The 70,924-nt window shown below is 50.1% G+C and overlaps 2 protein-coding genes and 1 pseudogene across 2 annotated transcripts; 2 read left to right on the forward strand and 1 right to left on the reverse strand.

The window, feature by feature from the left end:
• Positions 1-10,867: 10,867 nt before the first annotated feature.
• On the reverse strand, positions 10,868-11,657 carry LOC127211682 (60S ribosomal protein L7a-like; annotated as a pseudogene).
• Positions 11,658-13,684: 2,027 nt separating this feature from the next.
• On the forward strand, positions 13,685-40,398 carry C29H1orf127 (chromosome 29 C1orf127 homolog). Its single transcript, XM_051171099.1, is given in 13 exon segments — positions 13,685-13,782; positions 15,371-15,471; positions 18,521-18,619; positions 22,333-22,457; positions 23,772-23,915; positions 29,039-29,080; positions 30,580-30,717; positions 31,252-31,336; positions 32,551-32,747; positions 32,978-33,101; positions 38,416-38,618; positions 39,158-40,129; positions 40,131-40,398. Coding segments are annotated over 13 exon segments (2,472 nt in total). The 3' UTR covers positions 40,275-40,398.
• On the forward strand, positions 16,903-17,244 carry LOC127211683 (ATP synthase subunit ATP5MJ, mitochondrial-like). Its single transcript, XM_051171710.1, has one exon. It carries the CDS (start codon positions 16,953-16,955, stop codon positions 17,133-17,135), a length of 183 nt encoding a protein of 60 aa, XP_051027667.1. The 5' UTR covers positions 16,903-16,952; the 3' UTR covers positions 17,136-17,244.
• Positions 40,399-70,924: the final 30,526 nt, after the last annotated feature.

Consider the following 70,924-nt stretch of genomic DNA (forward strand, 5'->3'; position numbering starts at 1 on the left):
TAAAGGCGTGCACCACCACGCCCGGCTTGTTTTTGGTTTTTCAAGATAGGGTCTCTCTGCATAGCCTTGGCTGCCCTGGACTTGCTTTGTAGACCAGGCTGGCCTCGAACTCACAGAGATCCACCTGTCTCTGCCTCCCAGGGCGTGCGCCACCATGCCCGGCTAAGAAAAGGGTTTTAATAGAGACTTTTATGGGGCGGTGTGGGCTGTGGGAACTGTGAACCAGCTCCTGTGAGATAATCAAAAATTGATTCCCAAACCAAAGAAGTCTTTGTTATTGTTCTTGTGTTTTTTTTTGCCCCCCAAGACAGGGTTTCTCTGTGTAGCACTGACCATCCTGGAACTCAGTCTGTAGCCCAGGCTAGCCTTAGAAATTCTCCTGCCTCTGCCTTCTGAGACATGTGATTAAAAGCCTGGATACAGTGACACACATCTGTAATCCCACATTCCTGTATGAGAACTGGCTTGAAATTGTCCTTTGACACACACACACACACACACACACACACACACACACACACCCTCCATACCACACAACACAAACCACATGCACCATACACACCACACACACCACATAACACACATACACACACACGTAGCACACACACATAGCAATCACCATACACACACATCACACATATATACCATACACAACACACACACACACACACACACACACACACACACACACACCATACACCTTGGAGGCAGGGAGGAAGGGAGGGAAGGAGCTGTGGTGAAGGCATACACCTTTAATCCCAGCACTCAGAGGCAGGCCCTGAACTCACTGAGTTCAGGGCCAGCCTGGTCTATAAATGAGTCTAGGACAGCCAGAGCTACACAGAGAAACCATGTTTCAAAAAACCAAAACCAAGCTGGGCGTGGTGGCTCACGCCTTTAATCCCAGCACTTGGGAGGCAGAGGCAGGCAGATCGCTGTGAGTTCAAGGCCAACCTGGTCTACAAAGTGAGTCCAAGACTGTTAAGGATACAGAGAAACCCTGTCTCAAAAAACCAAAAAAAAAAAAAAAAAAAAAAAAAAACCAAAAAACAAAAAACAAACCCAAAACCAAAACAACAAAACGATAAAATGTGAAGCTGACTAAGTATGGTGGCTGATGCCTGTGATCCCACCTCTTGGGAGCCCAAGGCAGGAGCATCAGTTATCTCGCTGGCCCTGTTGTGTGTATTTTATCACATATGATGAAATAATTTAAAATATAAATGTTTGTCTGCCCAAAACACCTCAAGGATAACAAGAGCCAAATATTAAAGTGTCAAATAAACCCAGTGTTGTACTATCAGCACTTCTTGGTGAAGCATTGCTAGCCACAGGTGGCTCAGTGCCTTACTTCCAGAGCAGTGATGAAGAACTGGGGCTGCAGCTCAGTGGCAGAACACTTAGCCTCCAGTGTAGAACACCCCAGGTTCGATCCCCACTACCACCAAAAGCAAGCAAGCAAGCAAAACCAGGGATGATTGTAAAAGCTGTCAGACTGCTGTGACAGTTGCCACAGGTCATAAAGTGACACGGGATTAGGGCCAGTAAGATGGTTTACCGTGGTGCCGCACGCCTTTAATCCCAGCACTCGGGAGGCAGAGGCAGGCAGATCGCTGTGAGTTCGAGGCCAGCCTGGTCTACAAAGTGAGTCCAGGATGGCCAAGGCTACACAGAGAAACCCTGTCTCGAAAAACCAAAAAACAAACCAACAAACAAACCAACAAAAACAAAAAAGATGGTTTATCTGGTATGGATGCCTGCAGCCAAGTCTGAGGGCCTGAGTTCAATCCCCAAGACTCACATGGTGGGAGAGAACCCACTCCCCAAGGTGTTCTCTGACTGCCACATGTATGTAGTGGCATGCCCACTCACACACAAACACACACAAAATAAATAAATGGAAAAAAATGAAAGAAGTGAACTGGGATTTCTCTTGGGGCTGACCTAATATAGTGACTTGTTCACAGCATGCATAATGGAATCAAACGCTAACTTTAAATTAGATGTGAGAATGTATTTCCCTCCACTGAAGATCAAGAACTCCTGAACTTATACAGATATGTGCCTTTGAGGGTGGGCCCCACATTAGATGGCTCAGAACCCTGCCTACCTCAGAGAAAGTTCTGGATGAATGGCAGCTCTCAAAACAACTGGCTTGGGGTTGGGGATTTAGCTTAGTGGCAGAGTGCTTGCCTAGCAAGTGCAAGGTGCTGGGTTTGGTTCTCAGCTCTGAAAAAAACCAAAACTGGCTTGAGGGCATATAGCTCAGCGCTTGCCTAGTGTTCACAAGGCCACAAGTTTAATCTCTAGGGTGAAAAGTACCACACAGCCATGTCACAGTGTCCACACATCCGTTTTATCAGCCAGCCAGCAATAATGAAGGGTGAGCTTTTAAACACAAGAACCGTGTTCTGAGGCCGGGCGTGGTGGCGCACGCCTTTAATCCCAGCACTTGGGAGGCAGAGGCAGGCGGATCGCTGTGAGTTCGAGGCCAGCCTGGTCTACAAAGTGAGTCCAGGACAGTCAAGGCTACACAGAGAAACCCTGTCTCGAAAAACCAAAAAAAAAAAAAAAAAAAAAGAACCGTGTTCTGGCTTGACTTACTTCAGTTAGCAAGAACTACTAGCTGGAAACGGAACCACAGAAGCCAAAAAGCAAGCTTAGTACATTTCGAGACTTTCCCAGAACTACATGGACTTTTATGGATTCGGCCTTTGTTTTAGTTTTGGCAGGTGGTGCTATCTACGTGCTGAATTTTACGGTCTGAATAGTTCTTCCATCATGGAGTCAGTTGTGCTAAGGTCTGGGACCTTGTTACATGATAGATACAATGACAGGCTTTGCATATTTTGTAACTTACTAACCAGGTTGACTTTTGGCAAGCCTAGTGGTAACAGTACTAGTTTTCACAGAGATGGGTGAAATTGAAAACGTCTGGCAAGTGTGGCAGTTGGGGTTTTTATTTTTCTTATTAATCTTTGACCTTCAAGTGTTGAAGGAGATCCACGGTGGGTTGGTGGCTGTGCTTTTGGGAAACCGGTTTTGTGGGTAGTAGAGCCCGTAGATTAGATGCAATTTTTCACTTGCAAGAGAGGAGGCTGCTGCTGAGTAAAACCTTGGTGAGACCCACGTGGGGGTGTGACTTGGCTCAGCTCCTAACTGTTACTCAGGAGAAGCGATTTTGAAAATGTGATGTTTCCCAAATGGAAAAATGAAATTCGAGCTCATTTGTGAAAGATCCCAGTGAAACTGTCTTCTCTAACAATATTCTAGAAGTGTGTGTGTGTGTGTGTGTGTGTGTGTGTGTAGATTTGTTTAAAGATTTGTGCTAATGCTGGGAGGTGGTGGCCCACGCCTTTAATCCCAGCACTTGGGAGGCAGGGAGATCTCTGAGTTCCATGCCATTCTGGTCTAGAATAGCCAGGGCCACACAGAGAAACCTTGTCTTAGGAGGAAAAAAAAAAAAAAAAAAAAAGATGCGTGTTAAGGCATGTGGCTATTTCCGTACAGGTATTTGTGTGTAAGAGGGATGAGGATTATGTCGTCAAAAAAGGGAAGAGAATTTGCTTTCTAATTCCTTCTCTATTTTATGTTATTTTTTTAAGTTTAAATTCTATTTATTTACTCGTCTGAGTATATGTATATGGGGATGGAATGTACCATGGCACCTGTAGAGAGGGCAGAGGCCAGCTTGCAAGAATTAGTCTCTCCTCGGTCCCAGGGACTGAACTCAAGTAGTCAGTTTTGGTGGCAACTGTCTTTACACACTGAGCCATCTCCCCAGCCCTTCCCTCTCTTTTTAAGGTTTAAACAAGCTCCTCAGTGGTCCCTGCAGTACTTTTTATGGTGAATGATTTGTGTACCAAGGATATTTGGCCTGGCCTTGGCATTCCTGTGTGAGGCTATCTGAAGTGGATACTTTAAGGGTCCCTGTGAAGGGTTACCCAGCTGTGGCCTGCATGACGAGTTTTCGAGAATTACACCCACCGAGGCCCAGATTCCATCCAGGCCTCCTGGCGGGAGGGGGGGGCGGGGCTGAGAGTAATCCCTGGGCAGCGGGGGATGAACAGGTAAATTGTCAGTAGAGAGCTGCGCTAAGGAAATTAGAGTTAGTGCTAATGAAGGGAGCTAAGCACTAACAAAGGGAGGAGATTCTAGAAGCCTGGCCCAGGAGTTCTCCTTGAAACCACCCTGTGTGTTTTGAAAAGTTTCAGAACAAAATGGAGGAAAGGGCTAGTAAAAAAGGCTCAGTCTGTGAAGGTGCTTGTCACCAGCTCTGATGACGCTTAATCCCTGAGACACACACAGCAGAAAAAAAGAACTGATTCCCGAAAGGGCACTCTAACCTACACACACACACACACACACACACACACACACACACACAATGTATGTATATGTGTGTGTATATATGTACGTATGTGTGTATGCATGTATGTATGTGTGTGTGTGTGTGTGTGTGTGTGTATACATGTATTTTGTTTTTGTTATTGTTTTGTTTTTGAAGACAGGGTTTCTCTGTACAGACCAGGCTGGCCTTGAACTCTATCTCCCGAGTTCTGGGAAATATATATATTTCCCCCCAAATTCTGTGATAACTGGCATAATTTCCTTCTAGTCTAATTAAAAATAATTTTAAAATGATAAATGCAGCCAGACCCAGTGGTGCAGGCCTTCAGCTACACAAGAGACTAAGACAGGAAGATTGAAAGCTAAGGCCAGCAGGGCTGCAGAGTGAGTCCAAAGCTGGTTGGGCAAATGAGTGAGACCCTCCTTCTCAACACACAGACAAAAGGGACAGGAGCCCAGCTCAGCCGGGGGAGTGTGCTTGCTTAGCAGGCATAAAGCTCCAGGGTCAATATGCTGTGTGGGAGGACGAGGTGCTGGAGTCCAAATGCTCCCAGTCAAGCCTCAAGAACAAGTGCTCTTACCTGGCTAGCCATCTCTCCAGGGATCTTACCTGGCTAGCCATCTCCCAGGTCCCTTGTTTATATTTTGGAAGCCGAATCATGCTGGCCTCAAACTGGCTTTGTAACAGAAGATCACTTTGAGCCCAAGGTCCCCCTGCCTCTACTTCCTGTATTGCAGCCGTGAGGGACCACAGCCAGCTTTTGCTGTGGGTCAGAGTGTGTCCTTAAAAAATTATGTCAAGTGCTGAGGGTGTGAGCTAGCGCAGAGTGCTTGCCTTGCACGTGTGAGGTTCTATCCTTAGGACTGAAAAAACACTTTTATTTTCTTTTGTTGTTTGAAGACAGGGCTTCTCTGTGTGGCTCTGGCTGTCCTGAAACTCCTGATGTAGACCAGGCTGGCCTCGAACTGCTTTTGCCGCCCCAGTGCTGAGATTAAAGTCATGTACCACTATACACCGCTTAAACTTTTTTTTTCTCTTTGAGACAAGGCCTAATTTAGCCCAGGCTAACCTTGAACACACTGTGTAGCTGAGGATGATTTTTTTTTTTTTTTGTATGTTTTGCCAATGTATGTGTTCTTCAGGTCACCTGAACTAGAATTACAGACATTGTGATTTGTTATGTGGATGTGGGGAATTGAAGCCATAAGGTTGTGCTCTTAACCACTGACCCATCTCTCCAGACCTGAGTGAGGGTGACCTTGAATTCCTAGTTCTCTTTCTTCCCTGGCCTTGACTTTGTTTTTTTGTTTTGTTTTTCGAGACAGGGTTTCTCTGTGTACCCTTGGCTGTCCTAGGTTCGCTTTGTAGACCAGGCTGGCCTTGAACTCCAGTGATCCCCCTGCCTCTGCCTCCCAAGTGCTGCCAGCCTTGACTTTCAGTAGTGGCTTATCAAGCTAGGTGGTTCAGTGGTACAGCACTTGCCTAGCTTGTGTAAGGCCCTGGATTCTATTCCCATTACTGCAATGAAATACACACACACACACACACACACACACACACACACACACAGAGAGAGAGAGAGAGAGAGAGAGAGAGAGAGAGAGAGAGAGAGAGAGAGAGATTCTACAGATAAAATATAATAGTTAAAAAATCAAGATTTTCAGGACTGGAGAGATGGCTCAGTGGTTAAGAGCACTTAGTAGAGGACCCAACTTTGGTTCCCAGACTCATATGGAGGCTCACAACCATTGGTAACTCAGGTTCCAAGGCTTCAGATGTCTTCTGATCTCCAAAGGCACCCATGTGGTGTATATATACACTTGTAGGCAAAACAATCACACACATAAAATAAGTCTTAAAAAAATATTTTTTGAGACAGAGTTTTTCTTGTGTAACCCTGACCTGGAGCTAACTCTGTAGGCCAGGCTGGCCTTGAACTCAGAGATCTGCCTGCCTCTGTCTCAGGAGTGCTGGGATTAAAGATCTGTGCTACCACTGCCCTCTCAAGCTGTTTTTTGTTTGTTTGTTTGTTTTTAATACAAGAGCTATAGGCACCATCTTTGTTCAGCAGATCAGCCTAGGCCATAACTAGATGCCACAGCCAGGGTGCCTTAAACACTGATGTCCTGTGTCCGTTAGAGAGGCTGCAGGTCCCAGGTCTAGAAAGTGCCTGCAGGGATGTTTTCCTCTCAGACTCTGTCTCCTCTGTGTCCTCTCATGGCCATCCTTCTATCCATCTGTCCTAATGTCTTCCTCCCTGAGGCCACATCAGACTGGGGAGGACCTGCTATGGTTTGACTTAAAGACTTCTTGAGAAACACTATCTCCAAACTTAGTGCTTGATGACCACATTTCCTCCTCCCATTTCCCTCCCCCACCTCTTCATTTCCCTCCCGTCTCCTCTTTCTCACCATCTCCAACCGCCTCCTCTTTCTCCTCTTCTCTTTTCTTCCTCTGCCTCCTGTTCTTTTCCTCGGAACCCAGGGCTTCCCTGTGGTAGGCAAACCATTGAGCCTATATGTTAGTTAGATTTGTCACACAAACTAGAGCCACTTGGGAAAAGAGGACCTCAGCTGAGGAACCACCTCCATCAGATTGGCTTGTGGCCATGTCTATGGGGGCTTTAAAAAATATTATTATTATTATTATTATTACTATTATTATTACTATTATTATTTTGATGATCAATGAGGGAGGGCCAAGCACACTGTGGGTGGTACCTCCCCTGGGCTGGTGGTCCTTGATTGTATAGATGGCTCAGTGATTAAGAGGCCTGGCTCTTCTTTCCAAGGACCCAAGTTCAATTCCCAACACCCACATGGCAACTCACAACTGTCTGTAACTCCAGTTCCAGGGGGATCTGACACACACATACATAAGCATAGGCAAAACACTGAAACACAATAAATAAACAAATCTTAAAAAAAAAAAAAAAAAAAAAGGAAAAGAAAAGAAAGCAGGCTGAACAAGCCATGGAGCATCCTTCCTCCAGAGCCTCAACTTTAGTTCCTGCCTCCAAGTTGCTGCTTGTACCTGCTCTGTGCTCCTTCAGTGATGGACTCTAAGGTAAGATGTAAGAAACCCTTTTCTAGCCCGGTGTGGTGGCGCATGCCTTTAATCCCAGCACTCAGGAGGCAGAGGCAGGCAGATCGATGTGAGTTCAGGGCCAGCCTGGTCTACAAAAGTGAGTCCAGGACGGCCAAGGCTACACAGAGAAACCCTGTCTTGGGGAAAAAAAAAAAGAAAGAAAGAACGAAAGAAACCCTTTTCCTCCCAAGTTGCTTTTGGTCAAGGTGTTTACTATAGCAACAAAGAGCAAGCAGCACCCCATTATTTTGAGGTCTCAGGAATAAAGCAATTAATATCACCCCAGGGAGCACAAAGCAACTGAGAGGTGTTGACACATATCTGTGCATTTTGGCACCTGCCTGGTTCCTAAGTGCCTCTTGGCAACCAAGGGGAAGGGACAGGCTGGCCCTTTACTTAGGAGCTGGCAGTGCCACTAGATAAACTCATCCAGGGGAGGAGAGAGCCACCAGGCTGAGGATGTGGGGGTCTGTGGCAGTTGTCTGGTAAGTGGCCTTACCCAGGCCTCCCAAGAGGGTCTTATCTGGTCCTCCTGGGAGCTGAGAGGCCAGGGGGCCCTAAGTTTCTCTTATGCCCTTTGGAGAAGAAATCAATCTTTTCTTTTATAATCCAAAAGCTTCATGTCTAAAGAGGGAGAAGTGGTGGATGATGCTTGGTCAGGTCTGTAGCTGCTTGGTGGACAAGGATAAAAAGAAAGCATTGCAGGGCCCAGTCTTCTCAGGGGAGGTCTGGCTAGTCACTCCCACCTTCCCCAGGCCCCCCATCATCCCTTGGCATGCGGAGCACTTGCCTAGCCTGCACAAGACCAGGGCTCAGTCTGCACTGGAAAACAGAACAAACCCACTCAGAGCAGGAACAAGGCCTCTGCAGTAGGCTCAGAGGTCAATAACAGCTGGCACTTGGCCCTGGGCTCTTACGCAGGGCTTTTGTGTGCCCTGTAACATTTGAATATCTATGGACAATGAGAGTGATGGAGAAGCTGGATTGGGTGGGCAAGCTGGACGAGGTCTGGGTCCGGTGCCAGGAACCATCCACTTCTCATAACTGCTCAGAGTTGGGGGCAGGAAAGGTCACGTCTATCCGCACGCAGGGAAGGCGAAGTTGAGGAGCTGTAAAAGCCAAACTGGAATCTCATGCCTCGTGGGAGCTGGAGAGGTAGATTAGAGATAGCTCCTGAGGAGACTGGAGGGTGCAGGAGGAGACCGAAGGGTGCAGGGGGAGACCGAAGGGTGCAGGGGGAGACTGGAGGGTGCAGGAGTAGATTGAAGGGTGCAGGGGGAGACTGGAGGGTGCAGGAGTAGACTGAAGGGTGCAGGGGGAGACTGAAGGGTGCAGGGGGAGACTGGAGGGTGCAGGAGGAGACTGAAGGGTGCAGGGGGAGACTGAAGGGTGCAGGGGGAGACTGAACGGTGCAGGGGGAGACTGAACGGTGCAGGGGGAGACTGGAGGGTGCAGGGGGAGACTGAAGTTTGCAGGGGGAGACTGAAGCGTGCAGGGGGAGACTGGAGGGTGCAGGGGGAGACTGAAGGTTGCAGGGAGGACTGAAGGGTGCAGGGGGAGACTGAAGGGTGCATGGGGAGGCTGAGGGGTGCAGGGGGAGACTGAAGGGTGCAGGGGGAGACTGAAGGGGTGTAGGCTGTCCTGGCTCTAGCGAAGTGGTGTAATATGCTTTCCTTGGGAGAGGATGGCATCAAACATCATCCGCAGCAGCTTGTTTCTCCCTTCCAAGTCCCTTCTTGGCCTCTAGCAGCAGATTCCCTTGCCCTTGGGGAAATCTTTCTTTAACTTCAACTTCAGTAAATGCATCTGCTTTGGAAACAAATCAAATGGTGGTATTACTGCCCGGTGCTGGGAAGCAGGGGAGACTCCAGCTAGTACTGCCCCCTGCTGGGAACCAGGGGGAGACTCCAGCTAGTACTGCCCCCTGCTGAGAACCAGGGGGAGACTCCAGCTAGTACTGCCCCCTGCTGAGAACCAGGGGAGACTCCAGCTAGTACTGCCCCCTGCTGAGAACCAGGGGGAGACTCCAGCTAGTACTGCCCCCTGCTGAGAACCAGGGGAGACTCCAGCTAGTACTGCCCTCTCCAGTTAGGTTCAGTATCTTGGGGAAGAAGCAGAACCTGGACCAGGGATGATGGCACCAGGTTGTCTCTAGAGAGAGAATCTCATGCTGGCTTCCCTGTAGTTTGAAATAGGGTCTTGGTATGTAGCTCAAGCTGGCCTCAGGCTCCCAGAGTCTCTTGTCTCTGTTTGTAGAGTGCTGAGATTGCACGTCTGTGCCGCCATGCCTGGCTTTACTCGGTTCTGTATGCAGTGGGTGGGTCACGAGTAGGCAGTTGAATCTGGCAGGCTGCTCAGATTACAGGCTAAGGAAATTGTCTAGGCCAGCAGTTCTCAACTTGTGGCTCCCTATACTTTTGGGGGTTGAACGACTCTTTCCCAGGGGTCACCTAAGACCTTCGAGAAACACAGATATTTGCATTACAATTCATAATGGTAGCAAAACTATAATTACGAAGTAGCAATGAAAATACTTTTATGGCTGGGGTCACCACAACATGAGGAGCTGTATTAAAGGATCAAAGCATCAGGAAGGTTGAGGACCACTAGGCATTTTTTGTTACCCTATTCTGGAGGGGCAGGTGCCTTGGCAATTGATCTGATTGGCACACCAGCCTTGACTCCCAACTCATTTGACACCCAAGAACTCGAGGACTCAGTGACTCAGCCTTAGATGGAAACCTAGGCTCTTTTCCTGTCTTGCGTTTGTCTTAAATCCTTTATTTATCTACGTATTTGCCTTTCATGTTTATGCGTGTCTTGCTGCCTGCCTATGCAGTGCTCACAGGCCAACAGATTTCCTGGAGCTTCCTCCACGTGGGTCCTGGGGACTGAACCCTGGTCCTCTGCAAGAGCAGCAAGTGCGCGTAACCACTGAGCAATCTCTTCAGTCCCTTGTTTTCTGCTTTTGAGATGGAGTTTCTCCAGGTAGTCCTGACTGGTCTAAAGCTCAGATTCTTTCTGCTTTAGCCTCTGAAGTGCTGGAATTAGAGGTATATATATTCATAGTTGGATTGACTACTTAAAAATACAACTTTAAACACTTGCACATACATATATGTACATATCCACACATATACAAATAGGAATTCATATACTTTTTCTTCTTGGGGGGGGGTCAAACCTGGGGCTTTGTGCATACTATGTAGCCACAAGCTGCTCCAATGAGCTACATCTGAATCCCTCTACTTGAAAAATATATTAAGTCTCTGGCTGGAAATGTAAAGTGATAGTGTTTGGGCTTCAAATGCTCAAGGTCCTATGATCTATTATTACCCAGAACTGAAAAAACTAAATTGAAATATGAACACATTTCAGAGATTAAAAAATATAATTATAGTTATGTACAGAAAACTCAGCAGTGTACATTTAACCCAGTTTAGTGGCGAGTTCTTTGGCCTTCGTCTTTTCTAGCTTGGCAATGCGAGCCACAGATTTAGGATCCAGGACATTGCATCCCCAGTGGTGGTGGATCTCATCATATCTGCCATTGTAATTGGTCCTAGTAGCTCCCACCAGCTTAGCCAGAGCACCCTTGTCTTCCGAGTTAACCTGCATGAAGGCAACAGTGGTGCAAGTCTTCCTGTGGACCAGCCGCCCCACCCAGGCCTTTCCCTTGATGATGCAGTAGGGGACCCCCATCTTTCGACACAGGGCAGGCAGGAAGACCACCAGCTCAATGGAGTCTACGTCATGGGCAGTCACCACCAGCTGAGCTTTCTTGTTCTCCACCAAGGTGGTGACTGTATTGACTCTGCTCGAAGGACAGGTGGTCTCAGTTGGGATGGCCTTTTCCCAGCAGCTTTCTTTTCAGCACGGGTCAGCAGCCTTTATGTCTTCTGCTTTGTCTCTGGCCTGTATTTGTTGGCAAGCTTAAGCAACTGGGTAGCTGTTTGCTGGTCCAGGGTCTGGGTGAGCTGGTTAATGGCAGGAGGCACTCTGAGCACTTTTGCAGGATGGCTCTTTGTTGCTGCGGCCTGATGTAGCGGAGCCCTTTAACGAAGCAAGTAAGATCTCTTTTGGGCTGGATATCCTGCCCGATGCCGAAGTTCTTGGGCCTTCTTAAATAAAGGATTGAGCACCTCTTTGGCCTCCTGTTTCTTCACCACGGCGGGGGCCAGGCCGCCTTCTTCTCCTTGGTCTTCTTTCCCTTGGGCATCCTGCTGGGCTGGAGGAAAGAGCCATTTCAGAGATTTTTATTAAATGTTGTTCGTGGTGGTGCACACCTTTAGTCCCAGCAATCAGGAGGCAGAAGCAGGCAGATTGCTGTGAGTTCGAGGCCAGCCTGGTCTACAAAGTGAGTCCAGGACAGCCAAGGCTACACAGAGAGATCCTGTCTCAAAAACAAAACAAACAAATGTTGTCTTCAGTTCCAAAGAGAAGTCCCCAGAGCAGACACATACACAGGCAATATGGAATGCTGAAATGAATTCCCTTAATGGATGCAAAGCTAGACTACACTCACAGGTCAGCAACCAACTGCACTCTACCTGGGTATGATTTGCTTAGAAAAAAAACCCCACATTTTTTTCATGTAGCCCAGGCTGGCCTTAACCTTGTCAAGTAGAGGAGAATGGTTTTTAACTTCTGATCCTTTTGCCTCCACCTCCCAAGAGCTGGGATTATAGGCACTCATGCTCACACCTGCACTCATGCTCACACCTGCACTCATGCTCACACCTGCACTCATGCTCACACCTGCACTCATGCTCACACCTGCACTCATGCTCACACCTGCACTCATGCTCACACCTGGTGTTCTGGAGTGCTGGGCATCGAGCTCAGGGTTCCACACATGCCAGATAAGCATTCTACCAACCCTTGACTCATATTTTTCTGCATAAGAGCACTCAGGAGGCAAAAGCAGGTGGATCTCTGTGAGTTCTAGACCAGCCTGATCTACAAAAGCGATTCCAGGACAGCCAGGGCTCTTGTTGCACAGAAAAACCCTGTTTTGAAAAAAAAAAAAATAATAAATCCCAGCACTCAGGAAGCAGAGGCAGGCAGATCGCTGTGAATTTGAGGCCAGCCTGGTCTACAAAAGCGAGTTTAGGACAGCCAAGGCTACACAGAGAAAGTCTGTTTTGGGAATAGATAAATAAATAAATAAAAAGCCAAATAAAACAAAATCTCCCCTAAGCCCCCACAACAAACAAACATCCCCGCCTCAAAAAACCCCTAAAATTTAGAACCCAAAACAATTTTCCCAGCGCTTTCCAGTGAAGCTTCAGATAACAAACCCTGGACTTTTGGAATTAGGGCCTGAAGTCTTACCAATTGAGATAGCCGGGCTTGTTTTTTTTTTTTTTTCCCTCACAGATAAATGAAAGAGGCATAGAATCAATCCTGAGCGTACTACAGAACACCCAGTTGGTTTTTGTTTTGTTTTTGCTTTTTTTCTGAAGAAACATATTAATTTTGTGGGTCCACTCAGGAGCCTTTCGATTTTTCCTGTACTCTCGTTATTCTGAAGCGAACACTCACATGACTAGCCGATCCTTGTCCCCCACTCCCACTGCTTCTGCTCCCCCTCCCTTGTCCACCCCCCCACTGCTTCTGCTCCCCCTCCCTTGCCCACTCCCCCCACTGCTTCTGCTCCCCCTCCCTTGTCCCCCCCCCCGCTTCTGCTCCCCCTCCCTTGTCCCCCCTCCCACCGCTTCTGCTCCCCCTCCCTTGTCCACCCCCCCCACCGCTTCTGCTCCCCCTCCCTTGTCCCCCCTCCCACCGCTTCTGCTCCCCCTCCCTTGTCCACCCCCCCACCGCTTCTGCTCCCCCTCCCTAAGTGACTTCCACTTTCCTCCCCAGAGGAGTCTCATCTGCACCTCCAAATGCAATGACTATGTCTTTTGTTTCGTTTTGTTTTGTTCTGTTTTGTTTTGCTTTGTTGAGACAGGGTTTACCTGTGCAGCCTTGGCTGTCCTTTGTAGACCAGGCTGGTCTCAAACTCACTGCGATCCTCCTGCCTCTGTCTCCCCTAGTGTTGAGATTACAGGCATGCGCCACCATGTCTGGCTGAGTATGTCTATTTTCGACCTGTCTACAAACACGGTGACACAAAAGATGCTCAGTCATATCTGGCGTCTTTCACTCAGCGAAACCTCCATCAAGTGGCCTATTGCTTTTTATTGTGTTCTAGCGTCTTACAGGGTGAACAGGATCTCAGTGAGTCTGTCCACTCCAGTGCTGATGGGCGTATGGGTGGTTTCCAATCTGAAGAAACAGCCCTATTCAGCGGACAGCCTGGTGCATGCCTTTTTGGGCACTGTGCCCGAGATGCAGCTGGCGTGAGATCGCAATGGGGTCAGCCTTAGCTGGTGCTGGCTTCTGAAAGTGGTGGGTTGAAACCATCTCCTAGCTTCTGGGATCTGGAACTTTCTCAGTGGCCTGGCTCCTGCCAGCTCTCCTAGGTGCTGCCAGTCACCTCCAGCTGCTGACTCCAGCACTATTTCTCACATGTCACTAAAGGAGACTGCCTTTCTGGAGAGTTTAGGCTCTTGATGTAGTCCTTTAAAACAGGACTTTAAAAAAATAAAAGATCTAGGGCTGTAGAGATGGCTCAGAGATTAAGAGCTCTGATTGCTCTTCCTGAACTGAGGGTCTCTCAAGCTGGGCGCAGTGGAGCACGCCTCTAATCCCAGCACTTGGGAGGCAGAGGCAGGCAGATCGCTGTGAGTTCGAGGCCTAGTCTACAAAGCGAGTCTAGGATAGTCAAGGCTACACAGAGAAACCCTGTCTCGAAAAACAAAAACAACAAACAAACAAACAAACAAAAAATAGGGTCTTTCACTAAACTTGAAGCTCACCAATCCAGACAAATTAGCTGACCAGGGAGCCTCTAGGAACCACATGACTCTGCTCCCCAAGTGCACACTGCCATGACTGGCTTTTTCCGTGGGCATGAGGAATCCAACTCAAGCCCTCGTGGGTACGTGGCAGGTACCTACTGATGAAGCTGTCTGTCCAGCCCCTTGTGGTTCTTTAAGCTGTAGACAATCCTGGGGTGTGGGAAGGATGCTTGTTTTGGGACTGCTGCGTGTAATGAGGGTATTCACTCAGAACTTCTGCCTCCCACTGTGGACTAAGCTGGTTACCCATCTGTTTGCAAATTCATCCCAACATTCTGGATCTAGGAAAATAAATGTTCTCCTCCCCTCCTCTTTTCTTTTTTTCCTCCTCTCCTTTAAACTAGCTATAAGTCTTTAGGCCTTCCTCATTAATGATGCGTTCATCCTTAATACAGATTCATTGAAACATCTGTATCACAATGTTGCCGTTTCAGAAACTATCTTTTTAAGTTAATATTGTCCCTCAGCCTCCCCTGTTCTCTGTCTCAGCCCTGTTTCTTCCTTAGTGCTTGACTGCTATGGGAGATCCGCTATTCATTTCTTTCTTTGTCTTTGCTGTTTGGTCCCTGTCTTGGCTGCTGCCCACGGTAGCCATGCAAACAATGCAACTCTGGGGCTAGAGTGTAGTTCAGTGGTAGAGCACTTGTTTAGCATTCTAATGCCCTGGATTTGACCTCAAGCAGAGCAATAAATAAGTAAAATCCATATATACATAAATATAAATGACTGGGTGAACAGTCATCAAGATGCTGCCCACCTGCAATCTGGGCACTTGGTAGGCAAAGGCAGGAGGATTACAAGTTAGTGGCTAACCTGGGCTGTGCAGTGAGGTAAATTCTGGCACATGGTGAAAGCGTGTCTTAAAATGCAACAGGACAAAAGAATAATAAAAGCAAAATAAATAAATAAATAAATAAATAAAAGAAAAAACCCATAAATGAGATATAATTGCTTGACTGGATGAAGGCAGATTAGGCAGCCCTGCTGGGCTGGGTGCCCATTCCACACCCTCCTCTCTTCCTTGTAGGGCCATCTGTCTGGCTTGTATTCAACCTGCTGTGTTCCCATGGATGCTCCCCTTCAGGTCAAACAAGGACAGGCCTCGCCCAGCACATGGAGCTCTGACAGGTACATCAGTCATGGTTTGATGGCTCACAACAGGCTTTGGGCGGTCCCCTCTCCTCAAACTGATAACCTGCCTGCTGCGGTTACATGGAAGCCAGAAAGCATTCATGCCAGCACACCAGCCTGGATGGCAGTCCCTTCTTTCAACTAGGGGGCCAAGTGCTGGGGTTCTCAGAGACTGCTGGTGCCAGAGTCAGGACTGGGCTTCCACTCACGGAGGTCAGCACTGCTTTTGAGATAGCTGGCATTGGCTCGTGTACCAGGCCTGGCAGGGAGTCTTGGCACCCACTAACTTGTTTGTTTTGTTGTTTTGACCTTTGTTATTTGGTTGGTTGGTGTTTTGTTTTTGAAGACAGGGTTTTTCTGTGTGGCCTTGGCTGTCCTGTAACTCACTCTGTAGACCAGGCTGGCCTCAAAATCACATAATCCACCTGCCTCTGCCTTCTGAGTGCTCAGATTAAAGGCAATGTGCCACCATGCCTGGCTTTTCTGCTGATTTGTAAAAACACAATTTCTAATTTTATTTATTATTATTAACGGGGGGGGGGGCACATGTGCCATGGCATGCTGAGTGAACAACTTTGTGGAATTGGTTCTCTCCTTCCATCTTTATATGGTATCCTGGTGTTGTGTGTGGGTGCATGTTTGTGTGTGTGTGTCTTTGTATTTGTATCTCTCTCTCTCTCTCTCTCTCTCTCTCTGTGTCTGTCTGTACATATGTGTGAACTTAACATAAACTAGAGTTATCTATTGAGAAAATACCTCCATCAAAATGCCTGTAGACAAGTCTGTGAGGCTTTCTTTTTTTCCTTTTTCCTTTCTTCCTTTGAGGCTTATTTTATTTATAATGCACTTTATGTATATGGGTGTTTTGTCAGCCCGTTTTATCTGCACACCAGAAGAGGACATCATATCAATGGGACCACAGTTATAGATGAGTGCTGGGAATTGATTTTTTTTTTTTTTTTTTTTTTTTTTTTTTTTTTGGTTTTTCGAGACAGGGTTTCTCTGTGTAGCCTTGACTGTCCTGGACTTGCTTTGTAGACCAGGCTGGCCTCGAATTCACAGCGATCCGCCTGCCTCTGCCTCCCGAGTGCTGGGATTAAAGGCGTGTATCACCTCATCCGGCTGAGTGCTGGGAATTGAACTCATGACCTCTGGAAGAGCAGCCATTGTACTGAGTCACCTCTCCAGCCACAAGGTGGTGTAAGTTTTTGTCTGTTTGTTTTTGAGACAGGCTCTCATTAAGTAGTCCTGGCTGGCCTGGAACTCAGAGATCCACCTGCCTCTGCCTCCTGAGTACTGGGATTAAAGGCGCTACAACACCTGGCATTTTCTTAGTTAATGACTGATATAGGAGGGAACAGTATAGTGGGTGGTGCCATCCCTGGGCAGGTGGTCCTGAGTTGTATAAGAAATCAGGCTGAGGTGACCTTTCCCGGTGTGTTGTTGTATACTGTGGCCTGTGGCCTTGGTCCGCGGAGATGCTTCAAAGCCTTAGTAAGAATGTCTGGGTCCCAATGAAGCCCTACTATACCCAGGCTTACCAGGAAATTTGGGTAGGAATGGGGCTAATGACCCTCATCCTTTATAAAACCAGGAGTGCTGATAAAAGAAGTAAAGCTTTGAAAGGCTCCAGCCCTGCACCTGCCCATGGCCATCATTAACCGCTCCGTGCGTCCACTCAAGATGAAGCGTGTCAACTAAGCTTAAGCAAACTGTGTTAGATGGACATGGCCTGTCGCTGTACACTTGTCTAAGTACCACTACAATGTGGCATTAATAAACGTGAGAAGCACCAAAAAAAAAAAAAAAAAAAAAAAAAAAAAGAAAGAAAAAAAAAAAAAGAAAAAAAAGAAATCAGGCTGAGCAAGCCACGGGAAACAGCCAGTAAGCAGCACCCCTCCAGAGCCTCTGCTTTGGCTCCAGCATCCAGGTTCCTGCCCTGGCTTCTCTTTATGACAAACTACAACTGTAAGCTGAAACAAACCCTTTCCTCCCCAAGTTGCTTTTGGTGTGACTGGTGTGACCAATAGAAACCTGAGGAATATGGGTAACGATGGATCTAGCTCAGGTTGACATATTAATGTGCTGGGGTGGCAAGGACTGTTACTTGCTGAGCCATCTCACTGGCTCCCACCTTTTACAAATTAACTTTGTGTGCATGTGTATGGTATGTGTACCTGTCTGAGTATATGTGCCCTTTCACACATGTAGAGGCCACAGCAGGGTGTCGGTGTCCTGCTCCATCACTCACCAGCCTGTTGCTTTGAGACAGGCTCTCTCACTGAACCTGGAGCTAAGCTGGTGGCCAGTAAACCTTGCTTGTCCTTTGTCAGTATTCCTATCCTCATCATTAGCATATACTCAATTCTAGCAAGAAACAGGCATACATGCAGACAGGCACATACATACACACACACACCCAGACACACACACCCAGACACACACCAGACACACACAGACACAGACACACAGATACACACACATACATAGATACACAGACACACACAGACACACACACAGACACAGACACACACAGACACACACACACACACAGACCCACACACAGACACACATAGACACACACAGACACAGACACACAGACACCCACACATACATAGACAAACATAGACACACACACAGACACAGACACACACAAACACATGCACACACACACACACAGACATACAGATACACACACACAGAAACACACACGCACACACACACAGACAGACACAGGCACAGACACACACAGACAGACACGCACTCACACATACATACACAGACAGATACAGGTGCGCACACGCGCACACACACACACACACACACACACACACGGTAGGGATTTAGACTTAGATATTCTGATTCTGGTGCCTACACTCATCGCTAAATCACACTATTCCCTGTTTTCCCATAAAATTACAGTGACCCCTTTCCTACCTGGTCCACTGCAGCAGGGTTGAATGGAGGCCCATCTGTCCGTCCTCCTTTCCTTCCTCTCTCCCTTGTGTCCTCTCTGCCTCCTCAGAAGCATCTTCTTGTCCCACAGAGAAGGTCGAGTGTTTCTCAGACTACATGACCCTGCAGATCCCGAGGAGCCACGTGCAGGGTTTGAGGCAGTGGCTGGCCAGAGTCCTGCACCTGCCAGGTAAGCCATCTTCTAGGGCTCAGGTTTTCCAATGCTCAGCCACTGGCTGGCTGGAGCCTTTGCTAAGGGAGATCCCCAGTGCTTCCCCCACATCAGGCCAGAGTGCTGTAGTTTCCTGAAGGCTTCTCTCTGCGCTTCATGCTGGTAAATCTCTCCCTCCCCAGGCTGCCCTGACCTCCTCCAAGGTGGCTCCCCCTTCCTGTTACAGTCTCACCCTATTTCCTCTCAATTCTTGTCCCCACTTAAAATGACCTTCTACAAGCCGGTCAGTCGTGGTGGCACAAGCCTTTAATCCCAGCACTCTGGGAGGCAGAGGCAGGTGGATCACTGTGAGTTCGAGGCCAGCCTGGTCTACAAAGTGAGTCTAGGACAGCCAGGGCAGCACAGAGAAACCCTGTTTAAAAAAAAAAAAAAAAAGACCTCCCGCTGTTCACATGCTTGTCATTAGTGCCACCAGCAGGTAGCTGGGAGCAGGCACAGCCCCATGTGCTCCATGTTGATAGCTGCTGTGCCTCCGGGACTAAGGACTCTGTCTCATGCTTAGGAGGCTCCTAATAGATATTTGCTCAGTGGACAAATGGCCCCAAACCTGGACTGAGGTGCCCATCAGGTGCTAGTATGTGTCCCCAAACTTAAATCACATGGTGAAGCTAATGGGAATTAAAAAAGATATTCTTTTGGTTTGGTTTGGTTTGGTTTTTGTAGATAGGGTTTCTCTATGTAGCTTTGGCTGTCCTGGACTCGATTTATAAACCAGGCTGGCCTCAAATTCACAGAGATCCACCTGCCTCTGCTTCCCAGAGAGCCGGGATTACAGGTGTGCACTACCACATCTGGCTTAAAAATATATTCTTTAAAAATTCTGTTTATAGCCAGGTGTGGTGGTGCACACCTTTAATCCTAGCACTCAGTGAGGCAGAGGCAGGCTGATCTCTGAGTTTGAGGCCCCCCTGGTCTACAAAGCAAGTCCAGGACAGCCAGGGCCAGATAGAGGAATCCTATCTTAAAAAACCCAAACCCAAACCCAAACCAAACCAACAACAACAAAAAATGAAATCATTATTAGTGAGGAAACCCTGAAGATTTACAGCCCCAAAAGAATTCTTTTTCTTTTATTAGTTGTGTGTATGTGTGCACATGGTCACTTAGGTGTACATGTTTACAAAAATGTGCCACAGTGGATAACCAAGTGGATCCAGGATATTGAATTTGGGTCATTGGGCTTGGTGGCAAGTGCCTTTAACTCACCAAGCCATCTTGCTGGTCCACAATTCTTTTCTTTTTTTTCTGTTTTAATCCTTTAGTGCACGTGTATGGTGCCTGCATGTACATCTATGCACCATGTACAAGCATTGTTAGCAGGGGCCAGTAGAAGGTGTCCATCTCCTGGAACTAGGATTTACAGATGGTTGTGAGCCACCACGTGAGTGTTGGAAACCAAACCCAGGCCCTCTGGAAGAGCAGCAGCCTGTGCTCTTAACCACTGAGCCACCTCTCCATCCCTGGCCCACAGGTCTTACCTGCAGAACCACCATCTTGTGCATGGTGGGAGAATCTCATGCCTAAAACAGGCCAAAGATAACGATTGCTTTCAGAAAACTTTGAGCCGTGAGCTTACCCACTGCAAAGTGGGAAGACCTTCTGGAAACTTCTAGGAGGAGTAAGAATAGAGAAGGTGCCTGTAGTTCACCTTTTGCACCTTTGCTCACAGAGGCTGCAAGGAAGACACCCAAAAGTTTCCTCTCTTGTGTACAAAAGTGAAGAAATTGAGGAGAAAAGTCTTCCCATCTCAGAATGTTTTCCTCCTCCCCTTATTTTTTAAAACAGATAAAAAAAAAAAAAAAAAAAAAAAAAAAAAAAAAAAAAAAAAAAGCTGTGTCCCAGACTACCCTAGCACTCTCTATGCAGTCCAGCTTACCTCAAACTCATGGTAGTGCTCCTGCCTCAGCTTCTCCAGCGCTGGAATTACAGGTGGGAGCCACCACTCTTGGCTTCATGTGGAAATTCTACAGGGCTGTCCGTCAGGACTGGGGTGTCCTGAGTCCTGATCTGGCCCTGGGATGGCCAGCCAGCCAGCGACGCCCCAGAAGCTGGAGCCGCATTGGTGTTTTAAAAGGCCACTTTTCCAGGAGAAAACGCGGAGGATACATTAAGCTGTCGCCCGTTCTTTGGAAAGCCATTATTAATGGAAAACAATAGATTAATAGTTTTAAAACGCTTGTTCAATAAGTAATTTTTATGGCTCTGGATAGAGCCCATTAAACATTTCTGTGTGTTATTATAAAGAAGTTTTAAGTGTAAAATCATAAAGTCAATAATCAGGGAATTAGTCACAGCAGCCAGCCACAGGCCATTAGTTTTAGGCGCTGTCAGAGACACCTGTGGCTTCGGAGGGAGAGTGTTTCTTTTTACTCAGCAGTGCCAGGTGGGGATGCGGAAACGGCACTGCCTGCTGCCTTCCATAAAGTTGAAGGGACAGCGAGCAGGTGTGAGCAGCAGGATGCAGGCAAATATTTACAAAGTGCAGACGTGAATGGAAAACTAAAGCGATCCGGGTCAATTTGCACATCGAGGCTTAGACACTTTATTTCCCCAGTGATCTGCCTTTCAGAGTCACGGGCCCGGCCTTGATCTCCTGCTAAAGATAGCCTCGGAAGGCTTTACACTCTTAAAAGGAAAGCATGTCACCAGAGAGTCTCTCACATCCAGGCTGCTGGAGCTGTCTCCTGCAAGGGTGTGTTCAGCTCACATCAACTATTTGCAAATAAAAGTGTGGGCTTTGGGGGTGGGAGAGACTTAAAACAAAACAAAACAAAAAACACCTTAAAAGCAACACAAGATAATTATGGAAACAGAAGAAATCCAAAGAGGATAATGAAAACTGCCTGTAATCCCTCTGCTCAGAGATATTCCTCTTCGTGTTTTGCTCATCCAACAAATGTTTACTGAGAGCCCTCTGTGCGCCAAACGCAGCTTAAGGCACTAGAAATACGGCAAAGAACAAAACAGATAAATACCCTTGGCGCCGTGGGGCTGGCCTTTGAATGGAGGGCAGCGAGATCAGTGCTACAGCCATGGTCATATTTTTCAGCAGGTGAGGCGGTAATGTGTGATGCAGAAAGGGGGCCTGGGAGTGGGGTAAGGTTGAGAGAGGGGTGACTGAGTTTCTGCTGGCAGAGGCCTCACTGACAAGGCGCCTTCACTTAAAGGCCCCAGAGTGGTGGACTGAGCTACACAGGGACCTAAAAGAGAGTTATAGGCAGAAGACACAGCCAGTGGAAAGGCCCTGAGTGTACCCAGGGTGTGTTAGGAAAAACAGGAAGGCCAGCGTGGCCAAGGCAGAGAGAGGGCGGTCAAAGGTCAGGTGAACCTCACATAAGTCTCCGGATGGAGTGTGGAGAGATCTGGTACAGGTTCAACTGGGACTCTGTGGGATGCTGGGGGAAAGTAGACTACAGCGGATGGAAGGAAGCAGGAAAGGAGTTAGGAGACAACTTCTGCAACCCAGGCTGGGCCCAGAGCTGAGAGGAGGGTGGGAGGGGAGGGCCTGCATGCATGTCTAGCAGCACCCAAGGGCTTCTGTTGGCACAAGACTCCATCTTTGCTGTTCTCTGGTATCCAGGATGGAGCGGACCTGGCCTTGTGTTCTGGCTGTCAGACACTGCTAACCTCGCCTCTGCTGTTCCCCCATGGTTTGTCTGTTTCTGTCACAGGCACCAAGAGGGCCCCCAACCACCTGGCTTCTCTTCTTCCTAAATGTGGTTACCTCTTGCATCCTGCTCACGAGGGTGGCTTCATCTTCCGAGCTCTGTACTCCGCCTGCTTTGTACAGAAAGAGGTGGGTTTGAGAAGGTGCTCATTTGCTGTGCTGGGATCTGAACTCAGGGCCTCACACACGCTAGGACGCCCGGCAAGGCACGTTCACCGAATCGCATACATATCCACTGAGTTGCATACATATCTGCCTTCTTTTGTTGTTGCTTTCAGACAGGGTCTTGCTATAAACCCATGGCTAGCCTGGGTTTATTAGCTATGTAGACCAGGCTGGCCTCAAACAGAGGCCTCAGGGATCTGTTGGCATCTGCCTCCCAAGTGCTGGGACTAAAGATGTAGACTGCCTCCTCCAGTCCACCCCCTTCACCCCTTCCACACACTGCCCCTCCCCCCACTCATCCCACGTTCCCACCTCTGCCTTTATTTATTTATTTATTTATTTTCCAGACAAGGTTTCTCAGTGTAGCCGTAGCTGTTCTGGACTTGCTTTGTAGACTAGGCTGGCCTCACAGAGATCAGCCTGCCTCTGCCTCCCAAGTGCTGGGATTACAGGTGAAGCCTTTGCCCTCCCCCTCCTTATTTTTGTTTTGAGGCAGGGTATCTCTGTACAGGCTGGCATTGAACTCTCCCCATAGCCCAAGTAGTCCTTGGATTTGTAATACTGCCACAGCCTCCTGAACGCTGGGGTTATGGGTGTGCACAGCCCCCCCCCATGCCTGCCTTACTACTCTCTCTTTAGCCCTACTGCTCCTCTCTCTTGTGTCATCGCTCCCCTCCCTGGCAGCCCCTCACTCCCATCCCTACATACCCTGTTTCACCAACCTCTCACCCCAGGGTTCACACTTGGTCTTCTTCCAGGGGTGAAGGGGTCAATCTAGGCACCTGTGGGACCCCTTGGCCTGACACGCTGAGGCTCAGCTACAGAAATGGCCATGTGCTGTTTGCTTAGTTGCTCACTTGTGTTCAGCATATCTCCCTCCCCACCCCCTCTGTCTTTTATTTGCTATTGTTTTTCCAGACAGGGTTTCTCTGTGTAACCTTGGCTGTCCTAGACTTGCTTTGCAGACCAGGCTGGCTTACAGCTTTCTGCCTGCCTCCGACTCCCCGAGTGCCCAGCTGTCATGCTGTCTCTTTAAGGGTGACCTTCCTGAAAGGTGCAGCCCCAGGGGCCTCACCAGGGGCGCCCCTGTGGGGGCTGCTGAGGTCCCCAGTCCCTGAGGCCCTTCCACTTGCTTCTTAGCTCTTCCATGGGCCAGACGTCCAAGAGAGGCCAGCGTTGACTGTGCCCACTGGGAACAGAGGCTGACCTGTAATAGGCTGGCCTATTAACTTCATTTTCTTCTTTCATTTGCGCGTGTGGATTTTGCCCGGCTTCCAGAAAGCAAATTATAGGTTGGAAATCAGAATGTTTCATAAAGGGGCAAAAAGGTTGAAGCTGAGCCATCGCTATGTAATGAAATGTCCCTTGGTCACGTCGCGGCTGGATGAGCAGACCGTACGCTGCCATCCTTCATTCATCCAGGTAAAAGCCTGGGAAGGTCTGGGGGTGGGGGTGGGGACCCCCCTCAGAGGTGGTGGGGGATGGGGAGTGGGGCTGGGCGGTGGCATCTTGGGCTGGCTTCCCTTCAAAGGCTTATGTAGATGACTCTGGTTCCTGAGCCTTGGGATGTAGCCCAGCAGGAGTGACAGAGACACAGGGTAGGCTCAGTCTCTGTGGACCTTGGTAGTACTGCCTGGGTGCCACCTTCCAGTGGGATTTTGAGCCGTGAGCCATGTGGCCTTGAACTCACAGCAATCTGCCCGCCTCTGCCTCCCGAGTGCTGGTATTAAAGGCGTGCGCCACAACCGCCCGGCGAGAAGAGTTTCTTGTGTGTGTCCCAAGGACAGTGGAGGACAGAGGACAGTTCTCCGGACAGAGCCTCCTGCTTGCAGCTCCGTGTCAGGCTAGCTACCTTCAAACTTGCGGGCATTCTCCTGACTCTGCCTCCTGTCTATAGGAATGCTGAGACCACAGACCCCAGCTACTGCACCTGGCTTTATGTGGGTTCTGTGGGTACAAGTGCAGGCCTTTACATTTTTGAGGCAAGTGCTTTATCCACAGAACAATTTCCCCAGCTTTGGATCCTCCTTTTTATATCTACGTCATGTCAAAGCTTTATAGACATCAGGGCTGAGGATGTGCCCAGTCCCGGCAACACAGGCCTTGGCATAGTCCAGCTGTGTGACGTCATTGCCTGGCGACGTCCTTAAGCTCAAGTTTACTCTGTAGCCCTGGGACAGAGAGAGACTTGGCTGGGAGCAGGGGAGGGTTGCAAACCCACAGAAGCAATGAGCCTGCCACACAGAGACAGGCATAAGCAACTGAACTCAAGCTCTCATTTCCTCAGCACGGCTTATCTTTCCACTCACCCCCCCTGTGCCAGGACTTCTCATCTATTAGGCAAGTGTTCATCCACCGAGCCACACCCCTGCCCCTCACTGATGGATTCCAGGCCAGTGCTCCACCACTGAGCCACGCCCTTGCCCCTCATTGGTGAATTCCAGGCCAATAGTACGCCACCACTGAGCCACGCCCCTGCCCCTCATTGGTGGATTCCAGGCCAATAGTACTCCACCACTGAGCCACGCCCCTGCCCCTGCTCTGCAATGCCGACCTGCAGGCAGGAGGTTCTGTTTACATCCCGATCCTACAGAATGGACATGTGGCAAAGAAATGAGAGTTGATTGGGGTCCCGTTGCCGGCAATGGCAGAATGGGGGCTATGAGCCCCAAGTATAATGGGCCCTGGCAAACTTGAACAGGCCCCTTTGATGAGCAGCCACTCAACCTCTGCCGGGTCTTGCTAGAATTTTCAGCTTTTAAAAGAGAAACAGGAAATCTGTAACTGTGTGTGAAATTACATTGTAAAAAGTGGGCGGCTGGTTGGGAAAGTAGCTCAGTGGTCGAGTGCTTGCCTAGCATGTGTGAGGCCCCGGGCTCCTCAGCAAGGGAAAAATGTTCACTTTATTCCTCAAATAGGTTTTGTTTGTTTTTGTTTTTTTGTAGTTGTTTATTTTACTTATTTTGCTACAAGAGTCTCATGTATCTTAGGATGGCCTCAAACTCACTATGTAGCAAAGGGTGACCTTGAACCTCTGACTCTCTTGCCTCCATCTCCCAAGTGCTAGGATTACCAGTGTGACACTACACCTGGTTTATGTGCCAATGGGCGTTAACCTATGGCTTTGTGCATGCTAAGGGAACACCACCAACTGAACCACATCCCTAGCACCCAAAAATGTTAACTTTAATTTTGCAACTACCAAGTGGCCAAGCAGAGTGCTGACCCTAGAGCTGGGCTTGATGGTGCACATCTGGAATCCAGCACTCAGGAGGGTAAGGCAAGAGGCTTGCAGGTTTGAACTCAGCTTGGGCTACAGGGCAAGACCCTCCCAGCAAGTGGGTAAAGGCGCTTGCCACCAAGCCTGAGTTTGATTCCTGGAACCCACATAGTGGGAGGAGAGAGCTGCCTTCTGCAAGTGGTCCCCCGACCTCCACACATCACACACACACACACACACACACACACACACACACACACACACACACGCACACACACACTAAATAAACAAATAAATAAATAAAATTAACAAACAAAACGCCAAACATCCAAAACCCCCAAATGCTCAGTTTTGCCTGATGACAAGGAGGAGAGGAGAGAAGAGGAGCAGAGGTTAGAGGGAAAGCCTGTTAGTGGCAGCGACCATCCGTTTAAGAAGCATCTGTGATGCCGGGCGTGGTGGTGCACGCCTTTAATCCCAGCACTTGGGAGGTAGAGGCACACAGATCGCTGTGAGTTCAAGGCCAGCCTGGTCTACAAAGCTAGCCCAGGACAGCCAAGGCTAACACAGAGAGACTCTGCCTCAAAAAACAAAAACAAACAAAACAAACAAGAAGCATCTGTGAGGCGCATCCTGAGTGACAGGCTCTATGCTGCAGCTAGATGGTCAGATCTGAATGGATCTTAGCCCTGCCTGGGGAGGGCGTGCAGTTCCATCCTCATCTTTTCTGGGCTCTGAAGTGAGTGTGCTAGGGACACCGAGGAAGAGCTGAGCAGAGCCTGGGACCCCCAACTCTGTACCTCCTTCTGGCATCTGGAGTTTTCTCTGCCTCTCAACTTTAAGGAGTGGTACCTGAGACAGAGGGATTCTTTTTGTTTGTTTGTTTTTGTTTTTCAAGACAGGGTTTCTCTGTGTATCCTTGGCCATCCTGGGCTCACTTTGTAGACCAGGCTGGCCTCAAACTCACAGCGATCAGCCTGCCTCTGCCTACCGAGTGCTGGGATTAAAGACGTGTGCCACCACGTAAGGCAGAGGGATTCTTAGGTCCCACTGTGGTCATGCCAGGCAGAGTATTGTTGTTCCTAAGAGTCATAGGCCTTTTCCTAAAGATCCCCTAGTATAGCTTTGCGGCATGGGTTTGACAGTCTAGGTCTGATCACCTCTTTACACTGGCCTGTAATTTTGAGAGCGGCCACCAGGGGGACAAGGTTGCCCGTGTCACACAACACTGGACAGAAACCGGGAGGAAACCGGAGCTCGTAGCTAGCCAAGCTCCCACTTTGTCCCTTTTGACCCGCCCAGATCCCTAGTGTCCTTCCCCAGAAAAGGTGTTGGAACCTACGGAACCTTCATACCCCTGGGTGGAGTCACAGAGAGTCGGCTGCACTGGAGCAACGGGACTCAGCTGCCCCGTTCTCCTCTGTTTCCCCCCCTCCCCTGTCATAGACCCTCACCACCTCGTCGAATTGACTGATTCATTCCTGGTGACTTCTGCAACCGCTTCCACGGCTGCACCTTGAACTTGCATTAAGTTTTAATTAAAGCCGTTACACCAGCCTTGCCCTTGGCTAAATGCAGCTGTGGGGCACAGGGCACATAGATATTTAATACTCTGCCTCTCCCCGCTGATGGCACAGGGTGCCCAAGGGTGTACCCGAGCCATGCCCTGCTCGCAGCGATCTGCGAGCTTGCTTAAGTGTGCCCACAAGCCCCGAGCGGGGAGGCTCCGCAATAACTATTCATTGCCCTGGGTTAAGTGTGCCCAGGGGCACCGGTAAACTCAATGCTGTGATTACCAATTGCTCCCAGGGAAGACTACCCGAGGTCCTGCTGAGTGTCTGCCGGCCCTAAATATAGTCTGCGCGTGGCCACTTAAAGGGCATGGTGGGTTTGGACTGTGCGCTTGATCTCAGTTCCTTTTTGCTCTTTACACAAAATTGCTCCCTCTGTGGGAAAGCCCAGCCTCCCGGGCTGCCCTGGGCTGTGGGTATAGGGACCGGAGGGAGCCTTTGGTGGCCGACCTGGGGAATGTTGAATCCCTTTATCATCTGGCTAAACCTCAGATGTCTTCCCCCATTCCTTCCTCTCTGGCCCCCCGAAGTGAAGTCAGTACCCCCAAGGTGAGGAAATTATAGACTTCTTGTGGGCTGTGCTTAGCCTGTTGGCAATGGTGGGAGACGGCAATGCGGGGACTTGGGGAGTGGGGGAGGGGGATGGCTCCCTGAAGTGGGGGTGGGGAGGGGAGCAGCCCAGCTGAGGCACTGACAAGGTTGAGGAGATGGGGGCCACCCCCAACTCTATCCACTTGCCTCTGGGCCTGGAGGAATGGATTCTGTACACCATGGGGGGGGGGTGCAGCCAAGGCGGGAGCGTTGTCATGGTGCATTAGTCTTTTGTGGACTCGGTGTCCTTAACTATTATGGGATGAGGGGAGGGGAGGAAGTCACTCTCTGTTGGTCTTGATTCCATCCTATGCCTCAATCTCCCTGCCCATGCTTGCAGCAAAGGTAAAGGGGGGGCGGGGCCAGCAGGGTAGAGGCAGCAGAAGGGTGGGCGAAGGGCTGTGAGGTGGCTCGGTGGCACACCCACCCAAGCCAGACAACCTGAGTTCTGTCTCCAGGACCCACATGGTAGAAAGAAACAGCTGGCTCCCCTAAGTTGTCCTTGGAACCCCTACATGCACACCGTGGCAGGTGTGTGCCCACACACATACACATTGACATAATAAGTACATAAATAATGTAGTAAAAGAAATGCAGGTAAAGAGGGCAGCTGGGAACAGCTGGGCTCAGTCAGGTCCCTGGCCCACACCACGAGGCTCAGGTGCAGCGAGGGAGCAGCTGTCCAGGCCTGCCTGAGACCATCTGTATTTTAGCATTGAAAGTTCTTCATTGGGGGAATCCAAGATGATTGGGCCTTCTAAACATGGAGCCATGGAGGGCAGGGTGGTGGTGGTGTAACACTCTTCCATCTTTGCTTACTGGAGTCCGCAGGGAAAGAAAAGAGTGAGGAAGAGACGGGTGACAGGGAGCGAGATGAGGTGGGAGGACCTGGAAGCATGCCCCACCCCCTCCACCTTGCCAGCTGTGCTCTGCACACCAGCTGCCCTGTTGGCCTGACCCAGGGCAGCAGCTGAGGCGACATCTCCCTGGGTCTGTTGACACTTGAATCCCAGAGCATAAATGATTTTCCTTGTCTTAATGAGCAAACAACCGGGGGCGGCATGGCTCTCTCGCTGGACTCCTGCTGAGGCAATTCCAGAAGCCCTTGCTCGCTCACTCGCTTGCCCACAGCTTGCAGATGTTGCTTCCTCTCTCTTCTGCAGGTCTCTAGGCCCTTGCCTCCTCCAAGGAGCGATGGTGGACAGGTAGGTGAGGTAAGAGCATTGTTCTGGAAGGTTCTGCCAGGCTCTGAGGCAGAATGTTGTTACCTCCACGGCCCTTTTGTGGAGAGTGTCCATGGACAGCAGGACTCTTTGCAGGTCTGCATCTTGGCAAAACTGGCATTTCTCCTGGCACCCACTATGCAGAGGCCTGAAGGTGTCTGGAAAAAACCTGGTGGGACCCTGCTGGGGTAGGAAGCCTCTAGGTCCTGTCATGCTAAGAGTCTGTCTGAAAAGTCCCAGTGGCAGGGCCGGGGGGTGGTGGTGCACACCTTTAATCCCAGCACTTGGGAGGCAGAGGCAGGCGGATCACTGTGAGTTCGAGGACAGCCTGGTCTACAAAGTCCAGGACAGCCAAGGCTAACACAGGCAGGAGCTGGTTCCTTTGCAAGGCCACCCATTCCTGTTGTACACAGCTGTCCTCTCTAGTTTTCTCTCCCTGACTCCCCTCCTTTTCCTTCCTCCTCTTTTGTTTTGAGACAGAATTTCACTATATAGCCCTGAGTGGCCTGAGATTTTCTATGTAGACCAGACTGGACTTGATCTCACAGAGATCCACTTGCTTCTGCTTCCTGAGTGTTGGGATCAAAGGTGTGTGTCACAATGCTCAGACCTCCTCCTCCCTCTCCTCTTCCTCCTCTTCCTTTTTAAAGATAGGGCCTCATGCAGCCCAGGCTGGTCTTGAACTCACTAAGTGGCTGAGGATGACCTTGAACTTCTGGTCCTCCTGCCTCTATCTCCTGAGTGCCAAGGAATGTAGACCTGAGTCACTACACCAGCCACCAGATTTCGCTCCTGGTCTTAGGTGTCCCCACAGCCACCTGGGAAGAGCCAGCCCCTCTTCCCCTCACACCTCTTTGAGTCTTTGGAGTCCATACACGCCGTTCATCCATACATGTCTTTCCCCCAATTTTGGACTGGGGTGTGGCTCTTCCCTGTACCTCTTATATTACCAGGCACCCATTTTTTTTTTTTTTTTTTAAATCCCAGTGTCTTACTACAGGGTGGCAATGAGAGACCAGGTCAACAGGATGCCAGTCATGCTGGCCTGAATAGCACATAGTCTGAGTGGCTGGCCCTGCTCTTTGGGGCACAGTACGTTCATTTGTGCTCTAAACATACCTATAAAAGGTCTGCTCAGCCGGGCGGTGGTGGCACACGCCTTTAATCCCAGCACTTGGGAGGCAGAGGTCGGAGGATCGCTGTGAGTTCGAGGCCAGCCTGGTCTACAAAGTGAGTCCAGGATAGCCAAGGCTACACAGAGAAACCCTGTCTCGGAAAAAAAAAAAAAAAAAAAGTCCTCCACCCCTGAAATATGAGGGCGCCGGTGTCTCTAATCTAAGTAGCTGCTGTCCTCCCCCTTGCTCAGCTGATCCTCTTGCGGCTCCTTTTGTGCATCCCCCAAGCACCCGTGCTCCTTGGCCCTGAGTGAGCATGTCTCTCTCCCTGATCAGCTGGACTGTGACTTTGCCTTATGTCTTCAGACCCCATGGCTGCTGTCCCTTCGAGGGGAGCTGGTGGCTTCTCTGGAGGACGCCAGCTTGGTGGGATTGGACGTGGAGATTGGTGCCACCGCAGTCACCATCCAAAGCCCAAGACAAGAACTTCTTCAGAGGCAGGAGGTCCGTGGTGGACTTCACGAAGTGCCAGGTTATGTGAGGTGGGGGTGGGGCGCGGAGCGGCTTTGTAGCCCGGCACCCCAAGGAGCGCTTTGTCACCCTGAAGTGCCAATTCACGTGTCCACCTGTGAGACTGGACAGATTTAGGCAGGCGGCTTTGAAAATTGGGCCCCATTAGCGCAAAGTGCTCTGCTCGGCAGATGAGGGGCTCCGGCAATCATGTATTCAGCGCGTCCTGATCATGGTGGCAGGAGCATAATTACCGTCTCTTTAAATAGCCCAAAGTTGCCGTGTAAGAGAAGACGGCTCACATGACATTTGCTCCGAGCTTGCTTCCTGCTAAAAATATCCTGGCTAAATAATATTTCCTGGTTGCACGGGAGCAACAGGCCCTGGCCTGGCTTCTGACTCTTGGGGCTTTTGTTCAGAGATGAGGTGAAAGGTGGGGTGGGTAGGGTGGGTGGGGAGGGCGCTTATGGAGGGAGTATGCCTCTGGAAGGAACAGTGGCCACAGGGGGGACCTTCCTGCTTCCCCAGGTGTGGAACACCTCCCTGGAGCTCCTGCCATTGTGGCTGGTGAGCGGTGCCTATGCCTACTCCTTCGAGGCCGCGTGCCCACTGGGTAAGACACAGGAGCACCCCTGGCGCTCATCTCTCTGGCTTTAGCACTGTCCGTCACTCCTGTTTTCTCCCCTCTGTCGGCCACCTTGTCCCGCCTGCCCGACTCTGCCTCCTCTTTCTGAGCCCCAAGCTTGGCTGAGGACTTCTGAAGGCTTGGTGCTTGTGAGAGCAGCAGTCTGTGTGGGGCGTGACCGTGTGGACTGTCTACGGAGGGCAGTGGACCTGCGATCAGGGAACTTGTAGGGGCTCCAGGCAGGCTCTAGGGACGCTGAGGACAGTGATAGGAAAGGGCAAGGCTTAGCGGCCACACCCTCCTTTCTCACTTCTGCATTGTGAAGGAGCTGGGGACCCTGGAGGCACTCTGCTGACCTCTAGGGAATTTACATTCTAAAGATCTCACTATGCAGAGTTAGATGGCTCAAAGGCTTTGTCCTATGTGGGTAGATGAGAGATGAGGAACCCTGCGGGTTTGATTAGAATTTTATCATGAAATAAGTTTCAGAGTGAGAACTCTGGGGAGTTCGGGAGCCTTGGGGAATGTCCTTGCCAAGTCCGTACACATCTCTTACCCTGTTGGTACTACTTGAAATATCTTTATTTGGAGACAAATGCTTTCATTTAGCAACTGCAGTGCTGGCCCAGAAAGTCCCCGTGAGAGGGCTGACACAACAAAATTCTTGCTAAAGTGTAAACAACTCATATGAGTTGTGTTTCCTAACAGCAGCTTGTAATCGAAGGAGGACCAGGCAGGGTCGTGGAATAGTGTTGGCAGAGAAAGGCCTTCCTACTCCTGTCACACCTGCCTTTCCGTAGACCTTTCTCTCTCTCTCTCTCTCTCTCTCTCTCTCTCTCTCTCTCTCTCTCTCTCTCTCTCTCTCTCTGCTTTTCGAGACATGGTTTCTCTGTGTAGCCTTGGCTGTCCTAGACTCGCTTTGTAGACCAGGCTGACCTTGAACTCACAGCGATCCACCTGCCTCTGCCTCCTGAGTGCTGGGATTAAAGGAATCGCCACCACGCCCAGCTCTCGTAGACCTCAAATGTCAGCATCCTCTGGGAGCTAGGCAGGGTGGCCTTCCCCCCCCACCTTCTCTTATTTGTCCATGCAGGCATGGTCTGGGGACACTATGTCTCAGGGGGGCTGGTCACGCCTATGGCCTGGCTAAACCCCTGTGTGCCCATAACTCGTTTTCTGGGTCACGTTTCCTTCTTGTCCAGTGTCATCCCAGCCAGGGTCGGAGATCTCAGTTCACATCCCCAAGCAGAGGCTGGGTCTGGTCAAAAGAGGATCCCTTGTTGAAGAGTCTCTGAGTCCCAGGTTTCTTCAGGTGCACCAGTCGGACGCCTTCACAGTGGCAGAGGACAGGGACTTTGTGGTTGTCAGTATACCAGCCGTGCTGCTGCTCCAGGACCAGGTCAGTGGCCTGGTGGCACCGCCATGCTGCCTCCGAGGCCTCCTGCTCAGGCTACTGTTGGCACCAGAAGTCAGAAATGCAGACAGCGGGACTGAGGGGCTGGCTGGGTGGTAGCCTCCCCATTTAGACCCCAGAGGTTTAGCTTTGCTTCAGAGGTGGCCCCAATGGGGACAGCCACAGAGCATGGGAGGCACCTTGTCCTGTGTAACCAATGAGTTGCTGCCCTACAGCCATGCCAAGGAGCCGGAGACTCCCCAGGGACACAAGCTTTCTACAGGGTGGACCTGAGCCTGGACTTCGCAGAGATGGTTTCGCCAGTGCACTGGACGGTGGAGAACTTTTTCCCATGCGTGGGTAAGTGAGGGACCCTGAAAGCATGCCTGCTGGGTAACAGGTACATGCCACACAAGGTCTCAGTCCCTGCCCTGGGTTCACTCTCCTATGATGGTGTTTCATTCCCTGGATCGGAGGGCTCCCACATGCAAGCAATGTAGTGATTCTGTCAGGCTCGCTGCAGGAACTGGCTGAGACAAAGAGAGGCCTGGGTACCGACCAGATGACGCAGAGGTACCTGGCTGTGGACGGGAGACGGAGGTGGGAGTGCATCAACTGGCCAGATCAGCCTCTGTGTGCGCGTGTGAGTGTGTGTTCATGTGTGTGTGTGATGTGTACATGGATATGGAAGACAAAGGTTAATGTCCAACGTCTGCTGTACCCACTCAACTTGCTTTTTGAGACAATCTCTCAACGAGCGGCCAGCTTACCTTTTCAGCTAGTCTGACGACATAGTAAACATCAAGAATTACTGGGATTGCAAGTGCACACAGAGGCATGGGCCTCTAAAAAGCATTTTGCTGTGTTTCTTTTGTTGTGTTTTTGGTTTGCGTCTTCAAGATAGGGTTTCTCTGTATAGCCCTGGCCAGTCGGGAACTCAGTCTGTGGACGGGGCTGGCCTTGGACTCAGAGATCTACTTGCTTCTGCCTCCCAATTACTGGGATTAAAGGGGTGCATCACCACCACCCATCTTTTTTTTTTTTTTTCCTTAAAGATGTATTTATTTACATGAGTGTTCTATTTGCATGTATACCGTCTCTGTGGCTGGCCTGGAGCTCACAGAGATAAATCTGCCTCTGCCTCCCAAGGGCCGGGATTAAAGGCCTGTTCCACCAAACCCAACTTAATTTTAACTTTCTCTTCAAACAAGGGTTCTAGAGATCTGAACTTGGTCCTCTTTCTTATTCTTGTGTGGCAAGTGCTTTACTGACTGACCTATCTTCTGGTCCTCTATTTTTATTTCTGAGACACAGTCCTACCATGTAGCTTTGGATAGTCTTATCTGGGTTCTAGGTTTGCTGGTATGTGCCACTTCTCTGAATGTTCCCTCAGTTTTCGGTTTAGTTTTTATTTTGGGAGACAATCAGAGTCTCATTTAGTCTAGGCTGGCCTTGAACTCACCATGTACATAGTCAAAGGTCACGTTGAGTTTCTGGCTCTTTCTGCCTCTAGCCCACAAGTGCTGGGACTACAGGCACGTGCCACCACACCCTGTTCATGAAGTACTGGTGATCCAACCCAGGGTTTCGTGTATGTCAGGCCACTACTCTGCCCACTAAGCTACATCCCTAGTCTTCACCTCAGTTTTTTTTTTCCCACTCCAATCTGGAACACAAGGATCTCAGAACCTGCCACAAACACTGCATTAGACAGTGGTGACCCAGAAGAGCACCTGGCACCAGGATACACCATCTCTGTGTGGGCTCCTGGTTCCTCGGGTTTAGTCAGTGCCTCAGACTCCTTAGCAGAGAAGCCTTCATCTCTGCATCCTTCCTCCAAGGGGAGCTGCCCTGTGAACACTACGTATGAACTCTGCACAGGATGCTGCAACCCTGTCTCGAAGGGGGGTTTCGGTGAAAGCCGTGCTACCAGACAACCTGGTATTCACACATGCAAAACCACCAGGAGCAAAACCCATTCAAATCCAGCACGAGGAAATACACATAATTCACAAATGATGTCAATCACTTTCATCTCAGACTTCCTAACTGTCCTCAATAGAAGACAGACGGAAAGGAGATTGAACTCAGATGTTAAAAGTGCAAGAATGCCCCGTTACCAGGATATGATGTCTCGGTGCTGCATAAAAATGTAATTATATTCAGAACTATATTTAAAGATTAAAAGGGGGACTGCCTACCACATCTAGCCCCAAACTCAGAATTAGAAACAAAGACAAAGGCGGGATGGGTTGGGGTGGGGGGAGAGGTGGCGTTAGGACGGGTCTGCTAAAAATGGAAATATTTCTCAAAAGTTTTTACATGTTTCGGCTGCTTTTGTTTTAACAGTTTCCTGCGGCACTGATATTGATTTTGAAAGGGAGGGTTGCAACTCTACCCGGCCAGTGTGCACCAAGCGCTTGCAATGGGAGAGGTGGGAGGGAGCAGAGGCCACCAGATGGGGGTCTCTTCAGCAGCCTGTGAGGAGAGATAAGAGACTTCTAGGGAGTCTCTTGGAAGGCAGGTGAACTCACGGGGAGGTGCTGAGCATGAGATGGACTATGCCTTGGCCTCTGAAGGATAGGTAGGTTCTTCACAGAGAGATAATGAATAAAATACGAAAATAGCAACAGCAATAAAAACATTTTAGGAATATTTTTTCCCTCCCTAGGAAGATTTACACGGGAAAAGAATGTTCCCTTTCTGGTTTTATTAATTTCATATCAGCGGGCGGAATGAATCTCTCTCCTCCCTGGTCCCCAGCGCACCTCCTCTGTACCTCCCCTCAGCTTCTAGGGCTTTCTGTTCTTTTTATAGTTTCTGCTCTGCGCTTCTGACTTCCCTGCAGTCTGGAAGCCTGGAGAGCAGGGGCTGCGTCTCCTGTAGTTTTTCTTCTCCAGATTTTTCCATCTTGCCTTAGCAAATGCTTGCTAGACCCAGTTTTCACCCGGAATTTTCACAAAATGTTTTTCTTTTGCCAATGTGTCGATATGCGACTCATGACTTAGAATATGAATGGAGTAGTTGGGCAGCGATGTCGCACACCTTTAGGGTGTCGCACACCTTTAGTCCCAGCACTCAGGAGGCAGAGGCGAATCTTTGTGAGTTTGAAGCCGGCCTGGTCTACAAAGTGAGTCCAAGATAGCTAGGGCTACACAAGAAAACCCTGTCTCATAAAAACAAAAGAATATAAATTGCCTGTCTTTTTTTTTTTTTTTTTTTCCTTCATTTAAACTGCCTGTCTTGAAACAAAACAAAACAAAGCCTCTTGCTGGGCATGGCGGCACACATCTTTAATCCCAGTGCTTGGGAGGCAGAGACAGGCAGATCACTTGTGAGTTCAAGGTCAGCCTGGTTTACAGAGTGAGTCTACAACAACCAAGGCTATACAGAGAAACCCTGTCTCAAAAAACCAAAAAAAAAAAAAAAAAAAAAAAAAAAAGGAAAAAGAAAAAGAAAAAGAACTGGTTGCCTAAGTGCCTGTGGCTATGGAACTTTTCTTTCAGATTTGTTCATTTTGTTTCTTGTGGATGGGTGTTTTGCCTGCATGTGTGTCTATGTACCATGCTTGTGCCTGGTGACCTCAGAGTCAGATGAGGGCACCAGATCCCCTGGAACTTACAAGATACAGGTGGTTGTGACATACCACATGGGTGCTGGGAACAGAATCCAGATCTTCTGAAAGAGCAGGCACTGGTCTTAGCCACCAAGGTGTCTCTTCAGTTCTGGGTTATAGATTTTTTTTTTAAAAAAAAGTCTCCCTCTTCCCTGACAAAATGAAAACCACACCAAAACAGTATTTAAGAGCATCCTAACTATTTCAGATGGCAGCTTCTGAGAGCGATGAAGTAAGTGGGGTGCCCAGCCCCAGAAGAGAAAGTTGATGATAGTGGGGGTATGACTACAGTCCTCTTCACCTTTTTTTTTTTTTTTTTCTCGAGACAGGGTCTCTCTGTGTTATCCTTGGTTGTCCTGGGCTCTCACTTTGTAGACCAGGCTGGCCTCGAACTCACAGTGATTCACCTGCCTCTGCCTCCGAGTGCTGGGATTAAAGGCATGAGCCACCACGCCTGGCTCTTCACCTTCTGAAGTTGGGGTGAATGCTAGGAAAATGGCTCAGCAGGTAAAGGTGCTTGCTGTTGAGCATAATAGCCTGAGTTTGAACCAGTGAGGGTATGGACACCCAGGGCTCAGGCGTGGGGTGACAGAGCAGCCGTGGAGTTTAGGACAAGAAGAGGCAGGCGGGTGGACAGTCAGGGGCAGCGGAAACCACAGACTTCCTGAGAAGAGACACACATGACTTCTCAGGAGATGCAACTGAGAGGTTTGTGCCTTGTGATGCAGTGGGCCGTGGTGGCTGAGTCTGTTCATTTTTCTGTGTGAAGCTGACTGGAGAAAGTGTCCTCCAAGAGCTGAGCGATTTCAGCTTTTGGGGGCTGAGACAGGGGAAAGGGTGAGTTCAAGAACAACCTGCCTCAGACATAACAACACAACAAGACATTTACGAAATCACACCACTTTGGGCTGGAGAGATGGCTTAGAGGTTAAGAGCCCTGGCTGCTCTTCCAGAGGTTGTGAGTTCAATTCCCAGCAACCACATGATGGCTTACAACCATCCATAATGAGATCTGGTGCCCTCTTCTGGCCTGCAGCAGTTATTTGCAGGTAGAACACTATATATGTAATAAATAAATAAACAAAATAAAATCGCACCACTTTAAGCATCCTGTAGGATGAACCTAGGATGTTAAGTGACTATCCTGGACCTACAGATTAGGAGTTGCTACTTAGGATGTCTGGGGGATGCCACAGCATCTGGTACGCAGAGGCCAGGGATGCTGCCGACCGTCTTAAAATGCACGGGATGCCCCGCCCCACAGGACAGCATGGTCTGGTCTAGAGCATCAGTAGTGCTTGGGCTGGTTAACCTGAGAATGCGCAGGCAGGGAACACTACCCAGTTCTGATTGACACCCAGGACTGGACCAAATCAGTGAATTGTACCTCAAGATAGGAGATGGCTCTACGCGGAAACCAGCTGGTAGCATCTGGGCTGAGCAGTGGGCTGGGGCCAGGTAGTCTTTGCAGAAACTTGGATTTATATATTTTATTTTTTAATATATTTTATTAATTTATTCATATTACATCTCAATTGTTATCCCATCCCTTGTATCCTCCCATTCCTCCCTCCCTCCCATTTTCCCCTTACTCCCCAAGGGGGACCTCCTCCCCCTGTATATGCTCATAGGGTATCAAGTCTCTTCTTGGTGGATTTATATATTTTAGGTTTGTTAGCTTTGGGGACAGAGTCTCAAGCCCAGACCAGCCTCGAACTTACTATTCAAGGATGATCTTGAACTTCTGATCCTTTTGCTAACACCTTCTGAGTTGCTGGGATCATAGGGGTGTCCCGCCATACTTGGCTTATGCCGCGCAAGATTTGTGCATGCTAGGCAAGCAGTCTATCAACTCAGCCGCATTTCTAGCAATTTACTTTTAAAGGCCTGCGAGAGTCAGCCATGGGGGCAGCTCCTACCTAGCTCAGTGCTGGGTGCTAACCACCAGGCTTCCATTCCCTGGGTTTGGGGATGGATGCTCATAGCTGGCGTGACTGATATCAGGAAGAGCTGCACTTCCTTAAGGGGAAGGCTGGGTTCTGCTTTCCATTTTGAAAGGTTCAAGAGAAGAGTCACTTGTCCCAACAGCCACGCCAAGCGCTGCCCTTTCCACCCTGCCCCCTGGATGGGAGACTACTCTGGCGGAAATGCCAACTGCTGCTTCCTCCCAGTTCCTGATCCCACGAACGGCTGCCGCGGAGGAGCTCCCTCAGCATCTCATGCCCCAGTCTTATAAAGAGACCACCAAAGCAAACCCACAGGTGTGCCCTTTGTACCCTGGTCCTCAGCCAAGAGTCTGGTCCCCATGAGGCAGGGATGGCCTCAACTGGGCCTAAGCCCTTTCTTTTATTATCATTCATTCTAAGACAGTCACTCTCTGGCACCGCCCCCTCCCTCCATCTCCTGCGCCCCCCCCCCCCCCCCCCGCCCCGCAACCAACTCCCACCAGTCACATTTCTTCCTCAAATTCAGAATGTCTCCCGAGGAGAGCAGAGACCTAGAGCGTTTCTACCTGAGGACAGAGCCCTTCTGTCTTACCTGGCTCTTAGCCTTTCTGCGCCTTGAGATATGATTGTAGGAAGCAGCAGTAGAGACAGCAGCTTTATTCTCAAGTTGGGGGCGAGAAGGTGTTTGTCAGAAACTGAGGCATGCCCCAACAGTCTGGTAGCGAAAGTCCTGGAGGCAGGCCTAGAAGCTCAGCCTGAGGCCACTGTTCCTATAGCCTTCTCTGGGCTGAGGTCTGCAGGGTGACTAGGACCACAGGCCTTTCTTTTTGATGCTTTTTGTCTCTCTGTGGCAGGAACTGGCAGCACCACTTATGCAAATGATTAGACCTGCAGGAGGGACCTGGGTGTCTGTGGCTTCCCGCTTCTTGTCCAGTGCGATGCGACAGCACCAGGGTCCTCAGACTCCTCCAGAGAAAGCAGACTTAATTCCACATCCCCAGGATCCAGCCGCAGTCTCCTCAGAGCATACAGAAGCTTCCCAGAAGGGCCCCAGGCCCTCACATTCCATCTTCCTGCCTCCCAGTTCCCTGAGCACACACTTGTTTTCAGACATCCCCTTTTCTGTGTGGCCTTCCAGGCCATCTGGTGGTCCCCAAATGCTCCAGGGTTCTGAACCATCTGTTACCCTAACTGAAGTTCCAAGAGCTGTGAGGGCTGAGCAGGACCCTGGCCAGCCACCAGGAAGTCCCTTCCCACTCGGAGAATTGTCAAGCGAGACTGTGAATTCAACAGAGTCTATTGAGAGGGAGCCTGCCCACATCAGTGGACAGTTTCCACCATCGGCAAGGTCCTTCATGAGCAGCCAGGCTAAAGAGGGGCGGATTTTCCACTATCCCCTCAGGAGGCCTCAGAAGATACTACCTAAAATCGAGGCCCAGGAGTCAGTGCAGAATGACCATGCCCCCTCTGCAGAGGGGGCCAGAGGGTACCTGAGCCTGTCAACCTTAGAATCAAATCAGGCCATGGAAGGGCTGGGACTCACGGTCTTGCTGGGAACAGATGCCACATTCACCACCCCAAGAGGGAGGCAGCCAGACGCCAGGGTCCCTCTGGGGACCTCAAGTCCAGGGCCTGCTGGATGGCACAGGGTGGGCCCGGCAGTTCTCCAGACAACATTTCCCAAGGGCCTCCTGGCTTCCACCTCTGAGAAGCCTTCAGCCCCTTCTGAAGGAGGTGCCAACAGAACCCTGCAGCCAGAGTCAGCACCTTTTGGGCCCGAGGGCCAGCATGACCTGGGGACTGCACACACAACCAGTCCCCTGCCTTTCACACACCCAAAGCCCTCTGGTTCCTACAGAAACCATATTGCCCTGCTTCCGTGAGCCTGAGAAACCCCTCCCTGATGGCTGGGAGTTAATGGCGTCCAGGTTGGCCCCCACCCCTGAGAGCCACCAGCCTCCTGAGCTTTAGTGCATGTGGAGGGGCACTTTGAGAGGCTCCCTTGCTGAGCTTTTCTGGAGACTTCAGGGGCGAGTCATAGTGTCCAGGGAGGGGAGGCACAGAGGAAAGGAACACACCACACAGTGTTCCTACTTCCCTTTGGGGAGTGGCCTGGGACATGACAAGAACCCTTGGCCTATTTGAGCTGGCCCAGCTGTGTTTTGCATCTTCTCTCACTGTTAAATCTGGTAAGGCATCTGGGCAGGGTGCTGGCCCTATAGCTGGGCCCACCTGTGTCTAGGGTTCTGCTCCCAGTATCTCAAGTCTAGCTTTATAACCTTAGGAGGGAGGACAGTAGCCTTTCCGAGCCTCAGTTTCCCCATCAGTTGAATGGAAATGATATGAGTTCTGCCCTGGTGGGTTTATTGAAGGGCATGGACAAGAGCCACATATAGTTTTGAATGTGGATCCCTGACCAAGCACGCTGGGAAACCCAAGGGAGGACAATTGGGTGTCACCCTTCTGGCTTGGACAGACCCATTGACCTGCAGTCACCCAGAGCTCCCAAACTCTGTGGCCCAGAAGCCCAGCTATGGCCAGGCATAGTGGCCTGGGCCGGAACCCCACTCAGGGCTTCCCTGAGAGGGCAGTGCCTCGCGCCCCCACCCCCAGCCCCCCACCCCCACCCCCGGGGCCGACCTATGGCTGGAAGTGGGATTTGAAACACAGCCAAGAGGAGGCCAGCGGCAATGCCAGCCCTGAATGCGAACTAAATAAATAAATAAATAATCAGGGATGTCTTGGCTGATAAACGGTCCCTACCTCGAAGATGACTTCTCCCCCCTGCGTGCCCCCCTTCTTCCTCTTTCTCTGGGCAGATCCATCCCAGGCAAAGGCTTAATAGCCCCATTTAAGGCTTTTCCTTTTCACCACGGAATTGAGCTGCTCCTGCCATTACAAGGTTTTCAGCTTCTCTCTGAAATCAAATTACTGACTCCATTTAATTTTTTAAAAGCTCAGATGATTTCCCTTCTTGAATCCGAACCGTGACTCCTAGGCCAGCCCCCTCCCCTGCCCCCTGAAACCTCCCAGCCCCCCCCCCCCCGCACATCCCCTGCGGTTAACTGCTGCCTGGGGATGGCAGCCCCCATGCCAAGGCAAGCCTGACACCTAGAGGGGGAAGACAACAGAAGACAGCCCAGGTTCCCACATCCTGGGCACATGGCTAGGTGGTCTTGTCTCCCCCCACCCCATGGGTCTGTAACTCACAGGAGCCCAGGGATCCCACACTGGAACACCTTCAGATGCTAGTGAGATGAGTGGTCAGAGGCCAGCCTGATGCCCTGGGCTCATGGTCATTCTGCAGACAGCCGCCACCCCAACCCCACTTCTGCCACGTGTGTTCGAGACTCCATGCTGTTCGAGACGCCATGCTTTGACAGTCTATGGGGCCATTCCTTTGTACCAGGTACCATTCCAGCTCCAAGGAGGCTCTCTAGGCAGAGAAAAGTCCTTCGTGTGTGTGTGTGTGTGTGTGTGTGTGTGTGTTCTAGGGTTGGAGACGTAAAAACCACGTGGGGCAATTCCAGATGTTTCCCAGTGCCCTGGAGAGAACCAAGCAAGCAGCTGGGGTGGGGGTTGCTTCAAGTAAGATTGTCAGGATGCAGCAAGGAGGTCAGAGGCGAACCCAGAAATAGTCAGAGGAGGCAGGTGCAAGGCACGGTGGCGCAGGCCTGTGGACCCAGTCCTCAGGACTCTGAAGCAGAAGGCACTGGAGGGCCATCAGGGGCTACAAAAGGAGACCCCGTCTTGTCTCAAGAATAAGAAGCACAAACAATCCTTCCCACTGCCAGAAAAGAGAAGAAGGATGGGTGAGGTCATCTAGGCCAAGCGACAGGAATTACAAGGGTGCCGAGGGACAGAAAGGTCTTTGAAGAAGGTGTTTAAGCAGGATGGTGTGGAAGGCAGGGACCCTGAGGGCTTGAATGTCTAGAGGGAGTTTTACTCTAACCCTCAATGGGCATCTAATAAGGCATGACCTTTAGGAAACAAGTGGCCTTAAGTGGGTACCTATACAAAGGCGGCCATGGCTAACTGGTTGGTCAGAAGATTAAGACAGCAGCCAGGAGCCTGGAGAACAAGGGCTGGTTCAGGACTCACCTGCTGTCCTAGAAGGGAAGTGACTCCCAAGGTACCTTTCGCATCGTGTGCAATTCCTTTGCCCTAATGATGCCTGAGATGTGGCTGGTAGGAAGCAAGGCTCTTCACTGTGGCTACAGTATTGCCCCTGGGAGTCATTTTGTCTTCTTTTCCTCCACCTCTTACCTTTCCTCTTCTCCTTTTCAAGGCCACCCAGAGCTGGGACATCACAAACCAGGGAGGCCATGAGCACACGCAGGAGCTCTGTGACTCTTGAGGTCTTTCCCAAGTCCCCCGTGGGTTTTATCAACCAGCATCCTTGGATGCCAGACAAAGGGAACGGAGTTAATGAAGCCGTCAGGCTCAGGGTGAGGACGTAGCCCGGGAGGTAGAGTACTGGCAAGAGCACAGGGCTTCTGGTTTGGTCCCCAGTACTGCATAAACTGGGCATGGTGGCACACGCCTGGAATCCCAGCAGTCCAGAGGTGGATGTTCCAGGTCAGAAGTTCAAGGTCATTCTAAGCTACATGGCACACTGGAGACCAGCTTGGGATAGATACATGAGACTATGTCAAAACAAAATAGAATAAAACCAACCACTATAAAAGGCCCAGTAATCCACAAGGCAGGAAGAGCCTAGGCATGAACTGGGCGGGGCTCTGGGTGCTCTTTCCAGCTGGAACAAACAATAGGCAGACATCTCTTCCCTCTTGCCTCGGTCTCCTCGTCCTCTCAAAAGTGGGAAGTCTTTAACTAGAAAGTGCTTGGGGCTTCTGTGCGGGACTCTGGTTCTCTTTTAAGATGTAACAACACCAACTCTGTGACGCCCACCCTCCCCCCGCCCCCAACCTTGATGTACCAGGGCAAAAATGGCAACCATGACCAATTCTGGGGCTATGGCAGGCATATTCATGAACATTGTCCCTGACTTGGGGACATCGAATTTTCTTGTTGAGACCTCCCAGGTCTTGTGGGCATCTGCTTATATCTGACACATCTGTGTGCCATGACATCTCGGAAAGGGCAGCTCTGCGGGGGTTGGGTTGGGGCAGGGTAGAGGTCTTGGCCAGCCCAGGATACTCAATGTAATTAGACTTCATCGGGCGTCTTGGGTTCCCATCTTTTCTTCCTCAGTGACAATACAGAGCCCACAGCTAGCCTGCATACACTGCACCTCTCTTCTCTCTGTGGAGTAGTCAGTGTGGAGCCAGGAAACCCCTGGGTTTGTCTCTGTGAGCACCAAGCCTGTGGCCCTGAACGCTCAGATTTTCGATGATGGCTTCCTGTCACAGCATACCCTTTTAGCACTGGCTGTAAGTCTCCATTGGGTATTTGAGTCTTACTTAAACTGGAACTGCAGTTATGAACTCAGTAATTCTCCAAATTACCGAGTAACAAGAGAGGCTGTGTGGAAGGGAGAGCCGGGGTGGGGCGGGGTAGGGACCAGATTGGTCAGGTCCAGGACTGCTGTGACCTTGGTAGTCAATTCCCTTGCTAAGCCTGGATGGGGGGTGTGTAAAAGTAGGGTGGCTGGAACCTCTGACCTAGGATAAGGCAAGTCTGTTGGTAGAAATGAAGACACTGTGTAGAGGGTGTCTGGGCCCTGGCTCAGCCCAAGCCTTGCCATCTCCCCCTGTCTCTACTTCTTTCAGGCCTGGGTTTGGGGGTGGCAGGGTGGCGGTTGCTGTAGGCTGCCACAGGTATCAAGGCAAGCCAGGCTGGATGACAGTCGGGACATGTACCCAGCCATGGGCCGTTTCTTCTTTTCTCTACAGCTGTTCCCCTTTACTTCCTGCACACACTTATTCTTTGCCAAACATGCAAGGATGCTCTCAAGACTTTACTGTGTAACTTAGGATGACCTTGAACTCCTGACCCTCCTGTCTCTACCTCCTGAGTGCTGAGATTGCAGGCATGAGCCACCTTGTAAGGCTGGACATGGAACCCAAGGCTTTGGCCTGCTAGGCAAGACCTCTACCAATTTAGCCCTATCTCCTCTCCAGCCCTCCTCTTCCTCTTCTGAGACCTAGGGAGAGCCATTCCATACCCTAGCGCTGGGACTTTCAGAACTCTGGTTCTCACAATGAGGGCCCCGCCGGCAACATCAGCATTCCCTGGGAATTTTCTAGAAAGGCAAATTGCTTAATTCCTTTCTTTCTTTCTTTTTTTCTTTTCTTTTCTTTTTTTTTTTTTTGAGACAGGGTATCTTATAGCCCAGGCTGCTCTTGAACCCACCACGTAGCTGAGGCTGTCCTTGAACTTCTGATCCACCCTGTTTCCAACCTCCCTCCCCCCAGTTGATGAGATTACAGCCATCTCCCATCAGGCTTGGCTTAGAAATGCAAATTCCTTTTTTCTTGTTTGTTTATTTTGGTTTTTTTTTGGGGGGGGGGCAAGGTTTCTCTGTGTAGCCTTGGCTGTCCTGGACTCACTTTGTAGACCAGGCTGGCCTCAAACTCACAGTGATCCTCCTACCTCTACCTCCTGAGTGCTGGGATCAAAGGCGTGCACCACCACGCCTGGCAGAAATACAAATTCTTAAATGGGAAATGTAGCTCTGTTACCACTGTCTAGCATGGCCGATGCAGAAGGGAACAAACTGGGCCACACCCCAGATGACAGATGTAGAAATTAAGCCAATGAGGTCTAGCAGTTCACTTTCTAACAAGGCTTCCACCAGCACTTGGGGAGGCAGAGGCAGGTGGATTTCTGAGTCCAGGACAGCCAGGGGCCAGGGCTACACAGAGAAACCTTGTCTCGAAAAAAAACAAAACAAAAAACAAGTCTTCCAGAGGGCTTGCTGCTCCATTGCACAAATGAAAACAACTGCTTCAGAGAGAGAGAGAGAGAGTCAGGTACGCCTAAGTGAGAACTCCCCTGCCTCTAGACAAAGGTGACATTCCATTTCCAAAGACTTGCCACCTTCGTCTGCCCTCTGCACGCAGAACCACCCCTCTGAGGAAGAGAGAAATGCCTCTTCCCATTTTATAGATGAGGAAACTGAGGCTCACGGCCTCTTCCAAGGTCATGCAGCTGGAAAATAGTGATTCAGGGTCATCTGTCTTGGGCTCCTTGTTCCCAGGCAAGGAATCCTTCCAGCACAGCTTGGATTTTCAGGATTCTTTAGGCCAAAGAAACACACACAGGTCTATTGGCCAGAAAGGAGATCCGCCTTCCAGCTTTCTGCCCAATTTCCAGTTGCAATCACAAGAGAGAGCATCCAGGAAGCATAAATTTTGCCTGGCAGTTGTGTAAGGGCTCTGAAAGGAGTTACACGTCAGGGAGATGGGACTTTATTTCTCAATGAAATAGCCTTTTTATGGCTGGAATAAAAGTGCCAGGGGGAGCCTAATGCCAGGAAGCAGCAAGCACATTTGATAAACTCCTCCAGCCAGGGCGGGGCTGCCTGGGAAGCGGCGGCAGAAGTCCTCACAACTCCAGTGCATGTTCTCTGCAGATTCGAGTCATGGGAGAGATCTTGCGGGCGGTGGGCGTCCTCGTGATCCTTCTGCATGGAGAAGAGTTGACCCTGAACCCAGGGGGAGAGCCCTCAACTGGGTCCCCAGACCTGAAGAGCGGAGCTGCAATGTGGAGAGCAGTCAGCAGGGGGCAGCATAACACACTGTTCCAGCTCGATCTGTAGCGGCTGCAAGGGTGGGGTGGGGGGGCTTGCGGTGGGGGTGTGTGTTTCTGGGGTTCAACCCTCAGAAGAGGTCAGTGGTACCTCCCTTCCTAGGAGGTCTTCCTCCTCATTTCAGCCTTTCTCTCTTCAACCTTTTCATAGCAAAGAACAGTTCCCCATAAGCAGGAGACTGTACCTTCATCTGAGCAATGGATGAGGTAGGGGCTTTCCGTCTCTTGCCCACCCTTTGGGACGGTGCTGACTTCTTAAGTTTCTGCAGCTTTATCTTTGGACTTGACTAACCCTTTGACGTCCTCCCAATGGGGTCTTTCAGATGATCTTAGTGTAAATAAATGCAAATGGGCAGATTTTGTGTGTGTGTGGGGGTACCACCTTCCTAGTCACTGGGGGCATGAAAAGATCCTGAAGGACAAAGAGAAAGCAAGGAAAACTCCTCATCTGAGAGTATGTATGATTGGCAGGTTTACGGCCTCAGCAAGGTGCGTGGTATTCCGCACAATCAAGTCATTTTTAAAAATAATCTCCCTGCTTAGGTCGTACATGCTGCTAATTGCATTTTAATAAGTCTCTTAAAATCTTGCCATATTTTTTAATATCCTAATATTAGGTAAGTGATTGCGGGGGACACTGGAGGGCACGGGGAGTTTATGTAATGGAGGGAGGGCTCCAGTGAAGGTGGTGGGGGGCTGGGAGTGGCTGCCAAGTGGCCTGTGGTGTGTGTCGAATAAGGGTGTCTGCATTTATGTGTGTGTGGCATGTAGTGGGTGTGTGTGCACATGCGCGTGCGCATGGGTGTGCGTGTGCACGTGCACCAGGAGTGTATGCAGGGCATGGACATCCTCAAGACCGGCAGTCCTTAGAGGCCTTTCTTTGGCCACTAAATCAAGAATCTATGAAGGAAGCTGACGAGAACTCCCTTTTTTTTTTCTAGCCCCAACTAAAACATCTGAGACTGAGGAGACCTCTGACAAGCTTGTCTTCCCTTATCTTTTCCAAGACTGAACACCTTGGGCTCAGAGAGGGGTCACCCCACAAGACAGAGAAGTCAAACTTTAGGCTTGGGAGACCAGAGCGTGGGCCTCCCTTCCGTCCTTTTCCAGCCCAGCGCTCTGACTGTGCCAGCTGGACTAGCATGCTACAGCACTGATGTAACTTGGCCATGCTCAATAACGTGAGAGGCAGTGGTGGGCTGCCCTGTGGAGCTCTTCCCACGCACCTGGCACTTGGCTGACCACTTTCCCCTAAGTGAGCCTGTAGGGTCTTGGAGCAGACCCAGAGCTGAGAAGTAGCAAAGATGATATTCAAATCTACAGTCAGCTCCTGTAGATTCAACTCGTGTGTGTGTGTGTGTGTGTGTGTGTGTGTGTGTGTGTGTGTGTGTGAATGCAGGTGTCTGTGGAGGTCTGAGGTATCACATACACTGGGTCTGGAGTTGCAAGCAGCTATAAGGCACCTGCTGTGGGTGCTGGGGATTGAACTTGGGTCCTTTGGGAATGCAGGCGGTGCTGTTAACCACTGGGCCACTGGGCCATCTCTTTAGCCCCATACCCAGCTTTGTCACATGAGTAATCTAACTCAGGCCATCATACTTGCATTGCAAGCACTTTACCAAATGAGCCATCTCTCCAGCGCCCAGCAGAGAGGCTCACTGTGGCTGGACGGAAGGATGAGCCAGGGCTCCAGGCACTTCTTGCACGGCCAAGTAGCCAGGCCTGTGGACACTATAGTCAGACAGCTGAGGAGACTGGCAGAAGCTGGGGAGCTAGCCTGACCACAGCATGACTCCTGAACTGTCTGCTCCTATAGCCAAGGTCACTGTCTTGGTACTCAGAGCCTCTGCAGGTCAGAGGCCTGGAAGGACCCTGCTGAGGTCACCAGGCCAAGCACTGTAGCTTATCCTTTGGACTACTGGAGGTTCCTGAATGCCTCCTGGCCCTGGCCATTCTCCTGCCTCCTCCTCCTCCTCCTTATCCACACTACGAGCCCTGGTGGGAGGCACATGTTGAGCGAACTTCTGAACAGGAAGTCAGCATCCAGGTCGGCCCGAGCCCCTTTTCATGTGGTTTCTTTAATCCCCCGGGCTGGGTTTCAGAAGCGTTTTATAGTTTCAGTTTTACAAAGCTATGCTCCCTTTAATGTTGGTGTGTTCAAGAGGTGGGGGGAGAGGGCTTCAGTCAAAACATGTGTGCTCTACATCAGCCAGCTGCGCGGCCAGGGAGGAGAGGCAGCAATGTGGCCTCCAGGCTCCGCAACACGTGGCCTGAATGGATGTGGATGACGTCCGCTGGCCTCTCTCGCAGCTTACCTGTGCCTGGTCCTCATCATGGTCGGCAGTACCAGTGTCCTACCGCCCCTCCCATTTGGGCAGGAGGGTGCTGGCCTTTGCCTTCACACCTTGGGCCTGTGCTGTTACTTACTTGGTGTTTTCCCTGACACAGGCACAACCTAAGCAGAAATAGCCAGGAAATGGTCAATTTGATATGTCAATTATATCTGGGTGCCCTCTGCCCCCCCCACAGACACACACACATGCATACAAACCAAATATATGATTTTTTTTCATTTTTGTTTGTTTTTTATGTTTTTCAAGATAGGGTTTCTCTATGTTATCTTGGCTCTCCTGGACTTGCTTTGTAGGCCAGGCTGGCCTTGAACTCACGGCAATTTGTCTGCCTCTGTCTCCGAGTGCTGGGATTAAAGGCGTGTGCCACCACAGCCAACTCTTTTTTTTTTTTTTTTTTTGGCAGGTTTTCTCTAGACAGCCCTGACTTCTTGGAACTCACTCTGTAGACCAGGCTGGCCTCAAACTCATGTAGATCCATCTGCCTCTGTTTCCCAAGTGCTGGGACTAAAGGTGTGCACTGCCACACCCAGCACAAATATGACTTTTAAATGAAAAGAAAAGACTAAAACCACACCATTGCCATGCATGTTTCAAGAAAGTCAGTACAAATATACCCCCATTCCTAGGAGAAGACAACATTGGTTTGTTTGGTTTGGTTTTTCGAAACAGGGTTTTCTCTGTGTAGCTGTGGCTGTCCTGGACTCACTATAGACCAGGCAGACCTCAAACTCACAGAGATCCCCCTGCCTCTGCCTCCCAAGTGCTGGGATTAAAGGTGAGCACCATCACCACGCACCTTAAATTCAGTTAAAAATTTTACATCTATCTATCCATCTATTCATCTATCTATCTATCTATCTATCTATCTATCTATCTATCCATCCACCCATCTACCTATATCTGTCTATCTCTATCTATCTACCCTTCCATCCATCCATCCATACATCCATTATTTATTTTGGGGAGAGGAGCATGTGTACCCTGGCACAGAAGTCAGAGGGCAACTTGCAGAAGTCAGATCTCTCTTTCCAATATGTGAGACCCAGGGAGTTAAGACATTAGACTTGGTGGCAAGCACCTTTCCCCTCTGAGCCATCCCTCCAGCCTGAAGGTCATAGGGTAGCCATAATGTACAGCCTTATGACACTACAACACTTGAGGGACTTGCAATATTCTTTTGTGCTGGGGCTTCATCTGACATAATCCTGAGGGGTATGAAGCCCTGTGGGTTTGCTGTATCTGGTAGAGGCAAAGTGTCTCAGGCAGGGGGTGTCAAGGGTATTGGTGGGGTCCCCACCCGACAGGTCTGTCTCCCAGGCTGCTAATTTCTGCTTGTAGACAAGGTCTCAAGTTGCCTGGACTTAACTGAGTCGGGAGAGAAGGACCCAGCTTCTTGGCGGTGAATTGGTGAGAAGAACAGACTTTGGAAGCAGTGAGTAAATCTTAGCTTAAACCCAGGCTGTGCTTCCTCCTAGGAATGCCACCATAGGTGAGCACCAGTGCCTTGGGGCTTCAGGTCTGAGTCTTCCCTTTGCAACATGGGGAGCAGCAGCATTGGTGTGGAGAGAGAGAGAGAGAGAGAGAGAGAGACAGACAGACAGAGAGAGAGAGAGAGAAGAGAGAGAGAGGAGAGAGAGGAGGGAGAGAGAGAGGAGAGAGAGAGAGGAGGGAGAGAGAGAGAGGAGGGAGAGAGAGGAGAGAGAGAGAGAGGAGAGAGAGAGAGAGAGAGAGAGAGAGAGAGAGAGAGAGAGGAGGGAGAGAGAGAGAGATTGGAGCCTGGGACCCTTTTTCAGAGCCACTTCGTCTCTGACCACAGCCTTTTACTTTCTTATGGGTCCTGCCTTCTCCACAAGAGTTAGCAAGAGCTGGGCACTGAGCTACTGGGCAAGGGGCCTGGCTCCCCAAGTGCTGAATAGTATGAGACCAGAATGGGGGTGGTTGGCCTATACTATGGGAGGTGATAGGAGCCATGGTGTGCACAGGCACATGCTTGTCCCAAAGTTCTGTGGACATTCCATAATCTCAAACTACTTATCCCCCAGAACCCTAAGCTCAGTGTCCCTGCCCTTAGCAGCCAGTGGCCCTCCCACCACGGCTCACCTCTCTGGTGGGGTCTTGGGGTTGAGTGCTGTTCCTGGAGTGGGTTCCCTTTCCTCAGAGACTGCAGTGGTCAGTAGATTCTGAAGAAATGGTGATGATGATGATGATGGGGGTGACACGGCCAAACACTTGCCATGTGACGGATGGAGCTGAGCCCTTTATACATTTCCTTCTGCCTGTCCTGTGTCACCCACTGGGAGGGAACCCAGAGCAGTGCCTGGCATAGGGTAAGCCCTCAACCTCAAAAAGATTTGCTAGGACTGGGGCAGCGCCTCCATCATGCTTGAACAAGCATGGGGACCTGGGTTCGACCCCCACCCCCAAAGCCATGTGGACAAGCCGGGTATGGTAGACTGCCTGGAATCCCAGAGCTGGGGAGGTGGAGACAGCAGGACACCTGGGGCTTGCCAGTCTAGCCAAATCAGTTAAGTTCAGGTTCAATGAGAGACTGGGGTTCAAAAGCAACCTGGAAAATTATGTCGACCTCTGGCCTCGATAGGCGTGCGCGCATGCGCACACGATCACTGAGGGCTTAGTGAGGGTGGGTGTTCACTGATCGTCTCACCGCCTTCCCCTCTTGCGTTTCGTCTCCAGGAATAATTGCAAATGGTGGGTGCTCAGTCGCCACCTGAAGGGCTGTTCCCAGCAGCATGACAGCACAGTTCTATGTGTCACACTACCTGCTGCCTTCCTTTTGGGTGAGTCTGGCCACTTAGCCCCCAGCCACCCAGGGGGAGAACTGCCCTGGGCCAGAGGCCCCTCCTGTCCCCTAGGGCAGCGAAGGGCTGGGCGCTGGCCCTGCTACAGCTGCTTGGGGCCCAGGGAGAAGAGAATCAAAGGCAGGCCATGTGGGCCCCCGCTTTCATCTTCCAGCTTCAAAGAGGTGCAAACAAACCCTGTCCCCATGCCAGGCGCTGCGGCAGCTCGCTGCTTACAGCCCCAGCCTGTCCTTCCCCGTCCTCTCCTCCTTCCCAGAAAGAAGACAGGGCCCCAGTCCTGGTCCCAGGGCACTACCCAGAGGGCCCTGACTGCTGGCAGAGCAAGCAATGCTGGGCAGAAGCCACTGTGCAGCAAAAAAAAAAAAAAAAAAAAAAAAAAAAAAAGGTCTGTCAGGCATGGCCAAAGCGACCAACACCCTTTGTCTCACACTTTCCCACCGTGGGCTAGCCTGGCATCTAGAGGCTCACACGCTCTGAGTAGCATCTTTCAGTCAGGAATGCATTGCCCTGGGAACCTGGGATGGGGATAGACCAAATGGATGTGACCCTTGACCCGAGGGCAAAGTACACACAGATAGCGACAACCGTTTTTACACCAATATCCCCCCCCCCAAATGAAAATGATGGGTGCTATAAGGGCTTAAAAATATTACTAAAATTAATTTCACCACCCTTTTACCCTTTTATTTATTTATTTGGTTTTTCAAGACAGGGTTTCTCTGTGTAGCCTTGGCTGTCCTGGACTCCCTTTGTAGACCAGGCTGGCCTCAAACTCACAGCGATCCACCTGCTTCTGCCTCCTGCGTGCTGGGATTAAAGGCGTGCGTCACCACGGCTCGGCCTTTTTACCCCTTTAAATGTGTGACAAGGACGTTGAGAAAATGACACCGAGTTCCTTTACTCCTCTGGAGACATCCCCATTCTACAGATGAGGGGTCTGAATTTAGGAATTTTTTTTTGTCATGTGGCTCCCAGGTGATGCTCAGCCAAAGTCTATGGGATGGATGAGTAGGTTGGCAGCTGCAGCAAGATGTCTGATACTGGCTTTCAGGGAGACACAAATGAACCCTGGTCATGAGCAGATGGATGGTCTAGAGTCTGGTCCAGAGCTCGGTGGGTATGATCATAGAATCAGATCTCAAGTCTCTGGGGGGCACTTGTGGCCTCCGAACCACAGGGGGAGAGAGAGAGACACCCAAGAGGCGTGATGTGTGACCTTGGGTCAGAATTTGTTTGTTTGTTTGTTTGCTTGTTTCTCTGTTAGTTTTGAGACAGGGTCTTGTATAGTCCAGGCTGGCCTTAAGCTCCCTATGCAGAAGAAAAGGACCTTGAGTTTTGAGCCTCCAGCCTCCACCTCCTGGATGGGTGCTGGGACTATAGGTGAAATATAGGATTATATACCCTGCCACCCACTTGATCTGGTGCTGGGGACAGAACACAGGGCTTTGTGCCTACTAGGCAAATACCACACTGACAGAGCCACAGCCCTAGTGGGGACCTAGCCATTCTTGACTCTGTAAGATGGGGGTGATATTATTAAAACTAATAGAAACAGCGCTTATTAGCTCAGTTTTCCCCAGGGATGCAGGGAACAGTGCCACGAGGAAAGAAGAGGACCTCTGTTCCAGTCACGCAGAAGTGACACAGTGTGACTGTCCTGTGGGACATGTATCACCTAAGGTCACACAACTGATCAGTAGCAAAGGCAGGGTCTGGAGCCAGGAGAGCTGGAGGCAAATTCTGTCACTATAGCCGTACCCACACACGACCAGACTAGGGCTGAGTAAGACAGCCACCTTCCAGGGAACTGTAACCTCAGGGTCCACCTGGGTCCTGGGTCCCTTCTCCCAAGACTGAGTCCCTCCTGTCTTTGGAACTATCATTTCTCCCCTGACCGTCTCCAGCCCCACTCACATGCTACCCGAGCCCTACTTCTGAGGTCCCGTGGCCCTGAGAGTAGCTTTGAACTTTGAATTGGAGTGGCCTCAGGCAGACATGGATCTGGGAGAGGACAGAAGGGACTCTGTATATGAAGTGGAGTCGGGGACATGGAAGGGCCCATGACGGAGTAGAGGGACCAAGCTAAATTGGACTCCTGAAGATCTGGATGGGACTCAGAAGGCTGTAATGGGTACCGTGAAATCCCAGGGCACCCCAAGAACAGGGGGAGGGCAGCCACAGTAAAAGTCTAAGAGGCAGCAAGATGAAACATGTTCATGGTGTAGGCCAAGAAGCAAGGTCAGGTCATTGGGGACCCCTCTGGGCAGAACTTGCTAAAGGCTGAAGGAGGAGGGGGCTGCTCCCCACAGCTGGAGAATGGGGGGTTCCCAGAGGTGGTAGCAGGAAGTGAGTCAATTGGAACCAAACAGGGCCAATGGGAACCAGATGTGATTAGGGTCGGGGGCTCTTTGCAGGGGGAGATGTTTTCCCTTTCCTTCCAAGCTGTGGCAGGGGGAAGGGGAGAGGGTGAAGCCTGCTGTTTTTTTCTCAGCCCCACCCCCACTCTGTATCCACCTCTGCCCCAGTGTAGCATCAGGGGCTTACCAATAAACCGCCAGCTCCTAACAGGTAAGGAACGCCACAACTGGGAAGGAGTTTGCACAATTCCCAAGGTGCCCCCCACGGTCTCCAGGGAGGGGGCAGGGCAGGAGCCTCCCTGCTCTAGCCTCTGCCTGCAGCTATGGAGATTCTTGGGGATACAGGGTGCCTGCCTCACTCTAGTTGCCTGATGGTACTGCAGGCTCCTTCCTGGTTGTGCCTTGGTTGCAGACGTTGCTACTGAAGTCCTCTTGGATCCGTAGGTTGGACCAAGCACCCGATCTGTATTCCCAGTGCCCTTACTTGAAGCAATCCTTCTGCCTCTACCTTTATTATTGTCATTTATTTATTTGTTTGTTTATTTATTTAGGTTTTTCGAGACAGGGCTTCTCTGTGTAGCCATAGCTGCCCTGGAACTCGCTCTGTAGACCAGGCTGACCTCAAACTCACAGAGATCCACCTGCCTCAGCCTCCCAGAGTGCTGGGATTAAAGGCGTGCCCCCACCACACCCAGGTCTCTACTTTTTAAACCCTTGGATTATAGCTGTGTACTCCCATGCCCAACTTCCTTCCATATTATGTTTATTGGTTGATTTATTGAGACAGGGTCTTTTATAGGCCAGATTGACTTTTTTGTAGTTATGTAGTTTGTAGCTATGGAGTTGAGGATGACCTTGAGCCTCCAATCCTCCTTACCTTCTAAGTCAGTGGTTCCTCCCTGTGGGTTGTGACCCCTTCGGAGGTCACATATCAGATGTTTACATTACAATGCATAACAGTAGCAACAGTACAGTTACAAAGTAGCCATGAAATAATTTTATGTGGGGGAGGGGTCACCACAACATGAAAAACTGTGTTAAAGGGTTGCAGCATCAGGAAGGTTGAGAAGCGCTGCCTGGGCTCTGGGAATGAGGCCTGCACCACCACACCTGATTCATATGGTGCCAGGCATTGAGCCAAGGTACTGTGCGTGCTGGGTAAGCACTCCTAGAGCACCAAGCTGCTTCATCAGCCCCCCCATGGAGCTGTGGGATAGCATCTGAACTCCCTCTGGTGAGTCCTCCTCACCCACTGCTCTCAGCACCGAGGCTGGAGGTACAGAACCCACAGCCACACCCCCAGACCTCCCTCATGCCCACTTTCCAATTCTCTCTAATTCTGGGGTCACTTTGAAAAACACACACACCCAATGCTACACAGAGAAACCCTGTCTCAAAAAACAAAAACAAAAACAAAAAAGGAAAAGAAACACACACACACACACACACACAGAGACAGATAGACAGACAGACAGACAAAGACAGAGACAGAGACAGAGAGACAGAGAGGAGTCATTCACAAGTTAGTGCTTCTACAAAAAACAAAACAAAACAAAAAACAACAAAAACAACAAAACAAAACAGGCAAACTAGCTGGGTTGTGATGGCTCCCAGCACCCAGGAGGAGGCATAGACAGGCTGATTTCTGGGTTCTAGACCCATGTGGTCTACGGAGTGAGTTCCAGAACAACCAGGGATACACATAGAAATCCTATGTCAAAAAAACAAAATCAAAACCTGGCAAACCACACAGAAGCATAGAGCATAACGGTGAAAGGTCTCCCTGCTTGCACTGGCCCTCACAGGCTCTCCCCAGCTGTGAAGACCACTGTTGGCTTGGTGCAGGCTTTTTATAGTCCTGAGTGCGCATGTGCTAAAACACAACACCAAACCTGCTTCTTGACTGATGTGAAGAAACAGTTCCATGGCCCCAAGGCCATCACTGGGTGCCTCATCAGACCCTTTTCATCTTCTCCCACTGAAACGCTGCCCAGGGCAGAACTTGCTCCCATCACGCCTCTCAGCCGTGCTTTTCTCTCTGTCTCTGTGAAACCTGGCAACTCCGGGCGCACTTCACGATGACAGACTCAGTCTCTACCTTCTGTGTTTGGATAATGTCACCCAGGGAACTATCCCCAAGACTCCCTGTGTTGTAGTAGGCCTTAGGATTTATTTCTAAATCTTAAAAAAAAAGCACTTTGAGTCTAGAGACGTAGCTCAGTTGGCAGAGTGCTTGGCAAGCATGCACAAAGCCCTGGGTTGTACTCCAGACGGGGTGTGGCCATGCACGCCCACGGGGCTGCCATGGATAGGTATCCTGGCATGTCTACATAGGTGTGTACAGAGTGTACGTCATTTGAACATAAAGAATTTTTCTCTTTTTTATTATATGTGTATGTACACTTATGTGTTCGTGTACATACGTATGTGCGTGTTCATGTGCATGCTAGAGGTGTGTGTACATGTATACGCATAAGCGTGTGGAGGCCAGAGGACAAATCAGGTGTGTCATCTCAGCCTTGTTTTCTACTTCCTTTGACAGGTTCTCTTGTTGGCCAGGAGCTCCCCGATTACACCAGACTGGCTGGCCAGAGAGCCCCAGGGACCCTCCTGTCTTGTCCCCAGCGCTGTGTCTACCATTTTTTTCATGGGTTCTAAGGATTGAACTTAGGCCCTCAGGCTTACGAGGCGAGAATTGTATGGACGCTGGGCCCTTTCCTGAGCCCCTAAAACACAGTTTTCACTCTGAAGTCCTGGTCAAGATTTTTTGAAAACCACCATCTACATTTTTACATCAGCCCACCTCCCTAACATGACAAGGATGCTCTGGCTCTAAACCCTGGCTCACATGGCTCTGCCTACCAAGGTGCACTCACTCTTTGTCTAAATCTTTCTCTACTTTTCGAATATCTGGGGGTGGGGGGTGGGGCTAAAGAAATGGCTCGGTGGGTAAGAGTGTCACAAGCCATCCAGTAAAGCATGTATGACAAACGTTACTACAGAACCCGAGGCGACGACCCCTACTCAAAAGGAAAGCCTCCTGAAATCGGGTCTGATGTTCTTGCCAGGAGTAACTAATTACAGCCCTGCCCCTCCCTTTCTCTTATTGCTCAGGGTTTAGAAACATTCTAACTGTTTTCTCTTTCTGCCTATGTTTTTATTTTTCTTATCAAAAAAAACTCTTCAAATGTAACTGTGCCACTAGACGACCCTTTACTTAGAACTACAACCAACGGTCATTCAGGCAAGTTTACCACTAAGTTCCGTTCCACTTGTTAATAAAAACATGGCTAAAAATTAATTATAGTTCATATTATGACTTACAAACAAAAATTTGAGTAAAACTTCAGATAGTGACGGATAAACTAAAAAAAAAACTGTCTTGACTCACAGATGTTTGACATAATGAAAAAACAGTGACCATTGATTAAAAAAAAGACACGCTGATACCAATCTAATGACTTATAAATGATTGTTCAAAATTAATGACAATATAATTACACTACATCCTGTATTTTTAAATTGTGTGGAAAAATAATGTAACCACGAGTAAATGCCCCCGTTTTAAAATGCATATATAAACCTGGCTTGCTTGTCTCCAAAATACACTCACAGACTCAATTTTAAGTTTTGTCTCTGTTTGTCACTCGGCTATCTCTGCCCACCAACACTTCAAAAACTCCCGACCCCAAAGGACCTATACCTGACTAAAACGGTCCGTGACATAAGAGCACTTGTTCTGCAAGTATAAAGACCTGAGTTCAAACCTCCAGCTTCCAGGTAAAAAGCTAAGCACAGCTCCATGTGTGTAACCCAGGACTGAGTGTTGGAGACAGGCAGATTCTGAGAGCTGGCTGACCAGCTGGCCTAGCTGAAGCTGTGAATTCTGGTCCAGTGAGAGAGCTTGACCCTAGGGCGATAAAGTGGAAAGCAATAGAAGGTACTTGGTGTCCTGTTCTGGCCTCTGCCTGTAGACATTTTTGCTCCTCCCTCGCCCCCTGTTTGCTGACCCCAGGGACCTCTCTCTCCTGGCATTCTTCCGCATTTTATACCTTTAGATCCTCTGACAGCAATTGAGTACTCAGACTCCTCACAGAGAGAGCAACCAGGCCTCCTGATCCTGCAGTTAGCATCTTTTTTTTTTTTCTTTTTAAAAAATATTTATTTTAATTTTAACTTCTGTGCATTGGTGTGAGGGTGTCAGATCTTGGAGTTAGAGACAGTTGTGAGCTGCCATGTGGGTGCTGGGAATTGAACCCGGGTCCCTTAGAAGAGCAGGCAACGCTCTTAAGCACTGAGCCATCTTTCCAGCCCCCTGTTTGTTTTCTTTTGTTTTTTGTTTTTGAGAGAGGGTCTCTCTGTGTAGCCTTGGCTGTCCTGGACTCGCTTTGTAGACCAGGCTGGCCTCGAACTCACAGCGATCCTCCTCCCTCTGCCTCCCGAGCGCTGGGATTAGAGGCGTGCGCCACCACGCCCAGCTGGCGCAGTTCGCATCTTTAAGAGCCACCTCCACCCGTGCCCCGAAACCTGTCCTAGGTGGGTAAGTGAGAGAGTGTGTCATGGTGCACCTGCTTACAGAAAGGCCAAGGCAAGGCTTGGCGTGTAAAGCTGAGGTAACAACTTGTGCTGGTGGTAGTGGTGATATGCTAGTGACAGAAGCTGGTAGTCATCACAGTTTCACAATCATGCAGACCTGACACTTTTAGATTTGAGGCAAAGTGGAAATTGGAAATTCACCTTTGCAGCTTCTCTTGCAGCTAGGATATATCCACGTGACCTGCCCTCCATTCATCTGCTAGCATTTTTACTTGAAGGAGTCACTGGGCTGGGTTGGTGCTGATGAGCTCCTGTAGAAGCTTTGGAGAGACACAGACACCAGAGGCAGTGGTGAAGGGGTCATGGCAGGGGCGTCTCTGACACCTGTTGTAGATTGAATTGCCTTTTCTATGCTCAGAGACAACAGCAGGAGCCTCTTCACCAAAGCAGCCCCGGGTGCCTGGCTGTCTTTCACACACGAGGCAGGAGAGTATGGTGGTTTGAATGAGAATGTTTCCATAGGCTTCTGCATTTGAATACTTGGGCCGCAGTTAGTGGAACTGTTTGGGAAGGGTTAGGAGGCGTGGCCTTGTTGGAGGAGGTGTGGCCTTGCTGGAGGAGATGTGGCCTTGCTGAGGAGGGGTAGCCTTATTGGAGGAGCTCTGTAACCAGGGGTGGGTTTTGAGATGTCGGAAGACTTCCACCATTCCCATGCGCCATCTCTGCCTCTTGCTTGAAGATCCAGATGTGAATTCTCAGCTATTCTTGCCACTGTGCCTTTGCCCCGTCATCCTGAACTCTAACTCTCTGAAACTGTAAGCCCCGTGAAGCGTTTTATTTTATAAATTTCCCTGACCGTGGTGTTTTGTCACACCCCCACATCCCGACTTAAAAAATTACAAAGTTTAAAAAAGAAGATTTTATTTTTATTTATGTGTGTTTCTGTGTGTGTGTGTGTGTGTGTGTGTGCCACGTGTGTTTGAATGTTGTCAGAAGCCCATAGAGGGTTCCAGATCCTCCAGAGCTGGGATTATAGGCAGTCATAAGCAGCCCAGCAGTCCAATATGAGTGCTAGGAACTGACATTCCTTCCCTATCCCATGGGTTTTTTTTTCCTGTAGAGCTATTCAAATAATATTTATATACAGTAAGATTTGTAAAGCCAGGCACAGTGGCACATACTTTTAATCACAGCACTCAGGAGGCAGAGGGAGACAGATCTCTGTGGGTTCAAAGCCAGCCTAGAGCCACACAGAGAAACCTTGTCTCGACAAAACTAACAGCAACAACAAAAGATTTGTATGTGTTCTGTATGTCTTGACAGACTTACCCAATCTGGTAACTGCTATGACACTCACTATATAGAACATTCCATCATTCCCCCAAAGTCTCTAGGAATTTTCAGTCACCCAGAGGTGGACTGGAACCAGCTGACACCAGTGCACGTGAGTCAATGATAAGTTTGCAGAAACATTGTGAGTAGGACGTGAAGCCAAGGGGTCCCTGGTTTCTGGGTTCTTCTGGGATATTTCCCCCTTTCATTCACACTCTCTGGATATTGGCCCCATGGAAAGGTGTGCTAGTGGGCAGCTTTTCTCAACTCTGGCTCGAACTGCACGTTGGCAGGCTGATGTTGGCCATGGTAGGAGTATTTACACCAGAGAAATTGGCAGTGCCACAAATCCAGGTTTGATTGATTGCTTTGCTGATTGTCTAGACACCGAGAAATCAGTGGAGGCAAGGTAGACAGTACTGATGAAATTTAAAGTGTATTGTTCCTGCAGCCATTCACTGGGCAGGCGCGCACGCGCGCGCGCGCGCACACACACACACACACACACACACACACACACACACACACACACTGTTCTTTCCGGATCTAAAAGCCATCATCTGACTCAGCAAAGTGCCACTCACATCCATGATGAGTGAATGAAGTTCTGACTATATCTTTGTTGCTTTCTTCTCTTGTCAAGCGATGGCTCCTTAAATAGTCCCCATGCTGCCATTCAGCAAACCAGACTGAGCTTATGGCTGACCATGGGGAGGAGGACAGCACATCTGCAGAGCCCCATGAGGATCACCAAGTGAGGAACAAAGGTGAACTTTCTTGAGAATTGGAAGCTTGCTGTAAGGGGATCTTTCTGAGCCTGGTGTGGTGGTGTATGCAGGCTGGCCAAGGCTACAAAGTGAGACCCTGTGCACCCCCCCCCAAAAAAAAAAAAAAAGAAAGGGTCTTCCTATGAAGTTTGAGTAGGACTGGACTAAAGGTCACAATAAAACAATGCAGAACGAAGTCAGGCACGGTGGCACATGCCTGTAATCCCAGCACTTGGGTTGGCAGAGGCAGGTGGATCTCTGAGTTCAAGGCCAGCCTGGTCTACAACGTGAGTCCAGAACAGCCAGGGCTACATGGAGAAACCCTATCTCAAACAACAACAACAACAACAACAACAACACGCCCCCCCCCCCCCGCCGCCCAAAATGAAAAACAATGTGCCAGACATGATGGCACACGCCTTTGATCCCAGCACTCAGGAAGCAGAGGCAGGCAGATGGCTGTGAGTTCGAGGCCAGCCAGCCTGGTCTACAAAGTGAGTCTAGGACAGCCAAGGCTACACAGGGAAACCTTGTCTCGAAAAACCAAAAATCAAAATACAAAACAAAGAAAACCAACCAACAACCAACCAACCAACAAACAAAAACCAATGCAGAGTGAGTGGATAGAGCAAAAGATACATTTCCCCCAGTTTGTTGCTGGAGATTGGCCCCAGGACTTTGTGCATGTGTGGCAAGTATTCCACACAGAGCTGTACCCTCAGTTCCCTAATACAGGTCATTTATTTATGTAGAGACAGGATCTCATTATGTGGCCTGGCTAGTCTGGAACTCACTCTGTAGACCAGGCTGGCCTCAAACCCACAGAGATCCATCTGCCTCTCCCCCAGGTGGTGGGATCATGCCATGCTGATGACCTTCTTTAATCCCAGATCTGGGGTTGGGGTGGAGAGCAGAGACAGGCACGCATCCGCTGACCTCATTGGCCAGTGAGTTTAGCGAAATTGATGAGCTCCATGTTTGGTGGCAGACCCTTCTCAAAAAATTAAGATGGAGGGCTATGGACATGGGGCTCCCTGGATAAAGACACTTGCTACCAAGCCGGAAGATTCCGGTTCAATCCCAGGACCCACATGGGGGAGGAGAGAACTGATCCTGAATACTGTCCTCTGAAACAGTCATGTGCACACTTACATGAGTGAGCGAATGAGTGAAAAGTAAATGAATGTTGTTAAAAAAAAATAAAGATAGAGTGAGATCAACAACACCTGATGTCAACCTCTGGCCTCCACATGTGCACATACAGAAACATATCAAGGCTGTACTGCTCCACCTCCAAATCCATTGATTCCGTTCAACTCCTATCAAAATTCCAGTGGCCTGGCAGGAGAGAGATAGCCTAGCAAAACATGTGCTTAGCATGCGTGACACTCTGAGTTCAATTCCCAGAAAAAGAAAATTAATAATCTTTCAGGCAGATCAGGGGGAAAAAAAACGCTAGGAGGAGAGCAATTGAAAAGGATACCCACAGTCAACCTCTGACCTCTGATCTCTGACCTCTGCCTTCACATGCACATGCATTCAGGACATAAGCAGCCACACACATGGACACACATCCACATACGCCAAACACACAGATGCAAAGGAGTATTCGAAGGCTCCCGTGTAAGTGTGTTCACTGCTATAGTGTCTATTGTAGGGGAGAAAATGGACATATCCCGCAAAGTCCATCAACAGGAAAATGGTGGAAGAAATGACGGTCTGTCCGCCTTATAAACTACTATGCAGACTTCAAAAAGCATCAGACAGATATTTATGGCCAGCCAGGGGAGAACACCGCGCTACACGGCGAAGTGTTAAAAGCAACTTGCAACAATACACGCAAACTCATTTGTAAAAATGTACACAGACGTTTGTTTGCACATGTAAAGCAAATGTCTGGAGCCACACACGCAGAGCGATGAATAGAGTTATTTCCAAAAGAGACTTTCCACCCCGAGTACTTCTGATCTGCTGGAGTTCTTTGCCTTGAGCAGTGACTTTAATCTAAAAATAAAAGCCACACACAATCACACACACACACAAGGTGAGGTGCGGTGAGCTGGTGTTCTTTCCTTTAGAAATCAGGCTACATACGGAAGCACAGAGGGGCGGCGCTGTCTTGACTTGCCCAGGTGGGCAGCCCACGGGCGGCGGTGAGGAACTGGCTGTGCAGAAGTCTCCTGTCTGGCTTCCCAGGCTTTGCTCCACCCTGCCTCATTCAGAGGCCTGTTTCCTTGCTTGTCCTCCCTGGCCAAGTTGCCCTCTGCCTGCTCAGCCATAGAGGAGGCGGATGGAGGGTGTTCTGGACCACATCACCTTTGCCTCTGGTCTGCAGTTTTTTTTCCCCCTTGTGGAGTTCCCCAGAGCCAGTGACTGCTTAGAGGGTGGATGGTGGGTGGGGGCTGATGCAGGTTGTGGACCAGGAAAATGGAGGACGAGGTCCAGTTCCTACCACCTTCCCAGAAGAACTTGAGAATGCTGACTCCAGCTGGGCCTGGTGGTGCATGCCTTTCATCCCAGCACTCAGGAGGCAGAGGCAGGCGGATCTCTGTGAGTTCGAGGCCAGCCTGGTCTACAAAGCAAGTCCAGGACATCCAGGACTACAAGAGAAACCCTGTCTCCAAAAACAAAACAAAACAAAACAATGCTGACTCCTAGGGGCTGGTGGACTGGTTCAGTGGATGAAAGCACTGGCTGGGCTTCTTCTAAAGGACCAGGTTTGGTTCCATGAGGTGGCTTACAACCAACTGTAACCACAGTTCTAGGGGATCTGACACCCTCTTCTGGTCTCCATGGACACCAGGTATATATGTGGCGCACATCCATACATACAGGCAAACACTCATATACATATTAATTTTTATTTATTAACTTTTTATCTTTCTTTCTTTTTTCTTTCTTTCTTTCTTTCTTTCTTTCTTTCTTTCTTTCTTCAAGATAGGGTTTCTCCTGTGTAGCCTTGGCTGTCCTGGATTCACTTTTAGACCACACTGGCCTCAAAACTCACAGAGATCAGCCTGCCTCTGCCTCCCGACTGCTGGGATTAAAGGTGTGCGCCACCATCACCCCTGTCCTCGTACCTCCCCCCCCCACCTCCTGCTGCCACTTAACAGTCGTGTACATAATTCCCCAAGTTCTTCCCCAAATCTGCTGTATCTGAGTCTCTTGGTGAAGGGAATGAAACCTAGGTTTTATAGGTTCTGGGGCACAGTCCAAAACTGTTTGTAATTCTCTCTCCTCCTTAGAATCACCTGGGTACTTAAAAAGTAGCCCTCCCTCAAAAGTACCCACATTCATACCAAGGCACACATGTGGAGGCCAGAGGACAGGCAAAAAGCACCTTTACCCACTGAGCCATTTCACTAGCCACCAAAGGACTCTATTGTGCCGGTACCCAGGTCTGAAGACTACTGGTCTCCCATGGAAAGCCCACCAGCATCTCTAGGCTGAGACCTTGCCACTTGCAAATACTTCTGACGCCTAGAACATTCAGACAAACCCAGCATCTCGTAGCTGCAGCATCAGAGTCGACATGGAACTTGTGAGAATTACAGATCCCTCTCATACCTACAGTGTCAGGGCCTGCAGTTTATTTTCTTTCTTTCAATATGTGTTTTAGGTTTATTGATTTATTTCATTTTATATGTCTGTTTTGCCTACATGTATGTATGTATGTATGTATGTATGTATGTACGTGCATTGTGTTAAGGCCTTGTGTCTGAGGAGGCCACAGGGGGTGTTAGATACCTGGAAACTGCAGTTACAGATGGGTGTGAGCTACCATGTGGGCACTGGGAATTGAACCTGGGTCCTCTGAAAGAGCAGCCAGGACCCTAAAGTGCTGAACTATCTTTTTGAGACAAGATCTTGCTCTGCAGCCTTGGCTGGTCTGGAACTTGATACGTATACCAGACTGGCCTTGAACTCATAGAGATTTGTCTGTTTGCTTCTGCCTCCTGGGTGCCACAATATCTTCCTTCCTGCCTGCCTTCCTTATTTCTTCCTTCCTTCCCTTTCTTCTTTCTGCTTTTGAGATGGGGATCTCATGTGTTCTAGAATGGTCTCAAATTCCAAAGTTTGAAATTCTAACCCTTTGGACTTCACCTCCGCAGTACTGGGATTACAGGCTTGCGTTACTATACCACCCTGTGGTGCTGGGGATGGAACCCAGGCCTTCATGCCCAGAGTCTGAATCCTAAGGTCCCCAGGGAGGACTAGAGCAATGGCTCAGTGGTTAAGAGAGCGTGCCATTCTTACAGAAACCTGGATTCAGTTCCCAGACATCAAGTGTCTCATAGTAGCTTGCTACTTTGGTTCTGGGGGGTGGGGGTGGGGGTGGGGGTGGGGCGGGTCTAAGGCCCTCTGACTTCCATGGGTACCTGCACACATAAATTCACACACACACACACACACACGCACGCACGCACACACACACACACACACACACACACACACACACACACACACGAAGTAGCCTTAAAAGAATGTACTTTTAAAAAGAGAGAGAGAGAAAGATTGGATGTGTACCTCAGGTCCCTTGGATGTGTACCTCAGGTCCCTTGGATGTGTACCTCAGGTCCCTTGGATGTGGATCACTTTTGGAGATGTTTAAGAGAACTGAGCTTCGGAAGGATAAGTTCAGTGTTCTCAACATCCAACATTAGAATCATTTGGAAGTTTAAAGCATTCCCTATACCCAGGCAGCACGCAGACAGTCTCAAACCTGTCATGTGTAGGTCTAAATAAAGGTTCGCAGGTGCATCTGGTGTGGGGCGTGAGGACCATTGTGTAGAGGTCGCAGCTGGGACTGGCGTTCCGGCTAATATGGTGTCTAATGGGATGGATGGGTCTCTTCCCAGGCTTAGCCTGCATTTCCTTCCTCTTCCCAGCTTCCTGTGCTGTAGTGCTGGGTGCAGCTTCCTGGTCTGGGAAAAACAAATGAGCTCCCTTTTTCTTTTTCTCTTCTTTCCCTCTCCTCTCCCCCTCCCTCCCTCCCTTCTTTTCAGACACGGTCTCTTGTAGCCCAGGCTAGCCTTGACTTTGTTTTGGGTTTTTGTTTTTGTTTTTTGGAGACAGGGTTTCCCTGTGTAGCCTTGGCTGTCCTAGACTAGCTTTGTAGACCAGGCTGGCCTCGAAGTCACAATGATCCGCCTGCCTCGGCCTCCCGAGTGCTGGTATTAAAGGCAAGCACTACCACCGCCTGCAAGCCTTGATGTTTTTATGTTGCCAAGGTGATCTTGAACTTCTGGTCCTCCTCCCTCCATCACTCCAGTGCTGGGCTCAAAGGCTTTCACCACCACCATGCCAGTTTATATAGCTCTGGTGGCTGACCATGCAAGGCAGGCACTCTGCCAACTAAACTCTGTCCTCAGTCCACACTGAAGCTCTCCTGGGGCATCCATGGAGGTGGCAGCCCCACAGAAGTCCTGTACTGTGGTGCACACCTGTAATGCCAGCCACTGGGTGCTGAGGCAGAGGCTTCCAACGGTTCTGACGGGTAGCTCTCAGGGATGAAGGGAAAGGTGGCTTTGCAGGACATCCCTTAGAAGAACTTCCCAGAGGTTGTGTGAGGAGGGATAGGGCTGCCACGAGGATTAAGGAAGTTGGAGTGAAGAAGGAGACTGCCAGAAGACAGGCCAGTGATGTCTGGGCCCCACCCAGGCAGTCTCTGGACTCACTGAACCTTCTGAAGTGCTTGGCCAAGCTCATTCCCCTCCCACAATTCATTCTGAGCAAGGAGGTAGGAGCCCCTCTTCCCTGGCCTATGACAAGTGTTTGGGGACATGAGAGCAGAATGGAGTCACTTGGCCAGCGAGAGTCTGTCCCACAGGTGGGATGGAGCCTTGGCTCAAAGCTCACGACTTCTTTAACAAGATCTGAGCACCCCCCCTTGCTCCCCGGCTCCCCCCCTCAACCCCAGAGGCTGGTAATTGGTAGACAAAGGAGTTTCAGACAGTTGGGGACCTGCGTCCTTGAGTCCCTGAAAACATGCTATTATTAATTAAAGACTCTGGCTTCGGCGGGGCCTGGGCCTGCCTCTTTCTGGCTGGGCCTCAGACTTACGTCTCTTCAGCCGTCTCTTCTTGCTAAATTTTTCAGTGTTTTTAACATCAGACTGATGTTACGTATAATTACCAACTTTGCACCCAAATTATATTTGACATGGCTTGTGTGGGAAATTAGACCATTTCAAGTGCCTACAAATTCACCTGGGAAGCCAAGGCAGGCGTGCGGGCGGGCTGGGGGAAGTCATTTAAATATTACATGTGCCCTCCTGAAAATGCCAAAACTCTTCAAACTGCCAGGGGGAATCTGGTCTCCCCCTCTGTTTGCCCCTACAATGTTAGGAGGGTTCTGAGGGTAAGAGTCAGGGTCCTGTGTGTGGGGTCAGTCACAGGGACCTGGAGTGGCTTGATGGGTACGGGAGAAGCCTTGGTGGCAGCTGTGTGAGGACTGCCCGCCCCTTTTCCTCTCTCTCGTCTCCACCCCTCTCCTTTTTTTTGTTTTTTGTTTGTTTGTTTGTTTGTTTGTTTGTTTTTTGTTTTTTGAGACAGGGTTTCTCTGTGTAGCCTTGGCTGTCCTGGACTCGCTTTGTAGACCTGTAGACCAGGCTGGCCTCGAACTCCTAGGAATCCTGCCTCTGCCTCCCGAGTGCTGGGATTAAAGGTGTGTGCCACCAACCGCCCGGCCCCTCTCCTTTCTATGTCATAGGAAAGGAGGCTCCATCTATTTGGGATGAAGGTGAAGAATAAGGCGTGGTCATTGCATCTGGACCCCAAGCTTTCCTGGGACCTCAGGGCTGGGGCTCCATGGGTGAGTCTCTGGAGGAAATGAGCTCCCCAGCAGACCTTCAACGGGGTTGTGCCTTGTCATTTAGACATTATTAGATCCTCACTGTGGCTGCTAGCCATCCTGCTGGGCACTGGCACCCTGGAGCAAAGTGTGAAAGTTCAATGACTAGAGAACTCCGCTGTGCAGGAGACCCCAGGATCTGATCCCCGAACCTCACAAACAGGATGTGCTGGTGCACAGCTGTAATCCCAGCACTCTGGAGGTAGAGGCAGGAGGATCAGAAGTTCAAGGTCATGGGCTGGGGAGAGAGAGAGTCAGGCAGATCCTCAAAGCACACCGGCTTCCGGGTCAGTGTGGGAGGGAGACCTGTTTTAAAACAGAGGTGGGGAGCACTGGGAAGAGGTCTAGTGTCGAACATGGTCCTCCATGCACACTCACGCTTATAAACTTACACCACAAGTACACATAGCACCCCCAACACAGAGAGAAAGATTCAAGAAAGAAGCTTGAGGTGCTCACCAGCTTGAACTGCGTGCAGCTCTGCCTCAAAAACTAAACTAAACCATAGGCTGGGCGTGGTGGCGCGCGCCTTTAGTCCCAGCACTCGGGAGGCAGAGGCAGGCGCATCGCTGTGAGTTCGAGGCCAGCCTGGTCTACACGGCAAGTCCAGGACAGCCAAGGCTAAACAGAGAAACCCTGTCTCAGAAAACAACAACAACAAAAAGTGAGCCCAGGACAGCCAAGGCTATTACACAGAGAAACCTTGTTTCGAAAAAACAAAACAAAAAAGTGGGTCCAGGACAGCCAGGGCTATTACACAGAGAAACCCTGTCTCAGAAAAACAAAATACAAAAAACAAAACAAAAAACAAACAAACAAAACCTAAACATGTTGAGCATGGTGGTTCACACCTTTAATCCTATAGCACCAAGGAGACAGGAGCAGGTAGATCTCCTAGTGCAGAATTAGCTGGCCTACATCACGAGTTTCAGGTCAGCCAAGGCTACATGGTGAGCTCCCAAATTAAAAAAACAAAACAAAACAAAACAAAAGAACCAAGAAAACTAAATAATAATAATAAAAAAAAAGACAAAAACCACGCATTTATCGACTCATCCCCTTACCAAATGTTTACTGATTGCTTGGAGCAGACCAAAGAAATAAAAACGTGACGCATTCATTCATTCATTTGTTCGTTCTAACACACACTAGCTTAGGCGCAGCTATGTGCTGGGCTCTGTGCTGGCCATAGACAGGCAGGCTGCACAGGCCCAGATGTTCTCAGTGAATTGGGGAGACAGTCTTCTAGTGTCACTGAGTGACTGGGTCTGTCGGGCTAGAAGGCCAAATGATACTTAGTCCATCACCCATTTGCTGAGGGAGTTTGTGGCAGCAGGGGACACCGTTAGCTCCTGGATATTGCCAGTTGGGCTTATAAAGTTTGAGAGGAAACAAAGCACTGTAGCAGCCGTGCTGGAGGAGAGACCCAAGGCTCAGAGAAAGGGGTCTGCCCTCCTTCCCGTTGTTGTTGCACACTGACCCCCCCCCCCCCTGTGCCTGGCTTCTGGGGGGAGGGGCTGGCCCTTTGGTGAATGTGGCTGTGTACCAGGAGGCGTGAGGCCCACTGCAGAAGCAGAGGAAAGAGTTAACAGTGAGAAAGCCTGGGGTGGCTGCTGTTGCTGCTGCTGGCCCTACTATCTGGCCAGTCCAGAAAAAAAAACAGAGAAGAGACAGCCAGGCCTGGAAAGGGAACCACAGAAAAGGTGCCCTGGGCCTCAAGAAGCTGTTTGTGTGCTGGGAGGGGTGGAGCTAGGAGCATCTTTGGTTGCCAAGGGCATCAGCCTCTGCCCCTGGGTCTGGTGACTGGGACCCAGGCCTTCTGATCCCATTTTCTCTCTGCTCTTTTTCCTCACCTACAAGAGAGGTCAGTGTTATTAGGTCTGTGGTTGAGTCACTACGACCTGGCCAGCCAGTTGCTCTGTTCCAAGACACCATGGAGATGCCTCTCTGACAATCCACATTCCAGCACCAATTGGGGGTGGGGGTGGGAGGGGTACTGTGTCTCCTCTCCCAGCTTGTGGGTGGCTCCGGTGGGCAGCAGTGACATGCTGTGAGTTCAGAGTCTACATCGCTGAGACACCTCTCCTTCCCCCCCCCCACCCCACCCCCCGCATCCCCTCCTGTCTCTATGAGCCTGTGCTACACCCTGAGAAAGCTTGTGGGCAGACCCCGGCGGCAGGAAGATATTCAGCCAGAAGTCCAGCTGGGGCCAGACCTGCAAGGGATGTTCAGGTGCCAGAGTCACTTCAGAGTCACATCCTGAGATAGTGGCACACACAGGCTCTCTGCTAAGCGTGGTCTCAGGCCCTGGCTCCTGGTGCAATATTAAAAAAGGGCCATTTCACACCAGCTGTTTGGAGTTGGTTTATTTCACAGCCCTAGTTGCGGGAACAATTCCCTCCCACCCACCCCCTGATTTCCCTCGCTACAATATATCTCTCACAAATATCTAGAGTCTAGAGTTCGGTGGGTGCACTATAATCCCCACATTTCTGCTTTGGCTGTGCAGTCAGTCTCCTGCCTGCAGTGCCTGTCCCGCCTGGAGTGCCTGGCCTTATTTCTCTAAGACTGAGTTATCTCCAGGCAGTGGAAGTAGGTAGCATTGTAGCTCTCCTTTTCCAGGACACTGTCCCAGCCTCCTGTGTCTGGCTTAGATGTTTTTCCTCTACCATCTCACCAGCCTTAAAGCTCCTGTCACTGATTTCTGCTGATTTCCTCTTATCTCCCTTCCCCAAGCTGTGAGTTCCTGCAGGAACTTCCCAAGAGTCTTTCCTCCCAGCCGGGCCAGGCCAGCTGGCCACATGGGAAGAGCTCCTGTGGACTCCAAGGCCACAGCCAGAATGTGGGAGGGGTCTCCCTCCCTGCAACTGCAGGGACTTCTGTGAAGGCCAGGCCCGATCTGGACTCAGTTTTTTTCCCCCCATGAGGATGTTGACGAGGAAGTGGCCAGGGAGCCTACAGCTCATTTGTTCAGGGAATCATCTGAGAGAGTGAGACAGCTCCCAGCCCCAGACTGACCACCCAGGGACGGAGGGAAGAAGATGAAAGCAAACTCCACCTTGCTTCGAGGTGCCTTTGCCTGGAGGTTGGTGACACATTACAGCGTCCAACTCCTTAGTCCCTCATCTGAAGAACGAGGCACAACAGTCAGGCAGCCGCCATGGAGAGTGGACAGAAGGGACTCCCAGAAGTGATCGCCACTTGACACATGGAACACACTTCCCGAGTGTGCCTTCCACTACAGATGCCGAGTGATATGGGCTGAGCACCCTGCAGGGGCGGTTAGCCTTGTTGTTGCTGGGCAGGCAAGGGGCCAAGGCTCAGAAAGGTTACTGGTTTTGTCTATGATCACACATAGGCATGAAGCAATGCTTCTGGAAACCAGAACACAGGTCTGCCTGACCTGAGGTCCTCTTCTCACCCAAGGCCCTGACCCACTCCCCTACCCCGAGGCCTGGGCCAGGGCTGAAACAGCAGTTAGCTCTGCACAGAGAGCTAGACACAGGACTGGCCGTCGTAGTTTCTGTTGTTGTTGTTGTTGTTGGTGGTGGTGGTGGTGTGTGTGTGTGTGTGTGTGTGTGTGTGTGTGTCTGTGTATACCAGAGATCACCCTCTGGGACACCCTTCTGGAGCTCTCCACTTTGTTTTTGGAGACAGAGCCTTCTCAGTGGAATCTGGGGCCCCACTGATTAGGCTAAGCTGGTCAGCCAGTGTCCATAAGTCCACCCCTCACCACCTGCCCAGTACTAAAGTATGTGCTATCAAACTTGGCTATCTTATTTTGGTGTCGGGGCTCAAATTCAACTATTCATGCACGCACAGCGAGCGTCTCACTAATTCAGCTTTCTTCTTATCCCCAGCCTATATAATTTTGTGGCAGAAGAGAGGTAC

Source organism: Acomys russatus, chromosome 29 (assembly GCF_903995435.1).
Source record: "Acomys russatus chromosome 29, mAcoRus1.1, whole genome shotgun sequence".
Lineage (NCBI taxonomy): Eukaryota > Metazoa > Chordata > Mammalia > Rodentia > Muridae > Acomys > Acomys russatus.

Bases quoted from the DNA above. Each gene is read 5' to 3' on its own strand.
- LOC127211683 (XM_051171710.1), top strand. From the start codon at position 16,953: ATGCTTCAAAGCCTTAGTAAGAATGTCTGGGTCCCAATGAAGCCCTAC.